Source organism: Chinchilla lanigera, unplaced genomic scaffold, assembly GCF_000276665.1.
Source record: "Chinchilla lanigera isolate Chin_1 unplaced genomic scaffold, ChiLan1.0 scaffold00067, whole genome shotgun sequence".
NCBI lineage: Eukaryota > Metazoa > Chordata > Mammalia > Rodentia > Chinchillidae > Chinchilla > Chinchilla lanigera.
In genome coordinates, this window is record NW_004955468.1 from 10,939,750 (window position 1) to 11,001,148 (window position 61,399).

At 45.0% G+C, this 61,399-nt stretch overlaps 2 protein-coding genes, 1 long non-coding RNA gene and 1 other non-coding gene across 5 annotated transcripts; 2 read left to right on the forward strand and 2 right to left on the reverse strand.

Moving 5' to 3' along the window:
* Positions 1-44: 44 nt before the first annotated feature.
* Trnar-ucu lies at positions 45-118 on the reverse strand. The gene has a single exon. It is a non-coding gene; the product is annotated as a tRNA-Arg (tRNA).
* Positions 119-24,023: 23,905 nt separating this feature from the next.
* On the forward strand, positions 24,024-54,517 carry Cadm3 (cell adhesion molecule 3). Of its 2 annotated transcripts, XM_005400161.2 has the most exons (10): positions 24,024-24,228; positions 41,569-41,670; positions 43,696-43,836; positions 44,365-44,517; positions 45,209-45,346; positions 45,710-45,877; positions 48,119-48,209; positions 48,636-48,805; positions 51,247-51,372; positions 52,236-54,517. In XM_005400161.2, the coding sequence occupies exons 1-10, from the start codon at positions 24,147-24,149 to the stop codon at positions 52,352-52,354; spliced, it is 1,290 nt and encodes a 429-aa protein (XP_005400218.1). In that variant the 5' UTR covers positions 24,024-24,146; the 3' UTR covers positions 52,355-54,517. The 2 variants fall into 2 exon arrangements, with proteins under 2 accessions (XP_005400218.1, XP_005400220.1); XM_005400163.2 differs by lacking the exon at positions 41,569-41,670.
* Positions 46,730-52,314, reverse strand: LOC106150239. The gene is made up of 5 exons (XR_001236950.1): positions 52,244-52,314; positions 51,523-51,640; positions 51,282-51,433; positions 49,121-49,215; positions 46,730-47,048 (listed from the first exon to the last, which is right to left on the reverse strand). It is a non-coding gene; the product is annotated as an uncharacterized LOC106150239 (long non-coding RNA).
* A 105-nt stretch (positions 54,518-54,622) lies between the features above and the next one.
* On the forward strand, positions 54,623-57,685 carry Ackr1 (atypical chemokine receptor 1 (Duffy blood group)). Its single transcript, XM_005400165.1, has 2 exons — positions 54,623-56,212; positions 56,640-57,685. Exons 1-2 carry the CDS (start codon positions 56,192-56,194, stop codon positions 57,630-57,632), a joined length of 1,014 nt encoding a protein of 337 aa, XP_005400222.1. The 5' UTR covers positions 54,623-56,191; the 3' UTR covers positions 57,633-57,685.
* The last annotated feature ends 3,714 nt before the right edge of the window (positions 57,686-61,399 follow it).

Sequence of the window (61,399 nt, forward strand, 5' to 3'; positions counted from 1 at the left end):
TAGCATGACAACATTCAAAATAAAAGAGGCACCTGCCAGGTGACCATCTCTGCCGGGACTCGAACCCGGAACCTCTGGATTAGAAGTCCAGCGCGCTCGTCCATTGCGCCACAGAGACCTCACCACACACACAGCATCAGCACCAGAACTGAAAAAGCACATACCTTCTGCATCACCGAACCATCTCAGCATCCTGCTCTCTGAGCGGTGGGGGGACAGGGACAGCTGGAAAATCTGGAGTGGAGATCCACCAGCCGGCTCCTTCAAAGCTTCCCTCAATACCGTGGGTCCTAGGATTTTCAGAGGGTTGGAGGAATGCGACAGTGGTCATTTCCCCAGCCCCAGAATCCCTGAGAGTAGGACAGAGCTAGAGCCTTGCCTCTTCTTTCCTCTCCATCCCTCAGGGAGGGTAGGAGAAAGTCTCCCTATTCTCATGCAAATGAAGCAGCGCACACCCAGCCTGGCAGACATGCTCAAGCCATCTCCCGCTCCACCCCTATTCCCTCGCTGTGGTTCCATCCCAGGCCGGCTATTCTCAGACAGGGGCTGGGCAAAGCTGGGGGATTCGGGGGAAAACCCTCGATCCCAGGGACAAAGGAGCTGCTTCTGCAAGGAAACACTGACAGCGGCAGAGTGTGGCAGGAAGCTCAGCGCCAGGAGCCTGTCGGGTTCTCAGCTTTAGGAACTGTTATCTGTCAAGCCAGAAAAGGAACCCAGACTCCAGGCTCTCAATGGATCCTCCTTCCTTCCGCATCTCCGCTAGAATTCGGAATGGGAGTGGACCCAGTACAGTGGGGGGGGGGGTATACCTACAGTGAGGGAGGGGAAGGCAGTGGCTCCCATGAAGTAAGGTGGCCCTCTCACAGCACCCCCCCCCAATTCCTGAGTCCCTTTCCTCCACCTTCCCCAGCCCCAACTCCCTGCCATTCTTTCTTCCCAGGGCTGTCTAATTCACAGCAGGAGGATTCTTAGGTTTCTGAGCTTGCTAGAGCCACCCTAATAGAATTAAATCGGCCACTCCCCATAACCACATATAAAGACCTCCACATCCAGGTCAGACCCAAGAAAATGTTTCCTGCTTTTAAAAGCCTCCCAGAGAAGACAATTTCAAAATCACTCCTGGGCCAGTTCTTCTGCATGTCTAGCCCAAGTCCTTCTTACCTCACTTTCTGCTTATTTTCTCTTATTAGGTTCTTAGACACACTAACTTCCATGCTCCCAATAACAACTGATTTAAAGACTCAATTCAGTGTTTACTGCCCGCTCCCATTCAGAAGTTTACAATAAAGAAGAGAGCAGACTACCCTCCCCTCCTCCCTGAGATCTCCATAGCCCACAGGGTTGAACACTGCCAGCGGATTCCAGCCTTAACCCCAGGCAGTCCCACCTGTGAGCCCAGGTGATGGGCAAGTAAAGGTACAGCAGGACTCCACGATATGCTTTGACTGGAAGGACTTTAGGGGCCCGTCAAACTCTAAGACTATGCAGTATTGTTCATTCCCCTACTTAATCCTATAGCCCCAGAATGAGACCTACAAACACAATGGCCAATGTGATTTATTCCCACGCAAGCAGGAGACTTCCACCAGGAGAACTGTGCCTCCTCCAACCAAGCACGCCTCCCCCAGGAGCTCAGGAGGGTGAACCCAATGGGTGTATTATGACCTAAAATAAGGAGGTATGGAGTAGGTCTTTCTTCACTCATTGTTCCAGACAATTTCAAGGACTTGAAACATAGAACTAAACACCAGCCTGAGACCATGCTGCTCTGCATGGCTACTGACAAGAGGCAGGTCCAGGACCAATGCATCTGTGAACGACAGACCAACTCCAAAGGCCAGGAAAGAGCCACTCTGATGCAAAGGAGATGCAATGCTAGACTCTCAGGATGCTTCTCACCAAGCTGTGTGAATTTACACACACAGGTCACAACCTCTGCTCTGCACAGAGACTGTCCTGTGCCCAGGAACTCTATCAGTCCCTTAGCTATGCCCGAAGTTTTAAGCCTCTTAGATCATAGGCTATCTACAACCTGAAGGCAGTAGCCCAGTCTCCAACTCTCTCCACCAACTTCATTCACAGGTATGCAGTTTTCTCAGTGAGTGCAGGGGATATCACAGGGAAGGATAAACAACGGCGTGGTCTCACCCTCTGGATCCTGTAGTAATTCCAATGTAAAAGGACTCTGAAAGATATATAGGAGAAAAAAAGACTCGATAGATTGACAACCAAATAAGGTGTCAAGTGTCCAAGTCCAAACAAAGACCACAACTCTGGAAGCACAAAGATCCAGTGTTAATAACAACCTGTCTGGCTTATGGGTTTGGAGACTGAGCAAAGTAAACTCTCTTATCTTCTATTTCCTCATAATCAAGAGGCAATAGTGGCTGCTACTGATAAAGACTAGCTGAGATTTTATGGGGCAAAGTGTTTGTTCCCTTCTTCCTCTAGTCTACAAGTTATAATTTTCAACTCTGTCTCCTGGGTCACTTCCTTCCCTTTGAATGACCTTCCTTCTATTCCCCCTCATGACCCCATAGAAATCTCTCCATTTAACCAAGAAACATCTGCTGCCAACAGATCTTTCCTTCTACTTAAATCTGCATCAACAAAAATTCTTTGGACGTGATCTCTCTGACATCTCTTATTTTGCTTCAGCATCCATAAATCAAACAAGCTTCTTGACAGTGTGAATAACATCTCATAACTAGGCTTTCAATTTCAAAATAAGGAGAGAAACAAATTAAGGTATGACTTTTAAAGGGACAGGAAAGATGAGGTTAAGCGCATCAAAATGGTTGAAGACAGTACATCTTTTTCTTCTTTGAAACTAGGTATATGTCATTCCTGTTTATGTAAACCCTTAAGAGGATAAGTACATTTCCCTTCCAAAAAATGTGTGCTGATTTAATTCCCCAAAGATCTATGACTCAAACATTACTCATGCCTCTAATTGAATACCATTCTGTGACCCTACAGACAAGCTGGTGATGCTCATACATTATTTCATTCATAAAGTGTTGCTGGGATACATATGATAAATGCCAAAAAATATTTCCCTTTGGTCCAGAAACAAACAAAATTAAATCCCACATCCTACAGTGATTTTGCAGCTTTCCTGAAGGCACATATCCCAAGTAGTACATATTTTAATTGCTAAGGGAGAGCACTGGAATAAGACAGTGACATAGTTGTTTGGGTAGCACAGCTCTTAGACACTATACTTTCATCTCCCAGCCCCTACCACTCCCCCAGACTATATCAGTTCATAGCTAGTAAGGGTGCACACCCTAGAAGTGGTTTCCATATAGCATCTTGCCATGACCCAGCTACTGTGAGCTCACTCTTACTGCTGTACCCCTATGTTATCCTTCCTCATTGCTCCTGCAAGCACCTCCTCAGAAGGCAGAAAAAGGTGCTGTATTTTGCCATGTCAGGCCCATGGTGCTAGGCCTGCTCAGCAGACTCTTACATAATGTGTTCATAACCTGTTACCCTTGAAAGAAAGGTAAAACAGACACACCTGGGACACAAAGGCCCTTCTTTTCCAGATGATCCCATCCCATGGAATCCCATCCCATGTCTCATGCTCATTTGTCTATTTCTCCCACGCATCTTTGTAGTCATCAAAATGAAGCATTTATGTTCCGAAAGGGTCCTATTACCCTCCTTCTTTAATCCCTGAGGCTGGCTACAGATTGTTTGATCCCTCTCTATCCCTTTTCCCATCCTCTGAGGAGGAAGTGAGATCATCCGGGTAATAATCAAACCTGAGAATTAAACAGAAGGAAGTCAAATGCAGGCTAAATTTTCCTTTATTCAGTGTATCCAACTTTGAGAAACCATCCAGGTCTATACAAGCCCAAAGGAGCAACGCAAGCCTCTTAAGCCTTTCCAAAAGCAGACTCAGAACCAAGCTATGTTGACAATGCACTGGACATCCAGTTAGTCAAGGTCACAGTGGAGACCTCATAGGGATCAACCCCCACTCATGGAAGTCCAAGAAATGGTCTTCTCCAGGTTTCTTTTCTCCTACCCTTGCCAGTATTCTCCAGGAAACATTCCAGAACATTCTAGAGAGTATGTCTCCAATTATATGAATTCTCTCTTTAGCCAAAAAGGATGAGAAAACTAGTGATATTTAATAAGGGGAAGGCCATTGTTGTGATGTTCTACCAGGTCTCTCTGAGAATTTGGGAAGAAACTTTCTCTCTGCTTCACCCAGACCTTCCTGTCTAGAATGAGGGCTCTCTTTATCCTAATTCTAACCCCAATCCAACACTTCTCTGGGTGTTTAGATCCCCAGTCCTGCTGTATTACAGGTGGGTCTTCCTGGCCCCAGGAATTTCTCCTTCCTCAGGATACATAAACCTCAATAATTTCTTGTTTTAACATGTTGGTAAGATCTTCCTTTCATCCCTGTTCAGACCTCACCTCATTCATATCCACTTCTGTTATCCCCATATCTGCAAATAGCATTCCCTAATTCTTTTACCTCCTGGACATGGCTTATAATGTTCAGTTTCTTACCCATATTCCCTCTGTTCTCACCTGCCTTAGGACACATCCACTTTGATCAAGTATTTTTGCCTACACTACTGCTCCTGGTCTCCCAGCCTCAGCATACTGTCCTTTTTCAATTTCTGCCCCCAGCCCTTAGCCATCATTTGTAAGGTTCCTGAGTTTCCTAGGCCTACCGATTCCTCTTTCATTATACTATATCGCTTGGACCCAGAGCTGTAACTACTTCAGCCCTTCATCCTCAGGCCTGCTTTTTCCTTCCTCCAGATTTCATACTCCAGATATCTTTACTCCTCCTCCACCCTTTTAATTCTGGTCACCTCTCCATTTTAAGTATCCACTCTGCAGCACCTGTTCTTCTAAAGCTTCTTCCACCCAGTCCATGGGATACCTGATTCCTCTGGCTTGTGCAAAAATGACTTTCTGCTTTTGCCCATGTTTACCTCCAGACACCTTAGGCTCTGCCTGGATCTACAACACACTTGCATCTACTTAGCTTCTTTCTCTAGGACTCTGTGTGTCACAAGCTTCTAAGCTGCAAGGCCCTGAGTAGGGCCCTGCTAATCCCCCTGGGACAGAGTCACCATAGGGATGACCTGGAAAACAAGGTCCTTACTCTTCATAGTCACTATGGAACCCTGGACCTTAAAGGAGCAGATACTCCAGGGATGGACAAAAAAAAGAAAAGCTAAAAAACAAATCCTTAAGAGGCCAAGAAATTTAAAAAGCATTGGCTTTGCCTAGTAGCACAAGTAAAACGGGCTTTGACCCCACAGCTCCACTCCTATTTTGCCTGGAAGTAGCCTTGCAATAAATGTAGTGAAGTAGACTTCATGATAGCAGCAGAAAAAATGTGTTTTCCTCTTTCATGTTGCATCAGCTTAGTTAAATGAAAAAGTACAACCACGGAAGTTTCGATCCCAGACACTAGACTTGTCCTTATCCAGAAACTTCAAGCCTGACCATCACACATCTTGTCCTTGTATATCATTGGTTATTACTTAGGCAGAAGCAGCTCTCTGAAGTCTATCCCTAAACCCATTCAGTCTCTGTAGTGAAGACAGGGACAAGGGGGAGTGTTCTACTTGGGGTAGACCAGTTCATATCCTCAGACTCTGACTCTCCTCCTGGGGAAGGTGGGAGCTGAATCCCAAAGGCCCTTCTATCTAATTTTCTGAGACAGCATTAATAATGGTGATATAAGTATTTCTGAATTCTTTTCTGGCTTAATCAACAGAGCTATCCTGGATTGTGGGAAGAGTATTATCATTGTCCTCTTTATATAAAAGAAGCACCTTGAACAAAGGCATTAGGTGGTTTTCTCAAAGTTACTCTGCTTATAAGCCAATGTCCTGATCTCTATCCAACCGATTCAATCTCCACAGAAGGCACCTGGTGAGAGGAATGAACTGTCCCCATTAAGATTTGTATTGGTCATCTTTCTGTTGCTGGAACAAAACACCTGATGCCTGCAACTTTAAGGAAAAAAGGTCTAATTTGGCTGTTTCAGAACTTTCAGTCCATGACTGGCTGGTTCCAAGGCAGAAACATCATGACAGAAGACACGGTGGAAGAAAGATGCTCACCCTGCAGCATGGGGGAAGCAGAGAGCAGGGAAACAGCCAGGCCCAGAGATCAGGTAGCGTCCCAAGGGCACACTGCCATGACCCACTCAGGCAAACCCAGAAGGACACTTTACCAATCTCCTAAGTATTTCTCAACCCAGTCAAGCTAACAATCAAGATTAATCACCCCATGATTTGTAGTACCTCTCTCCCCAAATTTCTTCTCCATCTTTGCAATCAAAGAGTGGTGACCTACAAATAGGAGATGGATGATAGGAAGTCCTGGAAAGGGTCTCAGATTGTAATAACAGGTTGTGGGACATAGAAAACAAAACAAGTAGCACCAGGTGAGTGAACTCGATATGTGTCTTCTTTAGTGGTTCATTCTCTTCTCAACTACCTTAAATTAAAAAGTGAGAAATGGATGTCCAGATGAATAAAGCCACTTGCTCAAAGTCAATCAGGAAGTCATCTACAAAGTCAATCCTCATGTCCAGGATTTCTGACTCCTAGTGCAGTGCTCATTTTATTTCACTGCAGGGTCAGTGAATCACTCTCGAGTCTCATGAAAGTTTCTGTACAAAGAATGTGGGGAATGAGAAGAAGGAAAAGTTAAAATACTTTATATACCCCTTAATCAATAAAACTGGAAAATTCACAGGATCAAATAACCTCTTCCTGGAATCACATAATACTCAAAATGGAAAAGTATTTAAAATAATTAAGTCTCTTTTAACCTCGAGCATCAGTTGAATTTTTGCCATATGCTCTTACTACTTTTATAAATTTAAAAAAAAAAACTAGCTTGAAGATTAAATTGAAAATGCTAAGTGGGTGAATGTTTGCTCTTTATTTTTTGTATTTCGGTAGTCTATAATTTTTGTCAACCCTCTCCATCGGTAATTACATGGATTAGTAAACTCAGACCCATAGAAACTCAATTACTTATCCAATATTACCCAAGTACACCATTATGGTCCTATTTAAGGGCTACCAACTTTAAAGTTGGGAAAGGCAGGGTTTGAGTGGCAGCTTTATGACTTACTGTATGATAACAGGTACCATTTAGCACCTCAATGGCTCTGAAACTCAGATCACTCATTTGATTTCTAAAATCCACACAAATAGTGATTCCTAAGTAAGGTCACTGTAAGGAACAAATGAGACAAAGGGTAGGAATGTCCTTAACCACCTAGTGCCTGACAGTCTCTATGTTTACAACAGTGTGCACTCCGGCTCTTTTTCCTTCCCCTCACTCACTCTTCAATTGACTTCAGTTCAGCTGCTGCTCAAATGTCCTTGTTAAAGTTGCTAATGGCTTCCTAATTGTCAAATTCAATCGTCTCACTTCACCTTCCAGAAGCATTCACACTTGTGACCACAGTCCCATTCTTGAAAACACTCACTCCTCCTTCTGTGACACACACTCCTCTCCTTATTGGCTTTCTACTTCTCAGCCCCTCCTTTTTCAGTCCCTTTCAGCAGCCTCTCCTCTTCCTTAACCATTACTTTCCCAAAGAACTGCATTTACCAATCTGCAAGTCAGAATGTTGGTAGCATTTTCATATTAAATAGGAATGTCAGGACATGACAAAATAAAAACAGAAACAATCACAGAGCGTCACTATATTTAGTTTTGTAGTGGATTAACAACTGGTTGTCAACTTATAACCCCTAGCTGAACTGAGTAATCATGGTACTGGGTGTGGGAGGCTCACCTAGGGATTGTTGCCAGCAGCATAAGAGACAGGAAAAAATGGAGAAGAAGAAGTGAGGCTGTTGGGAGCAGAGAAAGGCTGTTGGGAGCTAGTACAAGCTGTAAGGAGCTGTTGGCTGTTTTGGAGGAGCTCGTCATGCTGGCTTTCCTGATGAACTTGGCTGTTTTCATCCTCCGAGGAGCTCAGGACCTTGTTGGCACTGAGAATGGCTTTTGTTCACTTTGGGGGAGCTCTGGTTCTTCTGAGCGTTGCTTCCTGGCTCCAGTGCAGATCCTTCAGCCTGCTAGCACAGATCCTTCATCCCACTGGCACAGACTTCCTAGATTCCATCACTGACCTTTGGTCCTTCCCAGCGCAGATCCGTGAAACAGACCTGCATGAGATATTGTTACAAGCTCTGGGCCTCCAATTGGACTTGTGGGAGGCATTTTTATGAGCTCTAGATCTTCAGCTGGACTCATGCAGAACATTTCCATGGGATCCAGGCCCTTAGCTAGTTTCCTTGGTCTTAGTGTGTGGACAGATTTCCTGCACTCTTTTGTATATCTTTCTTTGGATGACTATCATAAATAATCTTATAAAATATGTGTCCTGTAGTATATTGTTTGACCTTGCACAATAACTTCCAAACCATAACAAGTTTCATAAAAATTTTTGTTTAAATTACATATACAGGTATATGTGTAAATGTATGTTAATCAGCTTTCCTCCATCATTGTCACAAACTCCTTGACATAATTAACTTACACAGAGCAACACTTTATTTCTGGCTCACAGTTCTGGAGGTTCCAATTCAAGATCTAGTAAAAAAAACTGCTTTCAGCATGTGGTAAGTGTGCTGAAGGGTACGGTGGAGCTTGCACAGCACAGCATAAACACTTGTATCCTGAGCCAGAAAGCACAAAGAGAAAGGAGAAGCTAGGGTCCTACAACCCCCATTGAAGGGCCCATCTCTGATCATCCACAGGCCACCCATGCCCTTCTAAAGGTACTAAGACCTCCCAATACCTAGCAACCACACATGCACCTCTGAGGAACATTCAACATTCAAAGAGCATGCGTGTTCTGGGGCATACTCTGGGGCATAAGAGAAGTAAATTTTTCTGTGGTTTGTGGTCTGAAACACTGCCCGAAGTGTGCCTCTTCTTTTATATTTTCTCCCCAGAGGATGTTAGATGACACTGTCTCACATACCCCCATCTCTATATTGTAAAACCCATCATCTCACATGAAATTTAGATTGCTACACTAGCTGCCTTTAGATTGCCATCCCCATAAGACTCAGCTGTGAAAAGTACAAATATAAACATCTTTCCCATAAATCTGCTATTTTAACTTAATGGTAACACCATCCACCTAATTATTTACTAATATATTGATTCCACAATCCCATAGACACCAAGGACACACCAAGAAACATACAAAGCATGGAAGACAGAAAGATAATGGTAATACTACATCTGCCCTTAATAGAGTCACCATCAGAAATAGAAAAATAAACAGATTCATAAAACAATGTTGTATTGCTTCTTGGCCTTTTGGCTAAGCTCAAGTGTAGTGTCTATTCTTATCAGTTTAATAAAACAAAGTTGTCTCACTGGAGAAATATTTCCACCATGCTACAAAACAAAAAACAAATGGCAAATTAATCCAAAATGAGTAGTCTGTGTCTTTTCTAGAGTTACAGATCTCAGCTGAGATTTAAAGTAAAAAAAGTTCACTGGTGCATAAAAAACACGTTAGAATTGGGAGATTGTGTGCATGCATAAATGTGCATGTGTGTGTGTGTGCTGTGTGTGTGCATACGCTGTGTGAACATTTTGGGGAAACCAAGAAAGAAAGGCACTCTCTAAGAGAGAATAGCATGAATAAAAATATGATCTGTGTAAGCAACTACATGAATGGCATGCTGCTAAGGTCCAAAGGCAGGAAGTGGCGGAGTAGGTGGTTGAAAAGTTCTAATCATAGAGCTCCTCCTATGTTATGTGGAAGGCTCCCGATTTTCATCCTGCAGAGACAGGGAAGGGTTTTAAGTAAGGCAGAGCTATGATTTGATTTGCATTTTTTACAAAACCCCCCTCCCCAGCTGCTATGCAGAGAATAATTTCCAGAGGGCCCAATGAGAAAGTGTCAGTAGTATTCAAAATAGGTTATAACGAATCTCAACCACAGCAATAAGATAGGCTGATACATGATAGTGCATTGAAGGTTGATTTGATAAAGCATTACTACAAAACTTGCTATCCAGTCACTTAAACCAGAAACCTGCAATCTGACATGACTCCTCCCATTACTTGAACCTCCAAATTCAATCAGCTACGAAGGTCCATTCATTCTGCCTCTTGGGTAGCTCTCAAACTACCCCACACTTTTCCTTCCCTTGCTTCTGGCTTATTTCAGATAGTTAATCATCTAAAACCAGAACTACTTTAATATTTTAATAACCCCTCCCTTGTTTACCTGCAACTATCATTACTCCACTTTAACCCATCTGCTGCATTACCAACAGAGCAATGGTACTTTTTCTTGAAAGCAAACTCAATGTTTCTCATGTCTTTATTGCCTAGCAAAGAGCCTACAGTACACCTATGATCTGAATCTTGTCCATCTTTTCAGCTTCACATACTATTATCCCAATCTTGCCCTTTACCTTATGCCATGCACTGTCAAGGTAATTATAGTTCCATAGATGAGAAAAGACAGACAAAAGGTATTGGTTCTGTACACATGAGCATTGGTGTGTTGACAATGCTCCTCTTTCTGGAATGTCCTTCTCTTCTCCCCATCTCACATCCAGTGGAAGACTTCTCTTCCTCCTTTCAGACTCAGTTCAATCACCTCATTTTCCCTAATATCTTCCCTGACATCCATCACAACCCCAAGCAAGATGGATTTATACCCTTCTTCACACCATCACTGCACCCTGTGCATATGGCTCTTGGCGAACTGAACGGACTATATTGCAATTAACACGTGCATGTCTCCGAACATACAGTGAGCAACTCGAGTTCTTTCTATCCTTGACAGTATGAACAGTGTGAGGCACACAGCAGCTGCTCAATATGTTTACTGAAAAATAAATAAATAAACGAAACCACTGGAATAAGGCTCTGTCCCCCTCTCTCAGAGATCACTCCATAAGACCATAATTCTTTATTATAATGGAAATACAAAATGTAAATCTTTAAAATGAGACCAGAAAGCTTTATACCTTTCTGCTGTTCTGCCTCAAATTAGTAGAACATTCAACTTTCTTCAGAGCACCCATTTCAAGTGCTGACTACTGAATATTTTCTATTACATGAGCCACGTCAGCTTAAACCAAGTATAACCTAGTCAAAGTTAGTTACTATGGATTAAATGCTTGTGTCTTCCCCAGATTCACATTTTGAAGACCTAATCCCCAGTGAGATTGTGTTCAGAGATAGTCCTTTGGAAGGTAGTTAGATAATGAGGGTAGGTCCCTTACAGTTGGGATTAGTGTCCTTATAAGAAGAGACACAAGCAACATGACCGCTTTCTTCACTCTCTGAGGACATAGTGAGAAGGTGCCTATTCGCAAACAAGAAGAAGGCCCACACCAGGAACTGAATCCATCAGTACCTTGGACTTCCAGCCTCCAAATCTGTGACAAATATACGTCTGATGTTTGAATTACCCAGTCTGTCATATTCTGTTACATCAGCCTGAACTAAGACACTAATCTTTCTCCATCCCAAAATACCACACCCCGCAAAAAGCTTCTCCTGACTCCACTATTTCTTTCCATGGTTCAGCATTTTTCAAGTCACTTGCATGGCAACGCAGAGCACTGTCTGATTTCTCTCTCTTTGTTAGTCTCCTAACCAGCACCAAGCACAGCACCACTCTGTTCTGCTTCTACAACCACTGTCTGAGCTCAGGACTGTTTCACCTTGTCACTGGATTTCTGTAGCCACCTTATAGTTGATCTTTTTAGAATAAGCTTTTAAGTTTTAAATTTTTAATCATTCAACCTATAAGCACATGACCCCTGTAAAAATACTAAATATATAATTAAAAAATTAAGAGGTCCCCCATATGCCTTCAAACTCACTCCCACCCTAGATATAATAATTTTCCAGCTTTAATATGGATCTGAACAATAGGAATCATGATGAAGTGCTTACTGTATTCAGGATAATATTCAAATCACTTTAAATGTATTAATTTATTTAATCCTCACATTTGTACAATTACTGTCTGCATGATCCATATAAGGAAATACTAAGATGGCTAGGGCCTTTCCTGAGGTCACATAGTGAGTAGATATTCATTTACTTAAATACACATTTACAGGTACATGAAATGTAACATCTACACATTCATTGTTTTAGGTTTTTTATTATTTTACACAAAAGGGTAACAGTATGCATATTTCTTCATATTTTCACTTAACAATACATCTTGGGTATTTTCCCATGTTAGTGTATATAAATTTACCTCATTCTTTTTAACTGTAATGTGTTATTATGAAGTATGATACAGCATTATTTATTTCACCAATTCACTATTGATGGATATTTGAGTTGTTTTCAGTTTCTCACTACTGGAAAAAAATGATGTGATGCACACCCCTGTACGTAAATCACGGCACTCCTGTGTGAACAGATCTATAGCACAATTTGTGGAAATAGCACCTCTGGTATTTCCATTTTTAATTTTGATACATTCTGCCAAAATATCTCCAAAACAGCTTAGCTGATTTACATCCTCACTCACTATATATGAAGGTACCTAGTTCCCTCAACACCTGCCAATACTTACCAGTATCTGTCATTTTAATTTTTAACGATCAATCTGATGGGTCTCTCTGTCACTTTTTAACAATCTAGGGTCTCTGTGGTACTTTGCCTTATATTTCTCAAAATCCAAATAAAGTAGATCATTTTTCTTGATATTTACTGGACAACTGCATTTTTTTCTGAGAACTACTCATATACTTTGCCCACTTTTCAAGTGGATTATTTGGCTTTTTTATGTTACCTTGTTAGATGTTTTCCAAACTATCAACTTCAACATTGATATATGTATTATGAATAAGATTTTTGCAGTTTATAATAAATTTAAAGTGTGTCTATAGTAATGACAATAACATCAATGTAAAAAATCATGCAATAAATTTCATTAGTCCTTTGCTTATGGATTCCGAGGTTTAGACCTCCTTGAGAAAGTCTTTTCCACTCTAAAATTAAATATATTTTCTATAGTTTTAAAAAATCTTGATATTTTTTGTTTATAAAATGCAAAATAAATTCATCTAACATATATTGAATATAGAATAAAAGAATGCTAGACCTACCATACTCCAATGACAAAGAACTAAAAATTATTCTAAAGTCTTGAAATGATCCAATCCTTATTCACTGGGTAGAAGTTTATTATACAATGAAAGTAGAGCTCTTCTTCACAAACTAAATTCTAAAGTTGGTTTGTAACTATGTTCTCAACTGTTAGAATTTTAAAGTACCTTAGTATAGATGGAAAGTCCTTTTTCTCCTTAACAAGTGTTTAAAATATAATCATGTCTATTCTTGACTTCCTTCCACCAAAGCAACGTTAGAATGGAATTGTCAAGTACCCCCCAAAATCTTATTGGGATGTAACATAGCGGCATCTATATTCACAAATTGAAAACATATCTTTATCACACTGAATAGGAGGATTAATATTTAAATACTAATTTGCTCACATTAACATTTGGCTACAAAATTTTTCCAACTGATGTTAGATTAAAGATAAAGCTATACAAGGGCTAAGAAGGTAGTTCAGTGGTCGGGCATTTGCCGAGCATGCATGAGACTCTGTGTTCAGTCCTCAGCATGGTATTAAAAAAAAAAAAAGAGCTCCTATTCCCCTACATGTGGTTTAAAGCCACTTCACTGAATTTGTTTACCTTTATCCTCATCTATAATGTTTTTCAAATAGGGCACTTTACTGTAGCTTAAATAACCCTTCATTCCCTGTGCTAAAAAAGGTAAACAATTAGAAGAGGGGAAAAATAAACATGCCCTTTATCCACACATATTCATTCTGAAACACAGACATTCTGGATCTACCAAAGATCCACCATTTAACAAGTATAAAATAAAGTAAAACAACTCTATTAACGTAAAGAGATCTTAATTTGAGTGGGAGAGATCTTTCTACGATTAAATAACCTATGGCAATGAAAGGTAATTTCAGCATTGGTGGGACAGCAAATTTGGTGTTGAACAAGGCAACAGATGAAGGGATTTGAAACCAAAAGAGACCTTACTGGGCCCTCACTCTTAGCATAATACAGGATATAGGTTATAAATATGTCTGACAGATGAGTTATATAGAAGAAAAAGATGAGGGACGAACAAAAGAACTGAGATAACACTACCTGAGCTTCCTGTACACTTCCAGAACTTAAAGGAACAGGGACCCGGCCTGCAAGACCCTGAAGAGATGCTGCATTACAGCAAAGCCACCACACTGAGGGGGCAGAGGATCAGGAATGACAAGGGGTCAGGGTGGCCACATGAGGGTAGCAGAGAGCAAGTGAACAGAAGAGACCTCAGTAAAAGTGAAGCTACTAGAACTGAAAATGTAGACCCAAGTAGTACTTTACATTCAGCCTGTGAGCACAGGGCAAGATTCCATGACACAGTCAGAGACACAGAGAAAGAGGGCTCACATATCTGTTCCAAGGTAAAGAGGACAGAGAAGGGTAATGAATATGTATAGAGTTCTACACTAGAAGTTTCACGTAAACATCCTCATTCACTAATCTTCATAATAAAGCTATGCAATAGACAATAGTGAAGTCTAATGTTTAAACAATGAAACGACTGAGCTCAAATAAAGTGGCATAGCTGGTTTGTAAGTCTCAGGTGAGTCCAGCTTCAAAATCCATGCTTTGCCACTTTCCTACATTCCCTAGAGATTCCCAGAATCTCTCCTGATCCTGGACCCAGAATTTGGTTAGCTTTTTTAGAACCAGGTAAAGGGTCACTTCTAGATTTTCACCATCCACAGAAAATTAACCTAACTTTACCTGAACCCAATGGGAACACTCTAAACATATCCCCTTCTACTACTGGCTTAATTATAGGAAGATCAGCAAAAATCATCAGCTTCATAGGTCAACACAGGTCCACATAGGTCCACATGGATAGACTAGTCCACAAAGAAGCCCCAAGACTGCAAGTTCTGGCAGAAAACTTCAACAGGTTTCACATGGCTTAGGATTTCTACTCTAGCGGTTAACAAGCTCTGACATCTTAGTGCTTAAAAAGACCATAGGACCATAAAGGACCAAAGCTGACCATAAGACTACCAGAGAAGGGTTTAAAAATCTAAAATAGCAAGAAACATACAAAAGGATCTAGAATAGCCTCTCATGTTCAACACATAATCATCAGCCATGGCCTAACTTAAATACTAGGATCTCTTCTGAATCCTGCTAAGAGAAAGGGATCAGACAAGAGTTACTGAAATGATAAAAGAACGGAAAGAAGGTTAAGAATTGGAGCATTTCACCTAACGTACAAGAGGTTGAGGAGCAATTTCATAACAGTCTTAAAGACTCTAGACAGACATTATACACTGGCTGGTAAAAAAAGGTGTTTTCCTTTCATAAACCAGGGGGGAAACCTTTAAGTGGCAGTTGGAAGTTTACTTTAGACTGACGACAGTTCTTGATTGTAAAATCAAATTGCAAAAATCAAAGAATTTGAAAGTGATGAGTGAGTGTTTTCTCTGTCATGCATCCATTCAACGAACCTTTAATAAGTACCTATTATGCGTCAGGCATTGTTATAGGCAATATCCTTTAAATTTCCAGCAATGCAAATTTGCTCAAAATTGACAGAGTGGCTTTTCTCATGGAGCTTACATTTAACAGGCAAAGAAACACAGACAATAAATACATAAGTGATAAAATTATTTTTTAAAAAATGGTAGAAAATGATAAGTGATTGCAAGAGAAAGGGAAGCCCTCCCAGAGGAGGTGACATTTAAACTGAGAAGCAAGAATAGCTCAACACAGCGCAGAGGGGGCTTTCCAGCTTGGGAGGATCAGCCAGTATAAATGTCTGGGTGGGACATGAGGTGGGTGTGCTAAAGGAGAACACAATAGTGATGCTGGGTGAAGTCAGAGAAATAGGCAAAGGCCAAATTCTGGAGGTTTTTACAAAGATAGCAAATACTGGAAAGGAGGAGTCAAGAAGATTATTTATAAGTGATTTTTTTTTGTTTGAGGCCTTAACACAACTGTGACCTAATAAAGTATTTACATATACAGTTCCCTCAGGAATCAATTAGAAGCAGGCTACAGTGAGTTGTTTCTTAGAATCACCAGGCCCTAAGAATCACCAAGGAGCACATGTTGGCACTACGATCAGGAATTTTCATTATTAACCTACAGACCCGGAATATCCTGGATGTCTGTATTGTTTTGACCAGATACTGCCCAGGTAATTCAGTCACAGGTGGGAATTCAGAGACATACTTACATTAAGATCTTGGCTCCACCTATTAATATATGACTTATAGGAAATAACCAAATTTCCCAAATTTCACTTTCCTCATCTGTAAAATGGGAATAGTTTTAGTTGCAAATTAGAGACATACATAAATACTAAATAAAACAGTATATGCAAAGTGCAAGATGCATAGCAGGCACCCTATGAATGTTGCATGAATAAATATAGGCAATTTATGCATCTGAAAAGATACATTTTCATTCTTTACAATGCTTGTTGTTTTGAGCCTGCAATGCTTCTTATTAACAGAGAGAGCCCACCATCTCAGAGTAGAGGAGAAATCCTGGACCAGAAAGCAGCCTCCACCCTCTCTGTCTCTTGCTTAGGATTTCTTCTCCATCCTCCTCTTCAATTCACCTAGCTATTCTGACTCACCAGCCCCCACCCCTTCCCAACTCTATTCTCCCCTGAAACAGAAAATAACTCCCTCAGCTTCCCTCCCACTCCAGTCTGCCCTGGAGATGACCCCAGCTGGTTGTCAGAGAGATGGTCTGGGTAACAGATGATAATGACTGAAGACTGTACATGCCAGAAAATGCATAAAGTGACCAAACATCCCCCTTTGTCTGGGACCTTTCCAATTTTAGCACTGGAAGTCCTGGGAAACACCTCAGTCCCTGGTATACAATACCTACTCCTTAATTTAGAAAACTTACGTTGCTGAGTACAAGTGTCTGTGCCCAACAACATTATTTATACTATGTATTGGTGTCTGGGCCCTATACCAGTGCTCCGGGTGTTATCTTGACCTTACCCATGGGATTAAGACAAGACCACGCTCTGCGGGTTCTAATCAATGTCATGTAACTGGATTTGTGGTCCCCAGAATGATCAGGCTTCTGCATCAAATGATGTGTATCCTCCTGTCCCTCTATTCACCACTGCCAGAGTTATCACTCTAAAATGCAAATTTAACCCTGACATTTCCTTGCTTAAACCCTTGAACGACTACTTGTCTGTAGAATAAAGAGCAATCTCTGGCATAAATCCCCTTTATCATCTACCCGCAGTTAAATCATCTCCTGCTTTACTGTGTTTGCATATGCTGTTTCCTCCTTCTTAATGACTTTCATCCCCACACTTAAAGTTTTCCATAAATTCAACTCCAGTACCTCAATGCTCACTCTGTGTTTTATATATTTAGATGGTAGCATTTTTCACAATGTACAGCAATTAAGTGTTTGTAAGCCTATCTTCCCCACTGGATTATAAGTTCATTGAAGGTAGGTTTCATGACTTGCTCATCTTTGTACTCGGAAGTGCCTAGCATTACAGTAACATTTTATCATTGCATTTTTAACATTCATCACCACTTTGTTCTGACAAGTAAACCATCATTGCAGATTAGCCTTAATTATCAGTTTTTTGCATCCCTGGATATTATCTTATCTTTGACTCTTGCGTTATTCCTCAAGGGTAAAATGAAGTCCAAAACAGTGATGGGAATTAGGGATAGGGTAAGAGAATTCATTGGGCATTTTATTTCATAATTTGAAAAATAAAATCTGAGAGTTTATGGAAAATTTTATAGAGTGCAACAACAACAAAAAAAAAAAACAGGTCAAAACAGCCAACGAATTTCAACTATCAGTGTGCATGACACATTGAAACTCAGTAAACTATAAAAAATAAATGACAGATCAGGGAGTTTTGTGCAGGACATACCTTTTTGTGTTCCTATATACAGCTTGTTCAAATTATAAAAAGAAGAAATTCTTGTTCAGCTTCATTTTTATTTACAATTTTTACATTTTTACTTACAAATAAACCAGAATGAGACTGCTTAGAAATGTTCTAGAACTTCTCTTTGGGAACTGCTTTAGAAACCAACATTGAGGCAAACTACAAGTCATTTAAAATTACCTTACAGCCAAGTGGTAGTTTTTGTATCACCTGGCATGAACTTATCAATAAGGCTTCAACCCAAAGACATTTGGCTATTATCGCAATTAAAACACATCTTCATAGGATGAACACTGTCACAACTGAAGTGATACAAAAGAGTGTATGCAACATGCTCTAAAGTCAATTTCCAGGACTACAAAATGTACCTTGATTAAGTAGATGGAAATATTTGTATATGTATATTAGAACCAGTCACTTTAGCTTTGACATAGTGTATCTGTGTGACCTTATGCAGTCACATAAGCCGATGAACTGTGATTACATACATGTAAGCACTTACAAAATCCAAATAGCTTATCAAACCTGTGTGGATGATATCATGTTGGCTTACTTCAGAATTAACTAAATATCTACCTTCTTTGTTTCTCTACTAAGCACGAGGAATAAATAATGAGGTTGAGGAATATCATTCTTGTCTTCAGATACTGCACAGTTAGAAAAGAAAAGCACAGACAAATCACTGTGAAATAATAGAGTCCTACCCTTCTATAAAGATGGATAAAGTTGAGCCACTTGTAGGAAAACTGATGCACCTTAAGACCTAATGTTAAGTGAAGTGAATCAGACACACAAGCTTAAATACCACATTATTTCTCTTATTTAATAAATTCCAAATATAAATAAACTAAAAAGCAAAATAAAAGACAGATATTAGGAAACAGGGAGATAGACCTTTTGCAAAAGGAAAGATGGACAAGAAACAGAGGGAGGAGAGTGAAAGGAGATGAAAAATAGAATTACGATGTGTTATACACATGGACCAAATGCCCACAGTATCTATATTCAATATAGTGGGAGCACCAAACAAGAAGTGATTGCCTCTAGGTAGAATGCATCACAGAGGCGGCAAAACCTAATCAAATTTTGGGTGCATAAACACAAGCACAGTTTTTATGAGGTTTAATGAGGTGGGCGATCCAGGTATAGGAAACAGTATGTGCAAAGACACTGAGGCATGAAACAGCATCCTGTGTTTGGGGCATTATGAGCAATTTGATATTGCTGGAGCCCAGAAAGCAAGGTGAGGAATGTGAAGATATTTCCTTGGAGAAGCTACACATTCCCATACAACTGAAAATGTGCATTTTTGTTTGCAGATGATTATACGTGTCTGCTGCCTTTCCATAATACATCCATCAGCCTGCAGCTGGAGGAATAGTGACACATATATTTATTACTTGATTTTACTTTTGCTTGACTTTATCACAAAAAATTCCCCAGTCTCTACTTATATTTGTTCTATTCCCCTATTACTCTCTTACCTTTTACTCATTTTCCTCTGTAATCTAGTTATCAATGTCCCTCCCCATTGCACTGTCTCATCCCATATTGGTTTGAGTCCATCTGCAGTCTCCTAGGTCATCCTCTTATCTACCATCAAGCATCTCCTCTACTTACCCTCAGAACAAAGACCAATGCTCTCCTCCTCCACAAGCCTCGCTGCCCAAGTGCAAGGGTTAAGAACCTAGGCTTTGGTCTGAGTCAAGTCTGAATCTGAAGCCTAGTTCTCCCTTGCTCTGTCCCTGTTCTCACGCCTGTCATTTTGCTTCTTCAAGCCTTACTGTCCTCATCTGCAGTAGGGGTATCAAATACTGCACAGTGGACTTGTCAGCACCAAAATGCATAATAACTGTAAACAGCTCAGAAAAGAGTCTGGCCCTTAATAGTTACCGCTATTATAAATTCCAAGTGTCAAGTGATTGTCATGACTAAGTCATATACATATAGAAGGTGATTTAGTTTGGTAGATATTTACCTTGACTTTATCTGCTTTTCTGAAAAGCTGTGGGAGGCAGTGCTACTGCGTTATACAACTCCAATTAGAACAATGCCCCCTGGGGTTGTGCAATATGGCTACGCTGGGAAGAAGAGGAGGCTTTTCTCTGCAGTTTGTTTCTTTCTATAGTTTGAATTTTTTAACTTTATCAGGAAATTGCTTTAATGTTTTGCAATGGCAGTAGGGTTTCTAGGCAAGGATATTTGGACTCCTGTTTGTTTTCTATTTTGTACCACTATTTATTTTAAAAAATTAAGCCAAAAATAATAATAGGCTTTCAAGAAATTCATAATTTTAGAAGTCATTCTGGTCATTATTAGAATTGGAGTTTATATTAGGGTTAGTAGTTACAGTCTGTAACAGATTAGGGTTAGGATTGAAATTAAAATTCAATTAAGGTTAGAATTAAAATGCACACAGAGGTTATTATTAAGGACTGTGTTAATTAAAACTAGATAATAGAAGTTAGAAGCAGTATGAAGAGTACTAGTTTAGTTGGGTGGAAAATTGAAGAAGAATGCAATGGGGAAACCTGTGCAGAATTTACTGATAAAAGTCATTCAGGGGAGAAGAGTTAGGGTACAAGGCCAAATCTGAGTGGATACTGAGGTGCATCTTCTAAGGTCTTCCCCTCCAGGAGCTACTATCTTCTCTCAGGTGAATATATAAGCTTCACCCCACTGTGGACTGAATCCCTTCCCTAGGCCCTGCCTTACAGAACAGAGGCAGCATGGAGAAAGGAATGCCCGGGGCCCACACAGCTGTGTCCAGCCCAGCACCAGTGCCAGCACCACATTCCACACCCCCGGCCATCCAAGCTGTTGCTGAGTGGACAGGAGCACCCTGGAGGCCAAATCTGCCTTCTCTCTACTCCCCTTCTCTGCTCCCCCCAATTTTCACTGTAGCTGCCAGTTCTGTAATCCCACAGACAACCTACTCCAGACTTTGTACAAGGCCCTGGGAGACGCATACTGCATGCCATAGCACTTCAGAGTAGAGAGTAACCATAGAGCTCAGCATCTGACATGGATACACTTACCTATTTTATGACAGAGATAAGCCTTGTAGGTCAGTCTTTGCAATAACTCTATTTAAGTGAATAGGAGGCCTGTAGGATGCAGGGGCAGCACATGTAATATGAACATTAGAATAATTATAGGTACAGAGCTATTCCAAATGGGAACATCTATGCCCATGTAGGAGAAATGACCTTTCCACTCTGTGATATGCAAAAGTGAGAAATTCCTCAAACTGGACATTTCTCTATAATACTGGGAATGATTCCCCTTATCCTTCCTACCCATAAAGGGTACTATCTCATCCCTCCACATCCAACACTGGTAACTCTTTTACTAGCAAGCTGCATACACACAGAAAGCCACAGAATTTCTGAGTTTTGTTTTGTTTTTTCATCCTTTCAACAAGGAGTGTTATTAATTAGATAATCTTGAAAGATATTTAGAACTTTAATAGTCTTCTATTTTATAATTCTAAAAGCCAGTGACTGCTTCCTATTCCCAGGACCTAAAATGCTGCCAAACTAATGCTGATGATGCAGAAAATGGAAGAGGAGCCAGTAGGAAAAGAGCATTCCACAGTTTCATTTGCTAGCCTTAAAACTGTCTCTCCAAAACAGCCTCCCTCTTTCCCTCCCACCCTTGGTACTGGTCCCATGTTGTTACAGCAGAAGGTGGAGCCAGACCAGCAATCACAAGGATTAAGGAGGGACAGGCAGAAGCGAGTCACAGTGGAGCAGCAGATGGAAAAAATGATTAAAATTAGAGGACACTGAGACTTAATCCCACACTGTGCCCTCCTCATCGCACCCATTCTTACTCTAATACATACACTCTTGTGCACGCACACGCGCGTGTGCACACACACACACACACACACACACACACAGTCTCTCTTAAACCCACTTAGCTGATCTCTAATGTTCCCTCAAGCTCCAAAGATAATACTCTTTAGCCATCAAGACACTCTAAGTAGACTAGCCTAATCCTTTCTCACTGAAGCTCTTTCTGTAAACACCTTCATCCTTTCATTCTGTCTGCATGGCTAACCCCATACTGACCTGGTCCCACTTCTTTCAGAAAGTCTAGTCTTCCCTTTATCTCTCCCTGCCCTCATTCTTGATTCCAGGCACTTATCTTTTACATCCATATCTCCACATCCTTCCACTACACCAACCCTTCAATCCTCACTTCTCAAAGACCCCAAGGTGTCAGAGAAACTCCAATAAGGCAACATGAACTGGAGTCACTGAAATATGTCACGTCAAGTAAGCCAGACAACCAAGGATGGTCAAAATTATCCTTCAAGAAATAATAACAATAACAACTACCCAATCCTCAAGAAATGTTCAAGAGTCAAGCAGGGCTCTTCTCCAGAAACCATGAACTCTAGAAACAGTGAGAGAAAAATAATAGGGCAGCATCTGGACCATGCTGAAGGATCTCCTCAGAGAATCTTCTCTGTTGCCTTGTCTCCATCCTTGCCACTTATATACAGCTTTAGTGTTGACAAAGTACTTTCTCCATTCCTGCTCTTGTGTTTCTAAGTGACAGGGACATTACACCAAAGGAGTTAAGAAACCTGGTCTTACAGATGGAAAGATTCTCTGAAATATTAAAGATCAGTACAGTGAAGGAGTCACCCGCTCAGAAAGAGGACCAGCTGCAGCGTTAGAAGACTGGCACTGAAATCCTTTAGGGACAGAAATGTTAGCCTCACAGGAGTGGCAGGCACTGTACAATCCCAGTGTTTCCTGACTCTGCCAACGCTTGTCACTTCTCCCATTAACTCTCTATATAACCTTTGGTGGATCAGTTAATCTCCTCTGGGTTTCAGCTCTACCTGTGTAATTAAGGGGTTCAATCAAGCATTTTCTAAGAACTCCACCTTTCTAAAATTCTTTGATTTTAGCACTTCAAATTTTTGAGTTTTATTCCAAAAAGCTAAGTTTCAACAAAACTAACTCAAAAAGTTCCTTTTCTGAGAGGTACTAAAGTGCCCCCAGTGATACTCAATTCAGAGAACAGAAAACACCAGGGAGTTGGGACTCTTGAGCCTGAGAGTAAGTGCAAACACCCTGCTTCTCTCATCCATCTTGTGTCTGGCCTCAGGGACAAGAGCTGCATTAGTCACAGACGCGCTGGTCCTTAAGAGGGTCTTTGGATCAGACATTCACTTGGGATCTTGCTAAGTAAAACTTGGGAAGGAAAGACAAGATCTACTGAAAGAAGAAAAAATATTGAGAAGGCTGGAGGTACAGGTGTGTAACAAGGAGAGTTAAGGAAGAAACTACGGAGTTGCTTTGTGGGCCACTTGGTTGGGTGAGAATCTGCGGTAAAACCGTGTTTTCAGAAGAGAATTTCTTTGACCAGGGATTGAGAGAGAGATTGGCTCCCAGAGCCTGGGGTCTCCAGAGAAAGGCACTTCTCAAGGCGGGTCGCCTACGGCCATAAATTGTTGCTGGACAGAGAAGTAGGAGCGCTGGGGCTGGAGGAACTAGGGATGTTCTGGTTGGTAAGAGTAACTGACTACTCTGGACACATAACTGACAGGGGGACCCCAAGGCTTTGGGGGATCCCCAGCTGCCTAGAAGGCGGGAGCTGGAGGACCTCTGCCTGTGGGCACGCCCTTGCCCAGGCCTGCAGTAGCCGCTCTCGCCAGCTGGCCCACCGCCCTGCCCGACTCCCCTCGCTCCACCCCACCCCAAAGAGGGGTGAGCGCGGGGTCCCACCGCTGAGCGGGCTCCTTCCCTCCTCCCCACAACCTGGCTAGTGCCTGCGGAGCTCCCGAGGGACAGGACCGAAAGCACCATGGATGCGCGAGGGGGTGTGGAAGGCGGGGGAGACTGGGGAATGCGGCAGCCTGCCACCCCCCCGCGACCAGCCCAGCCCCCCGCCACCCCCCTCCACCGCCATCCGAATGGTTTGCTCCGAGCTCCCTATTTAATCCCCGCGACTGCAGCAGCGCCGGCTCCCTCCCGGTCCCCGCCTCGGCCCCGGGCTTGGAAGCGGCTCGGGGCGCCCTTTCGGCCAGTGGCGTCGCCCACCCCCTGCCCCCAGCCCCCCGGAGACCCAGGCTCGCAGCGCCCAGCCCGGAGCCGCCGGGAAGCGCGATGGGGGCCCCCTCCGCCGTGCCCCTGCTCCTGCTCCTTGCCTGCTGCTGGGCGCCCACTGGGGCCAACCTCTCCCAGGACGGTGAGTGGGGGGCGGGAGCACCAGGGGAGGGGGCGACCCGAGGCGGAGGCTCAGCCTGGGAGTGGGCGGGAGAGCCTGTCGGCTTTGTTTGGCACTGGGGGTTAAAGTCGCCAGCGGCTGGAACACCCAGTGTCTGTCTCAGAGCATCTCTAGCTCTGAGGACAGGACCGCGGGGTGTGCCGGCGTGTGCACCCGTGTACACCATGGAGCTGTCTGCGTGTGCATCAGGGTCTGGATCCCGGGCCGGGTCTGCGGTGAGCAACCCGGGTCTGGAGGTGTTGATGTCCGTGTGCTGTGCGCGTCTGGGTGTGCGCGTCTGTGTTGCTGTCTGGTCCTGCGTTTGTCAGGATCTGTGTGTATGTCTGTGTCAGTGTGTGTTGGGGGCGGAGTGAGAGCTGTCGCTGCTTCAGGCAGGGCGTGTGTCGGGTGTTTGTGTATGTATATCTGTAGGGGTTAGGTGGCCAGAGCAACCCCCCAAACTGCTGTGTGCAAACATTGCTGCTCCCCGCGCGTCCCCCACCCGCGGCGGAGCTGCGAGTGGGCAGGGAAGGGGGCCTGGGTGAGGCTGCTGAGGGGGGCGTGCGCAGAGAAGGGGCTTCGCCTCGGAGCAAAACAACAACACGGGGCAGTGCCCCCCAGTTGGGCGGTATGCCTCGTGGGGGGGGAAGATGGGGGGCAGGCAGGAGTGGGTAGTTTGAACAAAAATAGTGATCAAGGTATTTGGGGAGGAAGACACAAGGAAAACCTACAGCATTCTCGGGCTGAACACTGATTTTCCCAAATTTGGGGTGGGGTGGCGTACCTAGTCCCTTTGCCCCAGTCTGCAACTCAAACCTTCTTGGGTTTGTAATGGTAGAGGCAGAGGAAGGCAGGGAGCCGGGGGAGAAAGGAGGCGGGGCCGGGGCCAGGGGACTTGGGGAAGAGCCCCTCCCGCCCGGCAGGGCTATGTAGGTCAGCGCTGTGGGGGCACCTCAGGCTTCTTAAAGGCTGCTTACAGTTGCCAGGGTGCCACTGGGGCAGTTAGTGAGGTGACCAGGACAGAGCCTCAGCTCTGAGCCTCAGGTCCCCAGGGGAGGGAGAGCAGGCTGAGGGACTGAAGGAATGCAACCTCCTTCCCTCCCTCCGCCTCCGTCAGAGGTGGGCCGGGTGGGGGAGGGGAAGGGGACCGGGACCTCTGCGGAGTGAAGGGAGGTGGGGGAGGGTGGTGGTTGTGCCCGGCCAGATGCCAACGAAAAACAGAAAGAACCGCAGGGGAGGAGAAAGGGGAGGCGGCTCCTGGGCGATGGACCCAGTGGCCAGCAGGGATGGGCACAGGGCGGGGCGGGGTGGAGAGGGGAGGGGTTGAAACTGAGGAGGATGATGTAGAGAATTTCATCCGAGGAAAACAGGCGAAGAGCCAGGGTGCTGGAGGAATTATAGCTCCACCTTGCCTGACCTCCTTCCCCAGCCAGGTCTCCATCAAGGTAAAGGACCTTCCCCTGGTGTGGAGACTCAGGGGATCCCCTCCCTACCCTGCCTGGCAGACTCTTTCCACCTTCTACTCAACCAACATCCTTTGGGGAGTTCCCGCCCAGTCATCACCAAGACAGCAGCCCTTCCTTTCCCTTACCTGAAATCCCCTTCCCCAGAGGACTGTACTGATAACCCCCGCTCACAGGGGAAGCAGCAGGCAAGTCCTGGGGGAGCATAGACTAAGTGCAAGGCAAAGACAAGCTGCTGGGGTTTGCTCATCAGTGACTCTCCTCTTAGGCCCTGGGTTCCAAGTGCACCCTCTGGCTTTCCTATACTGCTAACTGAGCAAAAGAGGGGCAGGTGTCACCCAAACTACAATGGTTTGGCAATGGGAACTGATGATGCCAGGCTAGGCCCTAAAAAAGAGAAGAAGATGTCATCCCAGAAAGCTTCAAGCTCTTCTACTCCAGGAGGCAAATGCTGGAGACTAGAATAAATCTGCATAGGAGCCAAATCTTCCTTCACCAACTGCACTGTTCTTTCTCGGTCCTCAACTTGGTTGTCCAGTGCCTATGCAGACTTAAACCTGAAAAGAGAACCTTTCTATTCTCATGTTTAGAAACAGGTCTTAGAGCAGTAGCTTGTGGGAAAGAGTGGAAGGCAGTAACTTCTGAATGGGGAATTTCAAGAGACGAGATCAGAACAGAGGTCTCTTTCTAAAGAAGAGTCAAGCAAGCGTAGTTTTCCTTATAGAGCATCATTCCTACAGACAACTGTCTAGTGTACATTATTCCAAGTTGAACTGATGTTAGAGACATAACGAGAAGAGTTCCTATTCTAAATTAATTCTCCTCTTTGGTTTCTGGATCTAAGAAAGCCAGCTCTGATGGTGGGAGGTAGGTACATAGGTCTAATGCTCATGGATGATGGTCCTGAGGACCATTCTGATAAGAATCATGCAGGAGGTGTGTCTAGGATCCCTGAGTTAAGCTGGGGCACTCAGATAGGGAGCAAGGCAGTACATATCTTAACTGGTACTGTTTGGCCCAAACTAGGAGAGATGTGGTGTGAGGGTTTAAAGACAAAATGCTCTAATATACTGGTGCTTCAATTGGTAAGCATATTGTGGAATGATGGTTATTTTTATTTAGAATAAAGGAAGCAAACTTCATGTGTTGCTGGAATATACAGCTCCCTGGAGTACAGCATAAATTTTTTAAGCTTCATATGACTAAACAGGGATTTAAAAGACTGGAAAAAAGCAAGCAACTTGTATCTATCATTAGTCCTATGGCTATAAGATCTGGAATTTGCCTCCTGACCTTTCTTCTCTTAGTTGTCCACTAGTATTGGCCAAAGTTGGCAACTTTAGGTTTCAAGGATACATGAATTTAATATGCTCTGTGGTCTTCTTTCTGCTGAATAGCTTGACATTCACTATTGTGACCCGCCTCCTTTAGGTCCTTCCTGTTATTTTCTGCATTCTGTAATTTGAACTAGTATAGAGACAGACGGATGGACAACTTTGCTTTGCTTCAGACCAGGTTACAGCAATTTAACCTTGTGCTTCACTGTCCCACACATGAATATCTTTTCCTTTCCAATGACCTTCTGTCCACTGCTATCCATTCTGCAGCCCCCTGGCCAGGTGCCCAGTGTGGAGATCATGCCCAATGTGCCAGAGAAGTCCAGCAAGCATTTAGTGTAGAGCTGCCCACAGCTCTGCTTGGCAGATCTGCTCCAATCCAGCTCTCTTCCTATTGCAGCCATAATTGTTGTTCTGTCTCTGTTTCTGTTCTTTCCCCCAGCTGCAGCTATATAACTCTTGAGAAGGATGTGCTCTCCATTGAGACATATGTACCTTCTGACACATGGAAATTGAGGCCACCAGAAATACACTGGCATAGTAGAGTTCGATTCTATGGAATGTGAACTGCTTATCAAGAAGTTATGCCAAATATTCTATCTTAAGATTTCCCCAGATCTAGGCAGTGCCTTGGTTATAGTACTTTCCTCCAGGGAAGTGGTTTTCTTGCAAGAGTTCTTTAAAACAAACAAACAAACAAAAGATAGAACAGATCAAAGGAGAATTGTTCATGTTGAAATAGAGAAGAACTGTAGCCTGTGCCCACTTCTTGGTTTCCTGGCTCTCCTATCATCCTTAGACAAACCAGCATTTGCTACACAGTTCGTAGTCCTTTCCCTTAGATTGACAGTAGAAAGAGCTAACTTCTAGGTTTTCCTTCCTTCTTCTTCTAACTAAGGAAAAACTAGGTCCAAATCGAATTTCAAGAGTATCTTGTTAGGAATAGTCACTATTCAGTTGGAGGGGGTGACTCATAGTTCTGCAGCCATAAGATTCCACAGATGGCATCTTTTTGGTGTTCTGGTCACTTTGAAACAGCAGACGGGGTAGTCGTGCCATTGCTCTGTGAATCCTTAAATTTTATTTTGGTGCTTCTTGCTGTTACTATACTTTCTTGCAGTGCAAATAATATGTAGAATGCGATCAAAAGCTGCTTTTCCTTCAGTCACATGCTAGGAAAAAATGTTCAGTTACCACCAGAGAAACAAAACCCCTAGGGCTATGCCTGGTCACATTCTTCACTGTTTACTACTCCAGTGGAACTGTCAACTGGCCCAATAAACCCGATTCTATCATACAGTTTTCAGTAATGGAACTTCTTCTAAGGATGGTGATCTAATTCCAGATTGTCCTTGAAAGCAAGGAGGGGACTGGACCGGCTCTTTACAGACTATTGAATGAAAAACACAAAGTGTTAAAAAGTTTGGGGAATTATATCTTCTTTTGCTTTTCAAAAAAAGTTAAAATGTAATATTTCCTGTTTAACCTTTGGAGATAGGCCAATACACTGCAGTATTTTGTTTCCTCTATGGGGTCATGCTCCAGGGGTCCACAGAAGTCCCCAGGAGAATGCTTTTCAAGGGAAGAACCCACCAGATTAAATATCCTGCAGAAATATGCCACCAGGAAAAGATTCAGAACTCTAAGACCTCAGCCAAACTAAGGATACTCAATGCATTGTGAAAGGGAAAGCAAATCTCCAGGGCCAAAGACCTGTCTCTATCACCACCCCCAGGATTAGCAGTAGTGATGATTCTCTACAAGGACAGAACCAGAACCAGCAGATGTTCAGGGCCCTTATAATCATGAGAGTAAAAACCCAAACAATTATTATATGTGACAATGAGATCCATCCCTTCTGTACTGAGAGGCCAAGATCTTAAAAGTTGTGAACTCATGGACCTGTGGAGATATTTACACAATGCTAGTTCAGTAAAGCTTCACTAAAACATCAAGAATTGAAGAAAGAACCCTTTATCATCTTTTGAACATTTTCCTAAGTATCAGAGTGGCCAAATTTTCCAACTAACAAGATCTCTAAGCCGTAAGGACAATGCCCTTCTTAAGAGACATGACCCCGTAACTCTTCTCCATGTATGAACAACTATGGCCTGTGTATGGAAAGTCTGGGTGTATCAGACACTCCTATTCATCTCATAACTTATCTGATGATAACACATTTTGTCTCCTTCATGCCCCCTGTCTCTGACAGGGACACAGGCTCTGTAGACTGTTTCCTTCATTGGAAGATCAGCCTAATTTTCTTTGTAATAAGTGGTAGGAAATACTTTTCTTTATAATAAGCTGTAGCAAGGTTATAGCAAATTAGAATCCCCTCCATCACCACTAATACCTAGGTAGTTAGTATATCTATGAAACCTCATGTTCACAAATTAAGTCTGGTAGTGGTCCTCATATTTTAGGATCATCTCATGACTGTATATCTGACAAATTCAAACAGAGCACTTCAGGAAACCTTTAGAACAACTGACAGTGATGGCGTGATCCTAACAGAAGCCTTTATATTTGCTCATAAGATTTATAAGAATGAGAGCAGGCTGTCTTAACCTATGACCCTGGTTCTGGCCTGTTCTGGGTGGAACAAATTACCTGTGCTTTGAGCTCTCCGTGGTGCTACCCCTGACAGTGATGCTCCCGGATCTGCTTGTTGCTCTCCATGGTCCTGCTCTAACTCCAAGCTTCATAACTTCTTTACTCTCCTTGGTGCAGCTCTCAGACCAAGGCCAAACTCTGCCTACTCTGGCCACATCACAAACACATGATCTTTGTTACGGTCTCTGACTTACTCCAAGGGGAGCCAAACTTTGAGATACAGATCTGGTGAGTCTTTGTGGCTATCTATTCAACTATAAGAGGCTACAAAAGTTCAAGTAGTTCTCAGGTTAAAAAAGAAGTGCCTTTTGAGATGTTTAGGAAATTAGGGTCTACTGTGACCTCAGATGTCCCCCCCAAAAAATGGGTGCTATGCTATCTCTGAATTTACAGATTAAAAGCAGAACTGAAGTGGTTATGTTTTAGGTCAAGATAGTATTGCTTATACATCTATAATATAAATGAGCCCCACTCAGTTCATAAGCAGACCCCTTTCAATAGCTCTGTGAGCCTGACAATTTGATCTGTTCTTTCATGGAGCTTACTTTCCTCCAACCTTAGCAAATGCAAAGATGTAATAATAGGTTACCAGAATAGATAATAGAAAAATCCAATATACAAGAGACATAGAAAGCAAATCTCAAAACCCTAACTCATTTCCCCCACGTTTACAACCATTTTATGAAAAAACTAAATAGGCTAAAATATAACTGTCCTATCCCAGAGCCCAGGGATGGGCCACATTGCGGTAGAATCATTTTTAAACTTGATTCTGCTACTCTTTGAGGGTCTTTTAGAATATGCTGACAATGTCAAGTATAACAGAAAGCCCAAATGCTCAGCCCTTGTTAATCTTAGACCAGCCAGCCTGTTCCTCACATCACATCCGAGCTACACAAGCTCTTCTTCCCTTAAATGCTAACTGCCCCATGTCAATTTCTGCGTGATAGTTCATATAGTAGTTATATTTATAAATGACCCAGAACAGAGTCTAGGTGGGAAAACGGGCTTCCAGAATGAATTTCCAGGACCTCTGCCTCATTTCCTTCTTTAAAACAAGGAGAAGCTTCCATTCACAAGGACAAGTAATAAGAGTGATTTATCTCTATGAGCAAGCCTTCAGCAAGACAGAATTGGGGTTATAGTAACAGCTGGAGTATCTCACATCTCCTCATCCCCCTGGGGCCCCTGTCCTCATGAAGACCAGACATATTTCATAAGGGATTTAAATGCAGAGATTCCAACACACTTTTCATTATGTATATCTACGTGAACTCTTACCTCTGGGATTCTTTAACTCTCTCATCTCTCTCCATCTCCTCCTGGAGGTCTCCAAGAGAAAGATCAAAAAGCTAAACAACATTTTTTTAAAAAACCAAAATGTTGTATTCTATAAGCATTTGTTTTCCCTTCCCCCAGCTAGACTGGTACTTAATTGTGCACTGATTGCTAATTATAAGCAGGCACCTTTAGCTCATTTACCTCCAGTTCAGGGTCAGGAAGGTCAGGTGCATCACTTTACTCTCGGGAAAAGAAAAATAAAAGGAAATGAAGGCTAGTACAGTATCTCAGTCATGCAACACTAAGCTGGCCATTACTTATCTCTCCCTTTTCTTCATGTAGTTCCAAATACTGGCAAGGGAGGATGGAGAGCTAGCACTACTTCCAATATTGGATTTCATTGGGAATATGCAAATCTTTGTTCCATTTTTATTTTTCTTCTTCTCTGCCCTGGCTGTTTGCTTCCAAATCTGATTCTATAATTCTAGCCAAAGCCTTGGGCAGGATAAAACACTCCTGAAGGTGTACTAGCTTACTGAATGTCTGACTTAAATACCCAACATTCCCTAGACATGAAGCAAGACCCTAATAAGTATATCAGTGACAGGTAACTTGGGATTTATCATCACGTTCAACCTTTGAAGAACCTGAAGCCAAGTCCTTCTATCATAAAATGAGGGGCCAGTTTTACCATCTGTTCCTAACCATTTGTCATCCAGCACTTGCAAAAATTATAGTAGGACAGTGTCACTCACTAGCTCTTGCTATTTCTTATACTTCTTAAAGATGAAATCTCTCCACACACACATAGTATATGTTTCCCCATCAAACTCTATCCTATAATCTCACAGAAATATAAAAAGACTGTCACTAAGCCCCTGGGCCTCCCGTATTTTCATTTATCCTCAATTGCTGCTTATTGCCAACTCTTTTCTGGTTTCCAAGCCCTGGAGCCCAATGTCAGTAACAGATGGACTGAGCCTCAGCCCTGGGGAGGAGAGGATTCTGGCCCTCTCCTGGGGAGTCTCAGCAGAAGAAAAAGCCTAAATTCTGCTTTGGGGAGAATCTCTGAGTTTAAGCCATATGGTTTTCTGGAAGTAAGGGGTTCTGATTAATATGGGCATGCAAAAAGGGCTGTGTATCTGGGTCATAACAAAAGCTGTGTTTTCTGCCAGAAAAAAAAATAAAAACAGAGCTCTGAATAATGAGAATCATTGTGGGGTGTGTGTGTGTGTGTGTCTTTTGAAGGGCACGTGCTGAAGGAGAGAGAGGGTAACCAGGTTAGAATATGCATGCCACTTAGGGAACAAAAATCAGCATATACCCACATCAAAGACGAGACACTCAATGAAGGTTTAAGAAGAGAGGAAGATATCTTTCTGTCAAAACAGTATTATTTGCCATTTGAAGGATTGTGAGCTCTGTAGACTTGGAAGAATGTGTCTGTTTAGTGGAAGAGTTAAATTCCCAGGAAGGCACCAAGTAAGCCTAATGTGAACAATGTGCCACTCTTAAAAAGACAGACTTTTTTTGAGTGAGAAGAATGGAAGGGAGAGAGTAAATCACAGTTAGGCTTGGGGAGATCAGGGAAACTAGAGTAGTGTGGGTGTGTAGAGCGGAACACATTTTTCTTCATGTAATGCTTCTAACCGTTGCCCTGAACCTGTCATCCACACCCTGACTCTGATCATCCAGTGAAGGGAAACAGTAAAAACAAGTCATGAAAATCAGAACCAGTGGAGATAAATGCTTTCTTGCCTGCCTGAAAACAAATTAAACTTCTTCATAGCATTGTTATCCCACCACACCAAGCCATTGGCCTGAAGTATGTAGAGGAAACACAAAGAGCAAAGGAGAATGAGGTGGAACCATTAAGAAAGGGGATTCAAATGCATCCAAATGGGTACAAAGGCACTGGGATACAGATTAAGACAAAGCAAGGTGCTGGAACCTGGACTGAGATCTCATCCCTGCAGAATCTGTTCCTCTGCCTGATTTTTGGGTTTTCCTATCCATTTTTCATCCCAGGCTTCCCAGACCCTTCCAAAGAGCTACATTAATTCTCTTTTAACTCTCTTCTCTTTCCTTTCCCAAGTATTTTTCCAAGGCAGGGGAATTTTTTTTCCTCCAATTCTACTACATACATGTGAAACCATGAAGATGAATTTAGGGGAAGGGTGTAAAATCCTTCCACTCGGTGTAAGGGGATAACTAAGAATTCAGACGAAGTCTAGCCTCCTGACTCTACTGTATTAGAATGCAGAGCCCAAGTCAGACCTGCCCTCAGTTCTGAAGTATGTTATCATGGTGGGAAGGCAGTGAGGAGATGGGGAAACAGGCACTTCTAACTGGCTCGAGGCTGTTATCATCCCTAGGAGAGCCAGTACCTGCTCAGAACCTGCTCTGCAGAAGTTCTCACTGAGCCATCCCTGTGCATTGCCTCCTCCCGCCCACCCTCGCAGCCTCTCAGCGCAGACTGCTAAATGTTCCTCCAGAGCACACAGCCTGGTCCTAGAAGGAAAGAGCTAAGGCTAGGAAGGGGCTCTTTTGGGATCAGATCACCTCTTTTCTGTCTCCTTGCAGTTCTCCTTGTGACAACTCAGTGTTGGCTACAGAGGGGCTTGTTTTGGTTGGGGGCCAGCCCAGGGCTCCCTCCCAGCGTTAATGCACTGAGAACACTGACTCAATAGCAAATCAAAGCAACAGCTGTCCCCACCTCCTTCTCTGCCACCCACTTCCTAGTCTCTGCTCCTCAGAATCTTAACTAAGTCTCTGAGGGCCCCCCTCAGCCTACCACAAACCCACTGCTGCCTCCAGATTTTTTCCTTTCTCTTGCTCAAGAATAGGACATGCATCTCTGGGGGTTTTCTCCCCCTCTCATCTCTCCAAGCCCCATCTCCCGCTTTGCAATCAGGGTCGCATTCCCATGGCTCTCCACAGTGCCCACACCAGCAGGTACATACACAGGCACACACACACACACAGACACACACACAAGCACATGTACACAGTACACAGACTATGTTCATGGTCACTCTTGTTAGCTCCTAAGGACATGGCAGTGGCTTCCATCCTTCAGCCTCCTCTTGTGGGGGAACTGGAAGATGCCAGTAAGGCCAGAAGCTTGAGAACAAATGCCATCTTCACACATTCAAGAACTCCTTCTTCATATCACTTCCTGAACCTGCTTGATTCTTGTTAGACTTACTTTCCCTGAGGTCTGGGGTCTTAGAATTCTTCACAACTATATGTACAGGGAGACAGGAAATAGGGTGGATGTCACTGGATGTAAACTGCTGCTCCATATGAACTTAACCTCTGAATTTGTACTCCATAAGGACTGCTATGCCATAGCAATGAATACAAAAGACTGGGTTATAACCATAGCTCCTATTAACTACTTGTGTGGCTATGCTCAAGTTCTTAAAGCTCTCTGAGCCTTGGCCAGCCCCTCACTGTTAAAATGAAAAGGCTGGGCTGGGAGATGTGGCTCAGTAGTAGAGTGCCTGCCTAGCATGTATGAGGGTCTAGGTTTCATCTCTAGCTCTGTAAAATAAAAATGAAAACTAAACAACACATCATGCGGGGAAGCGGTGATGGGGAGTTTTGAGTGAAAGCTACTTAAGTTCCAGTCCTGCTCTGAGAGCCTAACAGAGGAAGAGCATAAATCGAAGCCCTACCTGGTCAACTTCATGACTTAAGAAGACCCTTTCTCAAAATAAAAATAAATAAATGAACGAGGGGCTGGTGACATCCATAGCTCAGTGCAACCCAGGCTCTGGGCTCAATCCTCAGCACTACAGAACAAAAACAAAACTCCTGCCAGGTCTAAATGTCCATGTTTCTAAGAATTATAGAGGGGAAACGATTTTGATTGGAATGAGGCATAACAGAAAGAGGAGAGGAATTATGGAACTTTTAAAATAGAGAGTCAGAAGGGACATTAGTTCCATCCTGTCTGATAGAATCAATGACCTCTAGCCATTAAGGGTCAGTAAAAATGACCAGACATAAAAGTTGACTGCTTCAGGAAATACACAAAATATATTTCTTCAAAACATATGATAGCTTCATACTTTTTTCTTAACATATGGATATGGAAAAATGCTTTTGATTAACTAGATTTTTTTTTTTTACTTTTCATTACATTTTTAGTGAAAACAACAGAGCTGTCACCCAGATAAGCTTTTCATTTTGATCCCACCCGCAGGCCTACCACAGACAAGTTAGCCAACTACCCCAAAGATTTCCTCCTCAATTAGCCTGGAAACACCTAGTCAGTCACACACCATGCCAAGCCTAAGACACAAAAAAGCCTTTCCTCTTCAACCTGCTGGGAATGGAACTGAAAGACATGTGCAAGGTGCACTATAAAACTATCAGAGCCCAGACTGAATTGTTTCAAACCTAAATTTCTTGAATAATCTTATAGCATAAGACCCCTGGTTCTATAAACCCTGGATCAGTGGTTTAAGCTTTACCAAGCTAAAGGGTTAATCCACATGTTAGGAACATTCTATAGTGAAGATTCTGTTCCCCACCCCTATTTACCACCTCTTTCCACTAATATCCTGCAAGCCTCCAGGGGAGCAGGCAAAGTTGGGCAAGAATACTGACTCCAGACCCTAGAGACTGCTTGATAAACAAGACTCCATGAAGAAAAGCCAGACAGCAACAGAGATAAAAAGGGAATAACAGGAAGGAGCAAGGTGGCCTTAGCCCAGCCACAAAGAGAATGGCAGGGGAGCCAGGAGGGAGGCAGGCAGCTGAGCTGTGACAGAGCTCCCAGGTTTTGAAGTGAATGTGAGCTGGAGTGCATCTGAGCTCAGCCAACGAGATCCTCGAGGACACCTGCTGCCTGGGAGGAACAGAGGTGCATCCCTGAGGAACAGCAGAGAAAGAAAGTAGCACATGGGATGATAGAATCACCCCCACCTCTCAGAGTACAGTTTCCATGTTACTGTGCTGTAAGACTGCAGATATTCAGGAATGGGGAATTCAGGGAGGACATGCAAAGTAAGAAAGGCATGGAACACAGGAAGCAAGGGAATATTCTGGTACCTGAGCATCAAAGTCTTAAGCTAGGAAGCACACTGACTTCAGTAAATGTGGCACAACTGTGGCGGCCCAAGAAAAATTATAGGAAGTTAAGTGTAAAGTGAGCCCTTTGTGATCAAACTATTTTGCTCTAAAATCAATGTGACCTCCCCAAATGTTGGAGTTATCATCTAAACCAGAATTCAAATGGAATTGGTCAGACTTCCTCCAAATATGCAGGTATACACTGGCGCTAAGTGTAAAGAAAAGCTCCAAGGACCAAGGTCTAACTCTAACTTCACCAAAGCCATGTTCTTCTATGTGTGACCCAAACATAAGAATTCACCAAGAAGCGGGACTCAGGGAGGAAGTACAGTGAGATGGTCAGGGAACCTGGCAATGAGTTTCCTAACAGTGTATACCCCATTCTAAAAGTGGGTCCCTTCAGTATTCTGGGACACAGCCCCCAATGTTTTTCCCTTGGAGATAACACTCCTCCACCCACCTGTCAGGTAGTCGTGAGGAATAACAAGTAGGCTGGGATGAGCAGTATTTTTAACTCTCGAGTTAGAGAAATGCTGAGTCATCATCATCATCATCACCATCACCATCACCATCATCATCAACTCCTACTCACAGGGTTGGTTTTCTCAACATCAGGGAAGTGAAACTGGACCTCAGCACTAGTGAGGTCAGCAACAGTTGCAGAGGACTCTGCCCCCATGTCCCACCATCCCAGATGTGCACCTGTAGGGCTGAGGATTTAGCTCAGTGGCACAGTGCCTCCCTGGCAAGCATGAGGTTGTGAGTTCGATTCCTGGTACTGGAAAAAAAAAGTGCATGCCAAATATGCACCTGTGACCCTGTTTGCAGTCCTACAGCCAATGCACTGCACATCCCCAGCACAGATGGGGCAGCAAAGATACATACACCAAGCAATCAAGAATTACAGGCTTCCCTACTACAGTCACTTAAATTGCAGGCATACAATATATTTTTATTCATTTGAGTCACTCATTTATATATTCAACAAATATTTATTGAGCACTTACTATGTGTGAGGGCCTAAGCTTGGAGAGAAAAACTGAATCATAGGTGCCAATGCATGCTTTAAAGAGGCACATTAGTAAGTCTCTAATTCCCATCTCTGCTACTCTTAATATGAACAATCAATCAGAAGGAAATCAGTGGGTGAAAGGGCTACTTTGCCCTTTAAAATGCTGAGAATCCTCAAGATACGAGAACCCATGGGTAAATAAAACAAGAATTAAGAAACCTCCAAAGCAACTGAGGGCAAACAAGAAGATAATCTTTTGTTTTTAGCCTAGGTACTAGGAAGAATGCAATGAAAACATGATGGAATTGTGTTCGTTTTAACTGAACATGTCTTGTTGTTTAACTAGAGCCCTCACTGTAAGGTACTTAGGGCTACACAAAATAGACCCAAAGGTATAGATAAAGTCATATGTAACAATGTACACATTAATAATGTAATCCAGTGGGTAAAAGTCATACCATCATCATTACCACAAGCACCCCTTTTCAACTTGCTCCTCTGTTATTTTTATCACACTGCAGGTGGGAATGGTAGCAGTTGTTTAGATGAGCCATCCCTAGCCAGCAATTCAGGAAGGGCTCCTTTCCCTCTACCCCTAAGCCACCATCATGCCAAATTCACGTTTCTGTGGATGGAGGCAGTACAGTGAAAAGATGCAGAAAGCCTGGGTTTTTTGATCAGAGACCTAAGTTGGAAGCCTGTCCCATTGCAGCACTTCTTACATGCATCATATGGATAAGTTCTGTAAATGAACTAACATGTGCATAATGCCTAAAAGTTTGTCTGGAATAATGCATGTAGGGTACCTAATTTAGACCTTAACATACAGAAAGTATTGATAAATATCAAGTCACTCTGTCTTACAGATTTCCAGAGTTTCCAACTCTCTAGGTGGTCTACTCTCTTCTTGGCCTATTTCTTCCTATCCTGTTGGGTTTGCTATCTTTTCTGGACAGCAAATTTTGAGGCTAGTTCTCACAACAGAAGATGCTACATATCTGACTTATTTAATATATAAATATTTATTAAGCACTTTCTATGTGCAATGTGCTGTATTAGAGCCAATGTTAGATACAAAGATGAATCACGTCACATATCAACCCTGCTTATAAGAACTTTGTAATTTAGGAGGGAAGCCAACCTTGCAGTGCAAAGTAGAAAGTGATGTATCATTTAAGAAAAGTAGGTAAAGTGTAACTCTGAAAAATAGGAAATTATTTCCACGTGAAACTATCAAAGAAGACCTCTTCAAAAGGGTACTAACAAAAGGAGGTTTTAAGAATAGAGTTTAGATATGTGAAGATGGTTGAAGAGAATTATCAACCAAGTTACCATAGAAAAGAGAATGAAAACAGGAAAGCAAAGGGTTTAAAGAAAATTCTGAAAAGCTCCTATGTCCAGAATAAGGGATGAGCAAGGAAAAGATGAAGTTGAAAGGGAGGCTGACATCAGACTGTATAGGACCTTGAAGGCTAGGGTAACACATCTGGAAATGACCTGCAAACAATGAAGTCTGTGACAGTTTAAGCAGATACAACAGGATTGAAATTCTCTTTATTTGTTGTTCTACCTGAATAGCCAGGGCCGTCCTTCACTAATGGTTTTGTGGTCTCAATGTCTAGGTAACTTGGCAGTGCTCCTTCCAAGGTCCTTCAGCAGAATTCCTACCAATTCCATTTCAAAGTGCTTACTCCCTTTCTAGTCTGAATTTTCTGAGGGAAATCATGCTGATGTCATAAATGATTGGCACAATCTGAATCCAAAGAAGGTACAAACCTTTCATAACCAGCTTATAATTTCTGCTACTTATCCGTGCTTCTGTTGATAGCATTATAATCACTCATCTGCTCCCAGGAGAGTACCCATTCAGAATTTATCACTACAGGTGTACAATTTTATAAAACCAGCAAGAAAACTTTCTGCCATATTAATAGATAGTTCTCAAGAGGAGACAGGAGAACCTAAGTGCATTTCAGAATTAAAGGGAGAAATGTCACCAGGGGGGAGGGATCCCGGCTACCTCTTAAACAATTTTAAAACACTACAAACTAGAGTGAACTTCTGCAACCCTACAGAGGAATATATCGTGCATATTCCAATCACGCCATTTATTAGAAGTGATTTGTTATTAGTCTCCTCATCTGAACAATTCAGTTTAGTCTGAATGACACACATCACCATTTCATTTCTTCATCCTATGCACAAGGAAAATGACAGCAAATGTGGGAGTAGGGGACAGATGAAAGAAATATGAGCAAGGAAAAAAGCAACTGAGGAGGATGCAGAAAAAAGTACAGATGAAAGAATGAGCAGGAGAGAAAAGACTAAACCCATGCTGGTGGGAAGAATATATGTTCTGCCTAATTAACAGTATACATAGCCCAGGGCCAGGTGTGGCTGAATGAACTGTCAGTGCCAACTAAATGTACTGACAGTGCGCTAGGGGCTAGGTGCTGAAGATACAAAGGTTTGGCTCTGCCCTTAGCCAGCTCAAAGTTTAGATGAGGAAACCGATAACAATGAAATCACAACACACTATGCTGAAATGCTTAAGAAGCAGGAGCTGTTGAAAAAGCTTTGAGAGCCCCACAGGAGAGGATTCTTGAGAAGTGTTCTATTCAGGTGCCTTTAGGTAAGTCATGGAGCCTCTGAGAACCTCCTCTTAAAAGTGATTACATCTGGTGCCAATCTCTAGAGTTGTTCTGAAATTAAATGAATTCATGGGCGAAAACACACTCTGCAAGCTCGTCCTATGCCCTGGCATGAGATGGCTATTTCCTCTGCTCATTTGAGCCAGGGGCCTGTTTGGTACTTTGTGCTCTGGGTACCAATATTATGGGCTGCACACTGACCCCCCTTGCTGGCTTCTCTGTGTCCCTCCACCATCCTACACCTTAGCACGACCTACACAGCACACCCACAAACACACAACGCAGAGAACAACAGGAAACACTCACCAACATCAGGTTGCCTCCATCCCCCTGCCCAGAGAAAGCAGCATCTTGCAGGCTGGGTACCCACGGACAGTCTCTCAGCAGGACGTGATGGTCAATGCCTCCGCCTCCGCCCCTGCCTTCCTCTCCTCTTCACCTTCCCTTCCCCTCTTCATCGAAGCTTCCCCAGCCTGCTTCTCTGTAAACGGTGTTTCTGTTTTCTCTTTTCTCCTCCTCCCTTGGTTGAGCAGACTTGACCAATTTCTCAAATCTCCTGGGAGATGCCCATGTAAGGAACAGAGGAATGGGGACCTGCTCCCACTGAGGCCATGACCCTGGGAACCCACACTAGGACTCTGCCGCTCACCTTCCTCCCCTCCCCCTCCCCATTTCTCTCTCCCCTTTCCCTTTCTTCTCATTCAGCCTTCTCTCCCAGTCCTACTCCCCTTTCTTTCCAGGCGACCCTAACTAAACCCACGTCCCACTTCTCGCCTACTCTCTTCAGTCTCCCTCTCCTCCTTCCCTTATCTCGGATTTAGGGAGCGCGCGCAGGGACCATGGCGAAGTTTCCTGGGACCTCTGGCCCAAGACCAGTGGCTGCTCCGGTCTCTGCTCGGCAGCCGATGACATCACTGAATTTTGTGAACGCGATTGGCTACTTCGGGGCTCTCTGGCGCGAGATCCTGAAAAGATTCGCGCTTCCAGTTTCTTTGTCCCTCCTCCTCTTCAGGTGGAATTGGGAAAATTGTTCTCTGACATTTTTGTACCTAAAGAAAAAGTTTAGGCGCTACCTACTGGAAAAAGAGGTGGCCCCTCCAGCCCAGGGTGAGAAAGAAGGGGATTTTGTTGTGCCAAACCAAAGAACAGAGTCGGTTAGGAGAGGGGCTGAGGGCTTAGAGGGAAAACATTAAGAGAATCTGAGACTCCCAGAGGGTGTAAAGTCTGCGAAAGAGTTGTGCGGCTTCCTGCCCTGACCTTGAGCTCTTTCTTCAATGAGCGTCTCACCAGGCAACAGAGCTTTGGATTGGAATCAGGCACTTAATTTCTAGCTTTTGTTCTATCTGTAGGAGTTTAGGTGTAATCATTCCCCTTCAATCCTACAAAATAGAAATGATCATAACAGAGTATGTATTTTTCAGGTTTTGTAAAAGTATTCAATGTGAAAGTATATTCTTATTATTAAACCTGTAGTACTTTTAGTAGACAATATGATATTTTAAAAGAAAAGAAAAGATAAAAAATCCTGGATAAGAAATTTTAAAAATCTACAGTTATCTTTGATTTTTCTATAGTGACTTCCACCAAGTCCCTTTAGTCTTCTGGGATTCACTATCTTAATCTATGAAGTGGGAAAGCCAGAGAGATGATCTTTTAAGATCTCTTTGGCTCTAACATTATGTGATAGACCGATAAAATTTAGCATCTTCCTTTAATTCACCACTTCAGAGGAGAAATCACTTCCTTTCTCAGCACTAGAGTTAATGTCGCCCCTTTCTGTTAGGGGGCACCCCTAGCTTCTCCCACACCCCCATAACAAAAGCATAGACCCAAACTGTAGCAGTATGTGCAGGGCTCATCCTTGATGGAGATTCTCTCCCCAGGCTACTGGCAGGAGCAGGATTTGGAGCTGGGAACTCTGGCTCCACTGGACGAGGCCATCAGCTCCACAGTCTGGAGCAGCCCTGACCTGCTGGCCAGTCAAGGTGAGAATCCAGGTGCCTCATCTCAACGTTCCTCAGATGCGCTCATCCTCACGCCATCTCCCTTTCATGTGCCTCCACCTGTGTCCTCACTTCTCTCATTGCTGCACAGCTCTTTCTCCTTCCCATTCGACATTTAGTTCTTAGCTTGGCACTACCACATTCCCTTGTCCCTACCTCTCTTTCCCTCGCTCTAGTATGGAGACTTTTGTACCTCTCTGCTTCATTCCAAAAATAAAGTAATTCCAGATGAACACATATTCTCAACACAGAGATTCTGGAAAGATACAGCCAAGGAAGAATTCTTCAATAGGAGCCAGAGACAAGGGGCTGCCAGCTAGGAAGTGGTTTATGGCTGTGGCAAATGAAATATTTCCCAAACCTTTGACTAAGACATTTCAAGATTATATCACTTCCAAGTTGACTCAGCCAGCTCTGTCACTGGTTCACTAATCTCTTAATTCCCAAGTTAGAAGATGACTCTGAGAAGAGTTCCAGCATGAAGAACACTGCACTGAGAGACAGAAGAACAGAGTTTAAGTGGAATTAGGAGAATGAATTTAGGCAGTCATTTCACCACTGCTTTCTTTCTGCCTACGTCTGTAAAGTGACAGAGTTGGATTCCATGATCCTTAAGATCTCCCTATGTTCTAATCTGTACTATTCTAAATAGTAAAACTAGACACCAGGCTCTGTACCCCATATTGGAAATGACACCCTGAAAGGCTAGTGCTTGTGTGGACTCCAGTTCCTCAGGTTCACTCCTTGAGGCCTCCCCTCAGCCAGGACTGCTCAGTATGTACCTCTGGATGGAGTTCTGGTGACTAAGAAAGAAAGGGATAAATGGACAGAGGATGGGTAAAGTGGGTACCAAAGGGAGCAGTGGGGGGGTTTACCCCACTCAGTTCAAGGAAAGTAGGAAGTAAGTTTCTTGGTTTCCTATCTCGATGTGAACGCTGTTAAGTAATGTGGTGATGCAGAGAGAGTTTGTGGGTGTTTTAGAACCAGGGTTAGAAAGTGTTTACTTTAGATTAGTTCTGCAGAGCTCAGTGCTGTTGGGACACAGAAAGTCAGTCTGAAGACAAGGGAATCGATACTGAGAATCAGAATCCATACTGTGGGGAACACGGAACAGGACTGGGTGAAGAAAGAAGGTACTGGGGTCTGAGGGGCTCACAGCTAGGTTTCACTGGAAGGGATTCAAAGGATTCATCCATAAGGCACCTCGTGAGTCTTTTTTTTTCTGTTTTGTTTTGTTTAATTTGACTAGGGAGAGGGTGGGTAGAAGACACGCTTTCATCACATGGAAGGGAAAGCTGTAATCCTTCACTGTTTGATACGTTATCAGAATAGTGAAGTGGGTTCGTGTGCTGGGAAGCGGGGAGGGTGGCTAAAGGAAATACGCAAGGGATTTGACTGAAGGCAAGGTATTGTTAGGAGAATTGGAAAATGTGTCAGAATGTTTCCATTCTTATTTTTTGTTTGTTTGTTTTGCAGTTTTATGAGCTACCTCTTATATAAATGAATGTACAACCCAAGGGCTAGTTTGGCCTTTTCCCCGTTTTAGTTTTGGGGTTATTAGTGAGAACTGTTTCTCTTGTTTATACTGTTATACATAGGTGGTGGCAGGAAGGCAGAACATGGGATATCAGATATGCTTGTGTGTCCTCAGATATAAATGGTAGAACTTCATCAGGAAAGACATGTGTACACTAGTAGTATGTGCAGTGTTGGGGTGCCCTTATTCATCATGGGGTATGTGGTCCTGTTAGTCATTCCGCAAGCATTCAACAAGTAACTGGTTTTCTGTGTGTTCAAAGCAAGATAAAATAAGGTCTGTCCCCTCTCTGCCACCCCCAAACATCACCACCACCTCTTTTCTTTTCCCTGTGGAACTTTAAGAGTACACAAAGACCTTGCCTACACCAGAGTCTTGTATGTTCTGAGTTAGATGAGGTAGACTTTGGCCCGGAAATGGTCACAAGTGCTGAAGGTACCTCAAACTCTAACCCTCTTCTGATCCTGCAGATAGTCAGCCCTGGACGTCTGATGAGACTGTAGTGGCTGGCGGCACCGTGGTGCTCAAGTGCCAGGTGAAAGATCATGAGGACTCGTCCCTGCAGTGGTCTAATCCTGCCCAGCAGACGCTGTACTTTGGGGAAAAAAGAGGTAGTATCCCATGAGTTGTTTCTCCCCTTGGGAACCATGGGCTTGAAAGAGGTGCTACAGAACTGGAGTGGACTGCCCCTGCAGGTCAGAGCTTGAGACACATGGAGATATCCCTACGTGAGGAAGCAGCAAGCCAAGGGCTCACCAGGAACTAGATTCCTAGAAACTTTAGCGCTACAGCTCCAACCTGGACCATGCACACAGGCATAGTCCTACAAGGTCCTGGAGTGGCTTCACCCCAGACAGACGCCCTCATAGGCAGCTGACATCAGTGTTGCCCTTGGCATCTCACAAAGAAGCGCACAAGATCTGACCTACTTTTCTGAGTATCTTTCAGGCTTCTATGCCCAGTGGCCCAGAAAGGTCATAGAATGACCTAAAGATTGGTCAAACTCAGGAGCAGATTTTGCCTCCCCTCCCATCCCACTATAACAGGACCCCTGGCCCAAAGATACTGGTCTGGGGCTGGAAGATAGTGTGAAAGATGTTAATAGAAACCTGCTTTCTGATGCTCCCACTTTCCCCCAGCTCTCAGAGACAATCGGATTCAGCTGGTCAGCTCCACTCCTCATGAGCTCAGCATCAGCATCAGCAACGTGGCCCTGGCAGATGAGGGCGAGTATACCTGCTCCATCTTCACAATGCCCGTGCGAACCGCCAAGTCCCTCGTCACTGTGCTTGGTGAGGCTCCCCGACCCCAGGGTGTCCAACAACATGCTTCTTTGCAAATAGACCTCCCTAGCTAGGCTCCTGAAAGCAGAGCAAGTCTCCAAGGATTTGGGGAAATTTCAGCTTGCATTTCTCTTAAAGTGGGATAAAAATGCAAAGAGAACTGAGTTTAAATCCTCTCTCTTATGTTTGCTGCTTGATACGGCACAAACCTCTTGCTCTATTTAAGCATGGACTTCCCAAGTGGTACTGAGGACTGATCCTGTTCATTCCACCTGTCTCCCAAAATTATGTGAGGGAAGCATGTGTGTTTGCTAGGTGTAATTCTAATTTTCAAGACAACTGCCCCAGTTGCTCACATGCTCCTATCTCCCTGTACTATTTCAATTTCTATCTTTGCTTCCTTGAGCATCCCACTATTTCTGTGCCTACCCACTTGTGCTCTTGGATGTCTGGTCAGGTACTGTGCTTCCATTATGACACATTTCCCCACAGCCAGGCCTCCTTCCTTTGGCCTTCCCTCCTAGTCCTCAGAGACGAGATCAAAGGGAAAGATGATTTCTCTAGCTTATTACCCATCTTTCTAAGCCAAAGTAGAACCTAGCTGTCCTGTTGCCTAGTGAGACCATCTCTACAGGGAGAGCCAAAGCGTGACCTCATGGTGCCTCTCCTTCCTATTCTGGCCATTCCATATCCATGGCAGGAATCCCACAGAAGCCTGTCATCACTGGTTACAAATCATCACTACGGGAAAAGGATACAGCCACCTTGAACTGCCAGTCTTCTGGGAGTAAACCTGCAGCCCATCTCACCTGGAGGAAGGGTGACCAGGAACTCCGTGGTGAGTGCATCCTGCCTGCAACCTACAGGATGAGTTGGTCCTGGGAAGACAGGTCTCTCTGTGTGTGTATAAGGCATGGTATAGAAGGAGGGAGGGACAGATACTTTGTGTACACTCATGCATATCAGGGCCTCCATTCTGCTTGGGTGTATATATCCCTTTCATAACTGCCTAAGTTTGCCCCAGTTGAGACCCACCATCTGTGTCTACGGTGGGCCCCTCACAATACCCGTATGTTAGGGCTCACTCTGTGCATGTACATGTACATGTGTATGTGTGTGTGTGTACATGCACGTGCATGCGTACGTATATGTATCTGACTGACTGTCTGTGTGTCTGTGTGTCTCTGTTTCTGCTCTCCAGGAGAACAAAAAGTACAGGAGGATCCCAACGGGAAAACCTTCACTGTGAGCAGCTCAGTGACATTCCAGGTTACCCGGGAGGACGATGGAGCAAACATTGTGTGCTCTGTGAACCATGAATCTCTAAAGGGAGCTGACAGATCCACTTCTCAACGCATTGAAGTGCTGTGTAGGTCATGGGCTTTGGTGGAGGGGGACCAGGCATGAGGTGGGGGAGTGGAAAAAAGGAAAGCTCAGGTGACGGCCCATGAAGCACTGTGTGCAGCTTAGTGTATAGGTAGAACATGGGACAAGAAATGACAGGCCTTGGCTAAGAGCTGGCACACTCTGTAAAGGGACCAGTAATAAATACTGTAGGCTCAGAGAGTCACAGACAATATGCAAACACATGAGCTGGGCTGTGTTCCAATAAAACTTTATTTACAAAAGGTGCAGCTGGCAGGATTTAGCTCAAGAGTAAGTTTACCAACCTCTGGACTAGGACAGTGTAATGGAGCTAGACTGTAAATTATAGTGGTAACTATAGCAAACACAGAGCCCATCATGGACTATCTAGTTTTACTCCTCTGTTAGCTGTGTGATGTTACAAAGCCTACTTTCTCCCACTGAGCTTGATTTTTTTATTTGGGAAATAAGAGATGAACATGGAACTCTCTCATGCTTCTTGGTCTTACATTCTATGATTTCAGGAAAGTACTCATGGAAGGAAAGCAGTTTCTCTGGTTTCATCATATATTCCTAGATCTTTTCCCTACAAAGCACTCCTCTCTTTGCCCCAGTTCTGTGATTTTCCTTTGGATTCTGACCTAGACTGGTCACTGTCATTACCATTACTCCCAGCGCTTCCAAGGACCTTGCTCCCCTTGATGCAATCTGCCTTTCATATGAACAGAAACTTCTGAGGAAATGGGGAAACTTGGAAGTTTCTTACCTGAGGAAATTTGAAAATTTTCAAAAACAATTTTTCTGAATACTGGAAACAAAAGGGAAAGAATAAAGTACAAAGGCAGAGGACAGAGAGTTATAACGTGAGGCATTTACTGTCCTAGCTTTCAAAATCTCAGATAGTTTTCAAAAACAGCTAAGACCCTTAGTTTCCATTTTATGGAAGACCCAAGCTGATTACTCTTCCTAACTTCAGTGTCGTTTAACCGACAGCTAGGCCCATTACTCAAGCTCTCACACAAGGTAGACGTGGGGCAGCCTCACTGTCTGCTCGGCTGACTGTCAGTCTGCGGCAGCGCCCGGACTCCAGCCGCAGTGCTGCCACTTACAAGCTCTGTCACGTTGGCCGAAGCGTTTAATCTCTCTGTGACTCCTGCATGCTTCACTGAGTTATCCTGAGGGTAAATGAAACATTATTTATGAAAGAACTCTGTAAACTTCAAAGTTGTATATTGCTATAAGGTATTCTTTAATTATTAGTTTTGAGTGTGAGGCTGCTAGCCTTGAGCATTTCTCCTCATCCCTGGTCCCTGGCTGGCAGAGAAGGTCCTTCCACATCTGAGCTCCAAAGAGTATCTGACGGTTACTTCCCAGGGACCCTTTTGGCCCAGTTGTGAGCTGAATTCAGTCAACAAATGCTATATACTCTGGGCACTGTGCCAGAGATTTCTGTGACGCTGGGGCCCCCAAACACCCATTCCCTTACCTGGTCTGACTTTCTTTGTCCTGTTTGATTTGACTGGACCACGTTCATTAACTGGTTGTTAAGGTTGGCTCTACCCTTAGGGAAAGCACAGCCTCTTTATCTGCTGTCCTAAACCAGCATCTGGTGGTATTGTTCTAAGCCACCATCTGGCCCTACCCTCCCAAGCAGCCCTTTGGCGTCAGTGGCAGATGCCATTATTCCTTTGCAGAGCCCATCTATATTGTGTCAGGGCTTTTTTTGCAGCCAAAATATGACCCCCATCTCTTGCTGTTTCAAAGCTTTCATTGCATGTTTGCACTGACCATTCAAAGTAACGTTTTGTGTTGAAGTGTTGCTCCCAGTTCTAAACTCCCTCACAGAGCAGACAGGACTGAGGGGTTGTGAACTCAGCCAAGTGTCAAGTCTGGGATCCTTTGTTTTAGGACTATGTGTTAGGGCCTGTCTGGCCCAGGCACTTTGCTAGGCACAGATAAACCACTCATTCCACTTCTTAGCCTGTGAAGCTGTCTACAGGCTCCATCAAAGACAGGCCTTCTGGGACTCTGTCCTTAGGAGGCTGAAATACAAGTTGCTCACACATTCCGCTGCAAGGGCTGTCTTTGCTCACCAGAGCTATCAAGAGGAAGGTCTTTGTTCCTCTTGGGCTCCTGAGACACTTCAAACAGAAGCTGTGGTGTTGAAGTAGGTAATTTCAGGATGTTAGACATCTCCTAAGCAACATGGAGAGTTTTGTGTTCACAGCATTCCCTTCTCCAACAGACACACCGACTGCAATGATTAGGCCGGACCCACCACATCCCCGCGAAGGCCAGAAGCTGTTGCTACACTGTGAGGGTCGCGGCAATCCGGTGTAAGAAGATCTGCCTGCTCGCCTTCCAGACACCTCCATACCCCCAGATGGTCATCTTCACTGAGCATCGTCTTCCCATCTCTGCACTGTCTGAGCTGAGCCTTCTACCTCCCAACTCTGTCCAACAATGTCTATGCTTTGTTTTTTCTTCTTCAAAGTAGCAGATGGGTGGCACCCCTAGCTTAGCACCTTATGTTTCCCAAAGGAGCACAGTTACAATGAAATATAAGTTAGGAAATCTATACCTCCTCTAGAAGGATCTCCAGAGGCCACCCTTCCTCTACCCCTGGATAGCTGAGTGTCTCTGGCCTCTGCAACTTCCCGAGCCTCATCAAATAGGTTTTATTTCCCTGCTCCCAGTTTGTTCTCCCTTTAGTTCCCTGGCCTATGCTCTCCTGAACACTGCTGATTTTTCTACCTCAACAGCCCCCAGCAGTATCTGTGGGTGAAGGAGGGCAGTGAGCCACCCTTGAAGATGACCCAGGACAGTGCCCTCATCTTCCCCTTCCTCAACAAGAGCGACAGCGGCACCTATGGCTGCACGGCCATCAGCAACATGGGCAGCTACACGGCCTACTTCACTCTCAATGTGAACGGTGAGCATCTCCCAGCATTCCCCTCACTGTCCATTCCTCACCCTCATCCTCCCACTTCCTGGTAGCTTCTACTCACCACAACCAAGAGTGGAGCAAAAGGATCACAGCCACCAAGAAGGGCCCTGGGGAGTTTGGCCCACCCAGGAATGTGTAATAATGAAGGATCAATAGAAGGGAGGGCTCTCATCCACCTTTTTAAGGACCAATGGCTCCACTGGTGCCATCTTGCATCCTGGCAGTCACCTGACAACAAGAATAGGAATTCTGCACTTGGAGGTTCCGGAGCCTCTCCACTGCAAGTGGTCACGCACGCACCTTGCCGATGGGTTGTTCTCTTAGTTCTCTTCCTAGAACCATGTGTGGAATGCATGCTGCTGCTGTCTTTCTCTGAAGACCTTGGAAACACCATACTGTGTTCAGGCAGAAAAAAAAGAGACGATCTTGAACTGTGCCTAAAGATGGTCAGATCCTTCTCAGAGGAACCAGGGGACGCTCCTTCCCTACAGTCCTTCTAGAAGCTAGAATGACAAAGCACAGCTTTAGGAGAAGTGACAGGCTCACATGCAGTGGTCTTTATGCTGATATATGATCCTGGTGACAGTGGTGTCCTGCTAGAAAGTTTTACAAACCTTTTCGTAGCCTAGAGGCAGTGACTTGTGTCAGGAACTTCAGGGGTTCCCTGATTTGAAATGTCCATTAAGCAAGTAGGGGGTTGGGGGACCACAGCCAGGCCTCCCTGTGACACGAGGCTTGAGTTCTTGGGACCAGAATGTCTAGTTTGGTGATTCCCACTGCAGGGGGCGAGCTCAGCATGTAGGAGCTGCCTCAGTACAACAAACAAGGCTATTGTAAGATGCCAGGAGCAAGCACAAAGCACTGAGGTCTGGTCTCTGCCCCCAGATCTCTCCAGACCAACTGTGCTGGTGATTGGCAGTAAGAGAAAGTTCTCATGCCTTGCAGTTGCTATCTTGCTGATCTTCCCCCTCTTCCCTGTGCTGAAAAATCCAGGGAATTCTGTTTGACTGTGTCTGGTGCCGGTGCTGACGCCTGGTGGTAGAAAGAGTTACTGCATGTTCTTTCAAGAGCAGCCTGCCTGAAAACCTGCCCAGAATGAAATTAAATTAACCTGCAGACGGAACCTGCTAACTGATGACCACAGACGTCATTTTGGCACTGGAAACCCTTACTTTTCTAAGGAGTCTACATTTATATGCCCTCTGTCATGATTATCCAGGGCTAACTTTCTGTATGAGCCTCATCTCTAATACTCCCTGGGAGGGAAACAGTGTAAAAACTCCTCCCACTTGACCTCCTCCAAGTTGTTCTATCACATGCTCCCCAGCATCTTGCAGAAGACCTGGGCCCCTCCTCCCCTCCCTCCCAAGCAGAGTAGAGAAATCCAAACCACAAATGTTTTCTTTTCAAATAAGGCATACACAGGGAAGGAACTAAAAAGCTGGCCCAGTCAAGCCTGAGAAAACATAAGGTAGGAAAGAAAAAAATACAGAAGGAGCCAATGAGGCATCAAGACTCAAGCTGAGCCCAAAACAGCAGCTCTCCCATGGGTGGGAGAGTCCTAGCTATGGCTAATGTAATCTTGGTTTCTTCAGAGCTATGTCCTGGGTCTGTGTACTTGTTTGGAAGCCTGGTTGCCTGAGGAGAGCTGGGCAGTGCTTACCACACCTGATCTACAGTCTATGCTGATCTACCACTATGGAGGGTAAATACTGTATATTCAGTGACACAGACAGCAGCCATCCTGGGAGAAGGCAGCTCAATCTTGGTCTATAAACCTTCCATTGTTGGCAAAGGGAAAATAGAATTCCAGCCCTTCTTGTTGGGACAGGGTAGGGGTTTGGGGTTTTACCGATAGAGGATTTGGGGTTTTCTGCTAAGCAGGAACATACAGGGTCACACGATCTATCATTTTTTGGTGAGATGCTGTATGCTGTCCAGTACCTAGTTTCTGACTCCATCAGCTTTTCATTGCTCCTTCCCTACCTGATCTCAAGCCAGTGGGTAGAACTACCTCCGAACACCACGCAGACCAGTGGACATGAGAGGTGGGAAAAGAAAACTCTTAATAAGGCACAAGTGAGAGAAGGGGAGGGGGATTGGAAAGAAGCATTAAGGTAACCATCTCTGATCAAGGTCAGGTTACCCTACAAGGTCAAGGACTCTACTTTGATGGTTGAGTGGGAGCAGATTTATTTATTTATTTATTCATGAATACGTCAACTTGTTTAATAATTACTACATTCCAGGCCTAGGGCAACAAACTGCAGCATAAGCTAAGGCTTGCTCTCTTGCTGAACGTAGCCACTCTTTTCTCCCCAGGGTGGTGCCCATGCTGGGCTGTGTGAGAGTATCGGGAGCCAAGCCAGAATGCCGAGGTAAGGCTTCCCCCCAGGTCTGACTCTCTGCATCCCCCCTCCCTGCAGACCCCAGCCCGGTGCCCTCGTCCTCCAGCACTTACCATGCCATCATTGGCGGGATCGTGGCTTTCATCGTCTTCCTGCTGCTCATCCTGCTCATCTTCCTGGGCCACTACTTGATCCGGCACAAAGGTGAGAGGCCTGAGGAGGATGTGGGTGGGAGACCGGTTGGGGACAGGGGGGAAGAAGGCCGCTGTGGGAAGGATGTTTGGAGACTCAGTTAGCCCCGTGGTGTGTTTGAGAGAGAAAACACCAGAGCCAATCAACCCCTTTCGTGCCCACCGTGTGATAACAGCACCACCGACCCCGCAGCGCAGCCTCTTCACTTGTGGATCGTCCCAGCGCAATCCGGCTTCCCACTCAGGCAGCTGCTCCTGCTGCTCTGCCTCCAGGGTCTCTGCTGTGATACCAAAGGCTTCTGAATCCATCTCCAGCCCCTTTCTTCCCATGTGGTCTTTTCAGTCTGTTGACCCTCTTTCCTTCTTTGATCTTACTCCCTTTCCTCACTCTACCTCTTTCCTTTCATCTCTTTCCCTTTTTTTTTCTTTTACCTTCCTGGCTATGTCTCCCTTGTTCTGTCCTCTTGGACTTTCTGCTCTGTGATGACTCCCAGCCAGCAGCCCGGCTGCATGGGTTGGTCAGACAAGAGCCAGATCTCCACTGCATTGCTCTGGAAGCTGACGTCACCATTTCCCCATCACCAATTTGTGTACACACACACATGCACGCATGCACACACACACCCCTCTTTTTTCCTTGCTTTATTGTAAATGAGATTCTAATTCAGGACAGCAAGATCCATTACTCCCAGGGGTGTGGTCAGGTAAGGAATATTGGCAACAAAATGCAAATTAGGCAAGGTGGGCTGGAAGAGAGCTCCAGACAAGAGAAAAATTCGTGAGCAGTTGTGAGAGTGGGTGTGCTAGAAGTGGGCAGGCTAGACCTCAGAGGTTTAGAAGCTGCTCCTGAAAGGAGGAGCCTCTGTCTCCACACAGGCACCTACCTGACACACGAGGCAAAAGGCTCCGACGACGCCCCGGACGCGGACACGGCTATCATCAACGCAGAAGGCGGGCAGTCAGGCGGGGATGACAAGAAGGAGTATTTCATCTAGGGGCGTCTGTCCACCTCGTGCGCCCCCCAGGGGCCCCGTGGGGACTGCTGGGGCCATCATCAACCCAGACTTGTACAGAGCGACCCCAGGGCCGCCCCTCCCGCTTGCTCCCCAGCCCACCCACCCCCCTGTACAGAATGTCTGCTTGGGTGCGGTTTTGTACTGGTTTGGAATGGGGAGGGAGGAGGGCGGGGGGGAGGGGAGGGCCACCCTCAGCCCTTTCCGTGGCTTCTCTGCGTTTGGGTTATTATTATTTTTGTAACAATCCCAAATCAAATCCGTCTCCAGGCTGGATAGGCAGGCGCCCTGGGGTAAAGAAAGAAAAAAACTTGTGAAGTTAGGAGGAGAATGAAGGTGCAGGGGTAGGAGATGGGTAAGGAGCAGGGCTGGTTGGAAGCAGGGGCTCTACCCAGCCCTCCCATTTATCTACCCTCCACCGCGGAGCAGCTCCCCAGACTTCTCCTGGAACCCAGAAGAAACAGAAGGGGTGTGAGCAGAGGCTGGTGGTGGCTTTCTTCTGCTAGCCACACCCTGCGAGCTGCGGACAGGGAGACAGGTGTGATCCTGGCACCTCCTTCCATGCAAATGGGATGGGGTGAATGGGAAAATCCCAGAGAAGATGTGACCCGCACAAGGCATGCAGCCCAGGTGGGGACCCAGGGCTTCAACTGAGGGAGGATGTGGGTCCCCTTGAAGAAGCTTAGATGTGGAGAGAAAGGATGGTGGATATGGCTCTTTCCACCCATGGCCTCCAGGATGAATGAAGCCAGGCCATTTTCACAGAAACTGCCCTGGGGGACAGCAGAGCTTGGCTGCCCCTCCTAGCTCCAGCAGCTGTGGGAGAGGCGCTGCTCCGGGGCCTGAACTGTGTCTGCTTCCCCTGCCGCCGAGGGGCCCCTCCCTCCTACCCAAGACCCCCGGACTGTTGCACGGCAACCACTCCTCTCATGGCATTGCTCAGCAACTCTTCCTCCAACTTGTGCCACCTGCCCATCCCCTCTCTGTCCCCCACACCAGCCCTCTGTCCTTCCTCCCTCAGCAGCCAGGCAGACATAACAACAACAAAAATACTAAAAGGAGCTTCACCGCACTGAGCTGTTTCCTGCCCAAACTAAGGGAATAATGTGAACTCCGTGCGTGCTTGTGCGTGTGTGTGCATACGCGTTCGTGTGTGTATATGTGCAAGTGTTGTGGGTGTATACAAGTGCGTCTGTGAGTGAGAAGCAGAGAGCAATTAAAGAGGAGGGTCAAGGACCAAGGATCCTGGGCAGGTGGACTGGTTAATGGCCATGTGATGGAGCGGAGGATTCCTAGTCAGGGTTCATACCTCACCTGAGATGTCACTCCATGCCACCCTCAAGGCCCATCTTGACGAGGAGTACCAGGATGTGCTTTTGCCCAGGTGTGCATTTCATCTCTCCCTGAAACATACAGCATTCCGCCCTCCCCTGCCTTCCCACCTCCACACCGTGGAGTCAGTGCCACCGCCTTTGCTATGCACCCCTCAGGCCTCTCCCTGGCACTGAGCCTGGGTTTCCCATCCTCTGTACCTAGAGGGCTGGGTCCCAGTCCCTGCTTTTGGTTTTCTGTCTTCCTTCTTGTGACGGAGCTGGTTGCCGTGGAGATGAGGTTGCTCAGCCTCCCCACCCTGCTGGCCTGCCCACCTCAGATCCCAGATGCTCTTAGCGTCTCACTCACCTGCCCCAGCATGCCCTCCCTGCTCTGACAATGGGCATGCAAAACAGGGCAGCTGCAGGCCAGCAGCTCTGCCCACTCCTTCAGTTCAGGTAAAATACCCTTGAGAATCTTCCAGCCCCACCCCGGGTAGGGCCCTGGGCACCACATGCAGCCCCTCATCTAAGCCAGGGCCTCCTCCTCTTGCAACAGCAAGGGAGCCTTGGGCCCCAGGCCTGTTAGGCTCCTTGTCTCCCAGCACCCGCTTTTGGGAAAAAGACTTCCTCTTTGAGCTGAACCACTCTGTCCATATTACACAGAAGCCATATTTGTATGGGGGGCGGGGGGGAGAGGGCAGTTGTGCTGTGTGTGTCTGTCCATGGGTGGGGGTGGGGGAAGGGAGCAGGGATCGTGTATCTTTATAATCTTTCTAACTCTCCTGTGCTAATCTCAGAGGGGCCACCCTCAATATATCTGGATTATTCGTGTCGTTCGGCTGCCTCCTTTCTCCTGCTCTTACTGCTGCCAGGCTGCATGTACATAAAGGCCATTCTGGTATCCCTGGCGCCAGGCACTGTGAGGGATGCTGTGTTCTTGCTCTGATGCTCTTCTATGAGGGAGTAAATGTCTGCACCCCCTTTCGCTGGGTCCTTGCCTTCCAGAGAGGGTTTGGGGTGGGACAGCTGACTGGATGCTGAGATGGAAGAGGAGACACCAACACTGCCCAGGAAAGACGGCTTCGTAAGCCTTTGCCAAACTCACCTTTCAGCCCCCTTCATGTTGAAGCTGAAACCTGAGCTGGCATCCTGGGAGAGAAGAGGGAATTTCTACAAGGTACCCATCCTTTTGCACCTGGATCTGGGGTGCTGTGCCGCAGGCACTCTTATGTGAATGAGACACAAAGTCCTGCACAGAATTGGTGTCAAAATATCTCTTGCTTTCCTGAAGGGATGAAGTGTCTCCTCTCCTACTCTACCTCGTTGTTGCCATTTGGATACTGAGCTCACCTCTCCCAAAGTCCAGGCTACATCTCGGCAGCGGCAGAAATAAAAGGCAGGGAGGGGCCAGGCCTCAGCTGAGACCCTGGGAAAGCAGCAGGGCATGGCCACCAAAGAGCAGAGCCGTTGGCTCAGGGGGCCTGCAGGACAGGTGCCATTTGTGTCTGCTGGCCAGGGAAATAACAGACGCCCCGCCTAAAAAAAAAGTCTTCCCATATTGCTAACACGCCAGGCCAATGAAACAGCTGCAGAGCCTTTACGTCCCACAACAGAAATATGAATAGAGATTACCTCATAGGCAACAGTCCCATTTTAAAATATGCCAGCCCAGGGTCCCCCAGAGCCTACTTTAATGTGTCAGACCATGTGTTCTGCTTGGTATGGGAAATGCATTCACTGCGCCCATAGGTGGTGAGGCAAATGCCCAATCGCTCCCCAAAGCAGCATCATTCGGCAGTCTTGACAGCCCCCTCAGCCTTCCTGCCCTCCCTCACCGAAACACCCATAATTCTAGATAGCAACACACACACAGAGGCACCGCCTAGCACCAGACATTCAGATGTGGGTACACTGATACACAACACAGGCACACAGATAAACAGGTACATTCTCCCTGCTCTGATACACACAGAGTTCCCGCCATGTACACACCCAACCGCAGCACCGTTAACACACACCTTCCCGCCCAACCCACACAGGCCTTTGACCTCCTTGCTTGGATCCTGTTCAAAGGGATGGGGAAAAGTCACAATCATCAGCCGCCTTTTCACCCCAATTTCCCAGCACCTTCCTTATCTCTGTCTTAGCAGTCACCCCTGGCCCCTCTTCCTTCCTCACACTTGCAGAATCCTCTCTTGCTGGGAAGTAGTGGTTTCTCCCTTTCCATCTCCCGGAAAGTGCCTGCTCTCTGGTCTTCTCTGTGTTCCTTTCCTGAGACCCTCCTGAGCAGTCAAAGCTAATCTCAAAACAGGAAGGCCCGGGGTTGGCAGCCCAGGTTGACCCGAGGCTCAGGCAGGCAGTGGGTGTGGGCTAGGGCTTCCTGAGTGCTGCCCCATGGCCCTGCCCAGAACCTGAGGGCTTCATTAGTCCTTGGCGCTTATCGAGGAGCAACAGCTGCTGACAGAGCTGCCAGTCCTCTCTCTGCCTGCCCTGCACCCACAGTGCCATGGGAAACTGCCTGAACCAGGTGAGTGTGGGGTTGTACTCCGGAGCCCCTCAATTCTTTGACCCTGGGTGTCTCAGGTTGGGTCTTTATATCTCTCCACTTTCTCCTCACCTCTTACCTCTTCCCTTCTCTGCCCCCACATTTAAAAATCTCCTTCCCTTCTCTCCTCTTCACCCAAGTCTCCTACGCTGTTCTTTCCCCTGTCCTGCTCCTTTCAGCCAGTTCCAGGCAGATCCCTCCTTACCTCGCCCTCTGTCCCCCAGCTCCTCCCTGGCGTGCCTGGCACTCTGCGTTGCTCCAGCTCCTCAGTCTCCCTGCTCTGTCCTTTTCCACCATCCCACTGTGTCCTTGTGCGGCCTTCCCAGCTCTCCCTCTGTCCCCTCTTTTGCCTTCCTTGGGGTCCAGGAGGTCACTAGATGCCCTGATTGACCCCTGTGGCTGCCTCCAGGTCAAGCCTTCCTTCTCACTGGACAAGAATGGAAGTCTGTTTGATCTTGGAGACTATCAGTGGAATTATTCCTTCGAGAACACCACCTATGGATCCCTTGAAGACTACAGCTCACTGGATTCTGCTGCCCCCTGCCACTCCTGTAACCTGCTGGACGACTCCTCACTGCCTTTCTTTATCCTCTCCAGTGTCTTGGGTATTCTGGCCAGTGGAGCTGTCCTCTTCGGGCTACTTAGACCTCTCTTCCACTGGCAGCTCTGTCCCGCCTGGCCTTTCCTGGCACAGATAGCTGTGGGAAGTGGCCTCTTTAGCATTGTGGTGCCCATCCTGGCACCAGGGCTAAATAGTTCCCAGAGCACTATCTTATGCCACTTGGGCTACTGGATCTGGTATAGCTCAGCCTTTGCTCAGGCTCTGCTGATAGGGTGCCATGCCTGCCTGGGCCCCAAACTGGGCACAGGCCAGATCCCAGGCCTCACCCTGGGGCTCACTGTGGGGCTTTGGGGAGTGGCTGCCCTATTAGGATTACCAGTCACCCTTGCCATCGACACGACTCCTGGGCCCTGCACCCTGTCCTACAGCAGGGGCCTGGATGCTCTACGGTCCACACACGTTGTGGCCTGTTTTGCCATCTTCAGCTTGTTGCCTCTGAGTTTGTTGGGAGCCAAGGGGCTAAAGAGGGTGTTGGGTAGGGGTCCGGGTCCCTGGATTGACATCCTGTGGGTGTGGTTCATTTTCTGGTGGCCTCATGGAGTGATCCTGGGGTTTGACTCCCTAGTAAGAGCCAAAGTCTTACTGTTGCCAACATGTCTGGTCCAGCAGATTCTGGATCTGACGCTGGACCTGGCTGAAGCCCTGGCCATGCTGCACTGTGTAGCTACCCCTCTGCTCCTGGCCCTGTTCTTCCACCAAGCCACCCAATCTTCCTTTCCTTCCCTGCCCCTCTCTGCAAGACGGTCTTCTCATCTGGACAATGCTGGAAGCAAAACCTAGTTCTCCTCCCACCTGTCAACCTGAAGTAAAGTCTATACTGCTTTAATAAAGTGGATAATTTCTTATTTTGTTTGGGGATGAAAAGAAGAGGCAAGAGAGTAGAGAGAGAAAGATATTTTGTGCTAGTTTCCTGCTGGCCTCTATTACTTGAGCTGGCCTCCAAGAGAAAGTGAATGACTTATAAACATCCTCAGGGCACACAGATGTTCGCTGAGGGGTGAGGTTACTGCTTTCCCCAGGATGGAGATAAGAAGAACCTTTTGTGCACGGCAGAAACTAGAAGACAAGGGCCAGGGATATCGCTCAATGGCAAAGAGCTGGCCTGGCAAGTGCAAGGTCCTGAATTCAATTCTCAGTACCAAAAAAAAAAAAAAAAGAAACTAGAAGACAAGGCTTCTTAACAGATTATTAGTGAAGAGAAACTGTGACAGAGAGCAAACAGAAGAGTAGAAACTGGAGAGAGAGACACAGGAGAATGACAATAAAACCCAAAGCAATAGTATCTGTCTGTGTGCAACCTGTCCAGCCACGCCCACCCTCATCTTCTCTTCTCTTTGCATTTATTTCGAGATCAGAATTTTGTAAGGCAGTTGGACGAATCATTCCCAGAGACTTTTCTTAGTCCAGGACGCAGGCCAAGATAATTCAGAAAGCAGTTTCCTAGGAGTCACAGGTTCACTCTTCAGCATGACCCCGGATTCTGTGTGTGTGTGTGTGTGTGTGTGTGTGTGTGTGTGAGAGAGAGAGAGAGAGAGAGAGAGAGAGACAGAGAGACAGAGAGAGAGAGAAAGAGAATCACACATTCACATATGCATCTGTCTTTCAATATTAAAACCCATGTCCATGTTAGATGCATGCACATAATGATAGATGCTTGAAAGTGAGCATCTCGCTCAGTGTCTGAACTACATGGAAATCTGTGCATCCTGACCTTCTTTTCCTTACTAAATTCTGCACCCAGCCCTGTTCTCAGGACAGGGAGGCAAGGTTTATGACTCACTCCTTACCCAAATGAGTGTTTTTAACCTGGTTTTGAGGTCCAGTTTTCTCTGTGTAGGACATATAGAGGGAAGCAAAGTCAAGAAGTCTTAAAAGGTGGAGACAGTTACAGAGGGAGGGCCTAATCTGATTCATCTCCTGCCTGGAATTTCTCAAATTTCCCTTTCAGGTCTTGGCTCCTGAAATAAGTCTTTCTTCCCCACATAAGTCTTCCCCACATACTTCCCACATTATACCCTAATATACTAGGCACCTTCTTTCCCAAAGGATTTTCTGGTTGCTTAATCATGACTGTGGAGGCTGTTCCTCAGCCCCTCCCCTGCTCAGTTTATGTGATGATTGGAAGTAAGTCTCTCTTCTTGTGGGACACAACCTCTATAGTCAACAAAAACTCACCCTTTACTCAGAAAAGTCACAAGAGTTCCTCCTTCCAACCCAACTATAGGCTGGGGAAGTTTGATCAAGTGCTTAGAGTCAGGTTATGGTCATTTTTCAAAGATTTGCTCTCATTAGCGTCTTTCCTAGAGTGACTTTGTGTGACTCAGTGGGGTAATAAGAGCATGCAGGAGGGTGCAGAGATGACTTATGATATCTTAGGCGGGAGGATGCAAAAGGCTTTTCTGGGTGGGTGCCTTAACAAAGCCTCTAAATCTCCCACCTCCTGTCTCTTAGCAACCACCAGGTTCAGCTCCTGATTGGTGCATCGTAAACTGGGGGGTGGGACTAAGGAATGGATTGAGCAGAGAGAGACATTCTGAAACAGAAAGAAAGAAAAAGAAAGTGAAGAAAAAGGAAATAATTTATAAACCTAAACTACACACAGGTCTTCAACCATAGTTGGCAAGTATGTCCTAGGGTTTAGGTGTTTTCTTTTATTTTCTTTCCAATCTCCTTTTAAAGTTAACCCTCCAGGCCCTGACCATTCTGACAATCCTGCCAGATGCTGTCCTCCCTTGCAAGGAACTGGATTTAGAGGTTGACCTAGTTGAAGGGGAGGAGGGGCTGTTTTGATTCCCTGAATCTTTCAGTGTCAACCTAATGCAAGGGAGGCTTACCTTAAGACCACTGTGGTCGTCTTATCCATTTCTACCTGTGCCTCCAGATAGAATCTCCTTATGGAGTCCACATAGAGAGAATTCAGACTACGAGGGAGCAGTGAGGCAGCTATCACATCCCTCACAAAGAAAAGGTACAGGCAGATGCCCACAGCGGATAAGAGGTCCGAGTGGGCTGGAGGCAGCATCCTCACAGTTATCTTCTCCTTGCTCCCATGCTCCTGACCATGCCCCTGCCCCTGTCCCTTCAGGGGCTGCCCTTTTCCTGCATTATCTATGCTGCAACCGGCTGCTTCTTCCTTAAGTCTAACTCTGACCTCAGTCATTTCTTTAAAATTTTCCCCAGGGACCTGCTACCCATGTCCATTTAACTCACTGCCCTCCACCAACCCCTCTGAGACTGATCTGAAGCTGATGTCTTTTCTGCAACTCTTGAGGAATACAAATCCTGTTTCCTTAGAATCCTTAAGAATTTAATCTGAAGGTTGGCAAGGACTTTAGCTGTATATGAGGCATTAAGCCTCCTGGCTAAGAAAAAAAAATCCTCTCAGAAAGATGAGAGTCAGAGAGGTAAGCTCTTGGGAGCTTATGGAGCCCTGGGGAGGGTTAATTTGCATTAAGGAAAGAGACTTGTTTCTTGAGGGAAGTTTGAACATCACATTGAGGCTTATATTTCGTATATTTCAGGCTGTGGCCTCTCTCTTGAGGGTTTAGGAAACAAATGCCCTATCCTCACACCCTTTTTCATCCATTCCTGTTTCTCAGGCCCTCATTCCTATATCCACTTTCTCCCAGGGGAATTCTGATGGAGAACTTCACTGGGATTTCAAACCCAATTCATCGGCAACTCTAATTGCCAAGGATTTGCATGAAAACCATCATTTGCTCTCTAATTATTCTGACAACAGCAGCCCGCCGTCTGGGCACAAGGAGAATCGCGGTTTTAATTAACAATAATGTACCTTGCAGATGAATGTGACTGTTTAGGTTAATTAACAAGTCCAAGTCCTTCCCAATCATCTCTAGACATCTTAGTGATTTGGGAAGCAGGGGTGTTCTGAACCTGGGAGGGGGCAGAAAACAGGGAGTTTTAAAGAATCGGCTCAGCAAAAATATGTTGACTCTCTTCTTTCTGTAACTTCATGAAGAAAGGCAGAGGGAATCTCCAGAACACCTCTGCTGGAGCGCTGGGTTAGAGGAATTTAGGAACAATGGTTTATTATAACAGGCCAGGCATCTATGTCACATTACATTTAGGAAATCTTGTAGACAAATTTTTATAAATGAAAGGACTAAGTCATTATAATTCTTGAGCATCCATTTTGCAGTTATTTGCAAATTTGATTTCTAGCCCAAGAGCCCTGGCTTCCCTCTCACTGCCGTATCTCTCCACTTTGTCTCTGTACACCCCTACAATATCTGGGGGTACTTAAATTTGCCTGCTCCTTAAGTTTTCCCAGGGAATGTCTCAAGATCCATCCACGCCCCTCTAAAGGGTAATTTTTATACTTTTCTTCCTGGGTAATTCTCCGTGTCCTGGAAGAATATCTTCTATGTAGCTTCAAATTGCATCTTCCATCTTTCTGTTGTTAATGGCATAAGCTTTGTGTTCTCTTTCTAAACCAGGTATTACTAATGTCTGGGGTGGAGAAGGAAGATAGAATACCTCCTAGAAAATATGATGAAAGCTATAGAGTCTGTTATATATATATA

Bases quoted from the DNA above. Each gene is read 5' to 3' on its own strand.
- Cadm3 (XM_005400161.2), top strand. From the start codon at position 24,147: ATGGGGGCCCCCTCCGCCGTGCCCCTGCTCCTGCTCCTTGCCTGCTGC. The intron at 24,229-41,568 runs GTGAGTGGGGGG...TTCTCTCCCCAG, and splicing joins GGCCAACCTCTCCCAGGACG to GCTACTGGCAGGAGCAGGAT. The intron at 48,806-51,246 runs GTGAGCATCTCC...CCCTCCCTGCAG, and splicing joins CTTCACTCTCAATGTGAACG to ACCCCAGCCCGGTGCCCTCG.
- Ackr1 (XM_005400165.1), top strand. From the start codon at position 56,192: ATGGGAAACTGCCTGAACCAG. The intron at 56,213-56,639 runs GTGAGTGTGGGG...GGCTGCCTCCAG, and splicing joins TGGGAAACTGCCTGAACCAG to GTCAAGCCTTCCTTCTCACT.